Raw genomic sequence first — 72,089 nt, 5'->3', positions numbered from 1 at the left:
ACACAACCTCCTGGGTGAGAGGCAGGGAAAACACCCCTTACATAACCCTAGTTCGTGGTTTAACTTTTTGAAAGTCACAGCAGCCACTGATTCATAAGATTACTTTGATCTGAGGCTGTTCCACAGTTGGTCTTATCACTAGGCCTCCATCTCACTCGAGAGGGTCCCCTCTGCTGAGCAGTTGGGGGCCAGGCCTGGGCTGGACCTTCACATCCTCACCACAGCCTTGTGAGGTGGGAATCAGCGACCCGAGACAACGGAGGCTCCAAGGTTAAGCAACAACTTCTAAATTCTCCGTCTCCATCTTTGGTTTCTGCCAGTCATGTTTTGGACTCAAATGTAGGTTGGTATATTTCTCTGTTAGTGATAATTTTGAAGCCTGTCACAAAATACCACATATTACATGATTCTATTGCTATGAAATGTCCAGAATAGGCAAATCTATTGAGACGGAAAGGAAATACTGGTGCTTGCCTAAGGCTGGAGGAGGGTTGGGGGGTTGAGGGTCTAAGGGGTACAGGGTTGGGCACCTGGCTCAGTCAGTTAAAGATCTGAGTTGGGCTCAGGTCATGATCTCACGGTTCCCGAGTTCAAGCCAGCATCGGGTGTACATGAGCTCTGCTTCGGGTGAGCCCCGCTTCTCTCTCTCTCTCTCTCTCTCTCTCTCTCTCTCTCTCTCTGCCTTCACTCACTTGCGCACTCTTTCTATTTCAATAAAAAACTAACTAAATAAATAAAGGGTACAGAGTTTCTTTTTGGGGTGAAAATATTCTAAAATTGATTGAGAAGATGGATGTACAACTCTGAATATACTAAAAACCAGTGAATTGTGTACTTCTTTTTTTTAAAGTTTTTATTTACTTATTTTAGTAATCTTACACACAACATGGGGCCCAAACTCACAACCCCAAGATCAAGAGTCGCATGCTTTTCCCACTGAGCCAGCCAGGCACCCTGAACTGTATACTTTAGATAGATGTGAATTATATTTCAATAAAGCTTTTAGAAAGTAAATAATTTTTGGGGCGCCTGGGTGGCGCAGTCGGTTGGGCGTCCGACTTCAGCCAGGTCACGATCTCGCGGTCTGTGAGTTCGAGCCCCGCGTCAGGCTCTGGGCTGATGGCTCGGAGCCTGGAGCCTGTTTCCGATTCTGTGTCTCCCTCTCTCTCTGCCCCTCCCCCGTTCATGCTCTGTCTCTCTCTGTCCCAAAAATAAATAAAAAACGTTGAAAAAAAAAAATTTAAAAAAAAAAAAAAAAGAAAGTAAATAATTTTGGCAGATTTTGACTCACAAGATGATCTGTCATTTGCGGTATGGGCTCTGCATCTACTTTCAGGCTAGCTATTGCTCTGACCAGCATGTCCTCCTCGGATGCATTTTAAAAGCTCTCGGTGCAAAAGGTTGCTGTCGTCCACCCTCATCCTCTGCTCCTTGCCCTTACTCCCGGCAGTTACACTAGCCTCCGCGGCAGAAAGACACCACAAAATCCCACCTGATGATCCTATGTCCACTCAGGTAGGAAGGATCACAATGACCCCAATGGCATCTCACCTGCCCATTCCACCTGTGAGGGTGGAAGAGGAATGAGCTATCCAGGTTGTTAAGAATGTGACAGGAGGGGTGCCTGGGTGGCTCAGTCGCTTAAGCGTCTGACTCTTGGTTTTGGCTCAGGTCATGATCTCACAGTTCTGTGAGTTCAAGCCCCGCATTGGGCTCTGTGCTGGAGCCTACTTGGGATTCTCTCTCCCTCTCTCTCTGACCCTCCACCTCCACCCCAAAATAAATAAACTTTAAAAAAAGCATTAAAAAAAAAAAGAAGAATGTGACAGCAAATCAGCAGAGGTTCCAGGGGGAGGAAGGATGAAACCATGGAAGGCCACCTTGCACCCTACCCCAGACCTATGGGCTTGCACGGGGCTAGTGGTAAAAGGAGGCCTTAATTTCCTAGAAGAAGTCAATAGATCTCTTGAAGCTGCATGTCTTCCTATCTCAGGGTGGGTGCCAAGACCTTTGGATAGTCTCCCTAGAGGTTAATGTGACTTAAGACATTGATTCCCTTTGCTCTGTGGGGCCCGGAATGACCACAGCTCTTGGGCAGCTAACCTCAGGCTGTTCGCAACCTGGTTCAGGGTTCCAAATTTCCTCCAGTTTACCCAAGTGAGCCATGCTGTGCCAAGATGTAAAAATAGTCAGGTGAAATGATTGCCTAGACCAGTGGTTCTCAAAGGTCCCAGGACCAGCAGCATCAGCATCACATGGGAACTTGTTAGAAATGCAAATTCTTAAGCCACCCCAGATCCACTGAATCGGAAACTCCAGAGATGAGGCCCAGCAATCTGTGTTTTAACAAGCCATCTAGGGGAGTCTGAAGCACATTAAAGTTTGAGAACTATGGCATAGATCCTAAGGTCCCTGAGGCAGAGGGACATTTGCCTTGTTCCAATGTGCATCATCAGCTTTTAGCTGAGTCTGCATGGTTTATGGTAAGAATCATGAAAATTTTATTGAATGAATGAATGAATGAATGAATGAATGAACAAATGAATGGTTTAACTCCATTTGCCCTCTGATTGCTCCTCTCCAACCAGGTGCCAACCAGGACATTTGCAAGCTGATAAAAAGAGAAGAGTGTGGGTATATCTGATCGCTCACTTCAGCTTCTAGTTGGCTCAGTTTGGTCTCTGAATTATTAAGCAGGACTTACAGCACATTTATGTTTTCCTTTTAGAGATGAGGACTTGGCTCTGACAGTTCTCTCCTAGTCCCCAGAAACAAAAGCACTATCCATACGATTTCTGAACCAAGCTCTCTCCCTACATTATTCTGGCCCTGGAAGGAAAAGGAGGATGCAGCTGGAAGGATGTTTTTGCCTTTTCAAGTTAAAATGTACCCAAATTATTACACATCTGGCTCCCAGGAGAACCAAGAAATACAGGCCCAGCATTTCTTAGAAATCCTGGGGGTGGGCAGGTTACACACAACAAGGAATACACCTGCTTCCCTTTCCCACCCAGCTGGTGGCTGGAGGCTGGGTGGGAGTTTGGTGCCTTCCCTCATCTGATTCTTAATTATGGGCCAACTTTCTTATTCTCTGCAACTGCCACCTCCCTCTAATGCCCCAAAGCTGGGATTTCTTTGGGGTCAACCTCCCCAAACCATCCACTCTGTCACCCAACCCTGTTTCCTTTCTCCTATAGCCACACACATTTCAGCCAGCAAGATGCTGGCCTCAGACAGACCAGTCACAGTGCCAGGACACCGAGGTGGTATCTGCTCCCAGAGCTCAGGTTGCCTGCCACTGGCCTCACCCTCACAAATCTACCTCCCCACTGACATGCACTGACTGCTCTCTGGGGCCTCTCACCCCACCAGACATCCAGCACCTTCTCTCTCTTCTTTTTGTTTTATAACAGGGCCTTTGCAGCAGTATGATAGAAAACCCAGGCTGAAAAACTTATCTATCCCTTGTTTTCTGAGCTGTAGGCTCATAATGAGAAATAAAGTATCCCTGTTCCTCTTAATGGATAAGCAGGACTTACATCCTGTGGTTTTAGGTTTCCCATGCTCAGAGAGGCGAGCATTTATTATTTTTATCAAGTAGATAAAGGGCTGGTGGTAGGACCTGGAAGCAGCTGGAGTGGGGAGCTGCGCTAGGTGCAGGAAAGGAAGAGGGCCTCACAGGTCTCATGATAGGGATCTGTACCCCAGGAGTAGAAGTGCCTTGAGGGTGAGAGGCAGAGGCAATGGGATGGTGACCTTAAGAATCCCCACAAAGCTGTGTCCTGGCTTAGTTTGAAAGAGGAGTTCCCCCCTGGACAGATCACCAGGCTGGGGACAAAGGGCACTGGGAGAACGGCCCTTGCTGCATGGAAACGGCTCTTCCCAAGCCTGTGCAGCCTGAGGTCCTGTGCACCCACAGGCTGTGGGAGCGGGGTGGGGGATGATGGAGGAGAGGAAGGAGGGAACCCTAACAAACCACAGAGACTCTTTCCTTTCAACCCCAGTGGGCAGGACCAGGTGAGATTTGCTCTGTCATTCCTCACACTTTGGAAGATCTTGAAGAAAATTGCACTTCTCCAATGGACTGTCAGCTCCTATAGACTGAGGACAGGTCTTGTACTTTATATTCCCACCCCGGCACTTCACAGTGACAGTGACCAGTTCCGTGATCGCTCCACTGGGAATATTATCATTCCTGTGTGTTAAGCTTCTTCCTCCCACTACTCCTCCTCCCTGGGCCCCTCCTCCTCTTTCTCCTCGTTTTCCTTTTCTCCTTTTCCTTCTCCTTTTTCTTCTTCCTATTCCTCTTCTTCTATTTCTTCTAAAAAGTAACGTTTTCAGGTGTAATTTACACACAATGAAATGCACCTGTTTTAGTGTGCGGTTCTATTAGTTTTTACAGACTCACGTGCTCATGCAACCCCCATCATAATCAAGTTACAAACTACTCTCATCATCCCCCAAAGTTCCCTTGTGCCCCTCTGCAGTCAGTGCCTTTACCCGGTCCTCCACCCCTGGTGATTTCTTATCCCCGGAATTACACAGCATGCTACCTTTTCATACCTGGTTTCATTTGCTTAGCATGATGTTCGGGAGAAGTGTCCATGTTTTGCATGTATGGACAGTGGTTCATTCTTATTGCTGAATAGTAACCCTTTTATGACTACATCTTAATTTGTTTCTTCATTTATCTGTTGTTAGAGGTTTGGGTAGTTTTCTTGGGGTGCCTGGGTGGCTCAATCGGTTGAGTGTTCAACTTTTGATTTCGGCTCCGGTCATGATCTCACGATTCCCGAGATGGAGCCCCGCATGGGGCTGTGCTGGGCCTGGAGCCTCCTTGGGATTCTCTCTCCCTCTTCCCCTCCCTTGCTCTCTCTCTTTCTCAAAAATAAACAAACATTTAAAAATAATAATAGTAATAAAATAAAGTTCCTATACACATTCATGTATAAGTCTTTTTGTGGGCAAGAAACTTTTCATGTTTCTTGGGTAAATATCCGGAAGAAGCATTGCAAGGTCTTATGATAAATACACACTTAACTTTTTAAGAAACTGCCAAACTATTTTCCAAAGTGGTTTTCTCATCTTATATTTCTACCACCAATATGTGAGAGTTCTAATTGTTCCAGTCCTTGCCAACACTTGGTTTTGTCAATCTTTTTAATATTAGTCACTCTTGTGGGTACATAATAGTATGATCTTAATGTGCATTTTTCTGATGACTAATGATATTGAGCATCTTTTCATATACTTATTAGGCATCTTATATATACTTTCCATATACTTATTGGGTATATCTTCTTTTTTTTTAAGTTCATTTATTTCTTTAGTAATCGCTACACCCAACTTGGGGCTTGAACTCACAACCCCAAGATCAAAATCGCATGCTCCACTGACCAAGCCAGCCAGGTACCCCTCGTATATATCTTTTGTAAAGTACCTGGTCAAATCTCTTGCTCATATTTTTAAAAATAAACTTTAGGGGCACCTGGGTGGCTCAGTCGGTTGAGCATCCGACTTTAGCTCAGGTCATGATCTCACTCTTCGTGAGTTCGAGCCCCGCGTCGGGCTCTGTGCTGACAGCTCAGAGCCTGGAGCCTGCTTTGGATTCTGTGTCTCCCTCTCTCTCTGACCCTCCACCATTCATGCTCTGTCTCTCTCTGTCTCAAAAATAAATAAAAACGTTAAAAAAAAAAAAAACTAAAAAAAAAAAATAAACTTTATTTTGGAATAACTTCAGATTTGCAGAAAAGTTGTAAAGATAATATAAAAATTACAATATAACTTTCACTCTTTTGGTCATTTTAAAAATAAGTTGTTTTCCTTATTATCATTGAATTGTAAGAATCTGTTACCTGTTCTGAATACAAGTCCTTGGTCAGATATATGCATTGCAAATATTTTCTTCTGGTCTCCGGTATATTTTTCATTTTTTAAAATGTGTTTTCCAAAGAGCAGATGATTTTTTGGACGTTTTTTATTCTAGTGAATTTCAATTTGTCACTTTTCTTTCATAGCAGAGATTTTTTTGTGTTGTGTGTCCTGACAAGTGAAGCTTTGCCCTATCACAAGTTTATGAATTTATCCTGTTTCCTTCAACAAGTTTTAGTTACTGTCTTTTAACTTTAACAACCTCAGGGGTGATCCGTTAATATTTGAAACACCCTAATTGTGAATAACACTCCAGAGGTGATTATTTAGTGTTTCAAATTGCTATCAAAATCTACACCAGATGGGGCGCCTGGGTGGCTCAGTTGGTTAGGTCACGATCTCACGGCTCAGGTCATGATCTCATGGTTCATGGGTTCGAGCCCCATGTCAGGCTCTGTGCTGACAGCTCAGAGCCTGGAGCCTGCTTCGGATTCTATGGCTCCCTCTCTCTCTGGCCCTCCTGCTCCTGCTCTGTCTCTTTCTGCCTCTCAAAAGTAAATAAACGGTAAGTGTATATATATATATATATATATATATATATATATATATATATATATATGTGTGTGTGTGTGTGTGTATATATATATATATATATATATATATAAACATCTTTTTTTTTTAACTACACCAGAGGGTTTGTTAGTTGGACTAAGAGAGTTAGAAATGCAGTTTCAGGATATGCACCATATCATAGTCACATCAAGTCACACTGTAGTCAGTCAAGATGCTACGATTGGCTAAGAAGGGATACAGGCCGCTAGAAGAAGTCATAAGGGTCTCTCAGGCAGGCCTCTGTTGTCTTCCTTCACTGAGTATTTGAGGCCTCGGCCCTGGTGGTCTGGACTCCTCCCACTTCACTGAGGGGGCTGTTATCTGCCTTAGCCACAGGCTAGCTAACTCTGGAGCCCGGAGAGTGTGACATCATCTCAGAGAGGACCTTTCAGTAAAAGGGGTCAGGTGGGTTCTCAGGGCAGAAAGCAGGACTTCCCCAACGGGATGTATCAACTGTTTGGGTGGCTATTTGCTAGAAAGCAATATTTGGTGGACTTTGGTGTCAGGATTATTTTCAGTGGAGTAAACAGCCCAGTAGGAGGTTGGTGTGACCTTTGAAGGAATCCAGACAAACCAAAAGAACCAGAGGATTGCCAAATAGCCAAATCAGATCGCTAAACGGTCAGTTTGCATCATAAGGAAAAGGAGGGTAACTGTTTCAGACAAAATAAATAGAGTTATTGCAGGGGTGTCTTCAAAATGAGAATTCTAACTGAAGGAAGAATGCCTTCTCTGTTTTGGAGAGTGTGACCCACACCTGGCCCACGTTAGGCTGGGCTTGTACAGATGTCTCAGAGCAACCTCCTCTCCATGGCCATACCCAGGCCCACTGCTGAGACACTCCCAGACCTGACCCGCTCCACCTGCCACCGGGACCCTCAGTCAGACTCTGAATTTGCTGTCTATAATCAGGACTTCCTCTGACTATTGTCTTTTCCTCCTGATAACATGCCCCTTAGCCAGGGCCAGAGGGGGACTCTGCCCCTCCAGGAGAGTCACCCCTGACTATGTGGGATGAATCCTGCCAGTGAGCCGAGGCCCAAACTAGTGGCTCTACTTCGAGGGGCTCCAGAAGAGGCCTCTGTGCAGCCACCTCAGACTTTATCCTGATTCTTTCATTCATTATGACACAAGCAACTCATCATTACCTATAAACCAGAAATGTGGAAAAACAAAAAGAAAACAACCCAAATCCCACCAATTGTCAAGGGATTTGAATAGACATTTTTCTGAAGAAGACATATAAATGACCAATAAGCACACGAAAAAACACTCTATAGCACTAGCCATTAGGGAAATGCGATTCAAAGCCACAGTGAGATATGGCTTCGTACCCATTAGAATGGTAATTATCAAAAAGCCAGAAAAAAAAAAAAAAAGAAAACACAAAACAAAACAAATGTGGGCCAGGATGTGGAGAAATTGGAAACCTCACGTATTCCTGGTGGGAATGTGAATCAGTACAACTGTTGTAGAAAACAATTTGGTCATTACTTAAAAAGTTAAATATAGAATTACCATACAAACCAGCAATTCCACTCCTAACTATATACCCCAAAGAACTGGAAACACATGCTCACACAAAAACTGTACTCGAATCTTCACAGCAGCATTCACGATAGCCCAAAACTGGAATCAACCCAACGTCCACCACCTGATGGACGGATAAATAAAATGTGGCATATGTCATATTCAATGGAATATTGATTCAGCCATGAAAACGAATGAAGTGCTGATACACACCACGACATTGTGAATCTCGAAGACATTATACTAAACGAAGCCAGATGCAAAAGGCCACATACTGTATGATTCCATCCGTGTGAAATATCCAGAATACACAAATTGATAGAGACAGAAAAGATTAGTGGTTGCCAAGACTGGGGAGAAGAGTGACCACTAATGGATACGGGTTATAAAATGTTCAGGTAAGGAAAATGTTGTGGAATTAGATAGTGAAGATTTTGCACAACTCTGAATATACTAAAAACTACTGAACTGTATGCTTGAAAATGGTGAGGTTTATGGTATATGAATTATATGTCAGTCAAAAAAGCACATCCCATTAACCAACCAATCATAAGCACTGAATATTTAGATAGATATCTTTCCCGGTCTGTATAACATAAACACTAAAAAAAAGAGACTATAATATTTATATTACTTGTTAACATGCATTTGTTCACATAATGGTTTTTGAATATCTGTCCATGTCAATAAACATAAATCCACACTATTTTTATGGCGACATATATGCTATTACACGGTTACAACAATTATTTAGCCACCTCTTATTACTAGGTACTTAGGCTGTTGCCAGTTTTTTACTCCTTATCAACAGCATGCTTGGACACACATCTTGATTTCCTTTTCTTATTATTGCCTTAAGATAAATTTCAAGAGGGAGAGAGGCCTGCTGGATTTTTAAGATATGGAGAAATTGTTAAACTGCCCCCAAAAGTTCAGGTGACTTACCTGCTGCCCAGAAAGGTGAGGGAATCTAAGCTCCCAAATGGGCAATTTTACTCATTTTCCTCTTTGCTTATTTGCAGGTAGAAAAGTGGGACCACATCCCTGTTTGGTTTCTTCTTTTTTTTTTCTTAATATTTACTTATTGAAGCAATCTCTACACCCAGTGTGGGGCTTGAACTCATGACCCCGAGATCAAGAGTCACTTGCCCTTCAGACGGAGTCAGCCAGGCGCCCCTCCCTGTTTGATTTCTAACTGCTTTTGCTGCTTGCCCTTTCTTTCAGCACCAAGATGCTGCAAAGTTGTCACGTGCCATTTTCTAAAGCCCCCAACCTTCCTAAGCCGGCTTCTCTTTTGGGTGATATCTATAGTTACCAAATATCTATTAATTTATGGATATTTATTCATTGGGTACATATTTGATATGTTTTATCTGTTGAATATTTTGATGTTCTTTTGATTATTGGCTAAACATCTGTTTTCTTGTGCCCCAGTTTGCTCTTCACAACACCCTGGGAAGTAGGGATATATCACACCCCTTTCACAGATAAGATAACTGAGTCTCAGAGATCATTGAGCCTATAAGCCAGCAGAGCCAGGATTCAAACCCATGATGTCTCATTCTAAAGTCTCCCCTCTTTCCACTCAGGATATGGGATCATGCCCATCCTTCTCCTGAATTTTCTTGAAATCTCCTTCCTGAAGTCTAGGGCACATTGACTACACGCATGCCAAATTCTCTTCCCTAGATATCATGCACGGGTTCACTGCTCCTTTTTGGCCAGAATCTAGTTCCAAACAACCATTCCCCTGATGTGCCCTACATCTGAGAGAACACTGAGACCTGCCCTCAGACATACAGGCCCCAAGGCAAGTCTGTCAGGGCAAGTGGGGTCTTGCACCCCAGGTCCATTTGGATGATCATCATTGGAAGCCAGCATCAGCAAAGCATGCAACTCAGAGCTAATAGCCCCCACAGAAATGGAGCCCTACAAGACACCCAGAAAAACCAATGAGGTTTCTTTTAACGGTGAGGTTTCATCTAAACTGTGTTCCCAAATGTTGATTTTTCTGGTGTAGCTGGCAATTTTCCAGAGCAACTCAATTCAAGACCAATGTGTGCTTAATAAGAATTTGATTCCGAAGACCACAAAGCTCCTGTAAGTAAAACGTGAGCTGCTGTAGTAGGTTTGCAAAGCTGTTACAGAGCAGAGGCCTGAGCAGGTACATGAGGGATGGATTCCAGTGTGTGGAGCAAACAATGTGCCTTTGTTTAACAGGCTCCGTGGATCCTCCAACAACATGCTAAGCCAACCTTTGCAGGTAGATCATTTTCATGCCACTTTATAGGTTAAGAAATTGAGGCTCAGGGAGCCTGGATGGCTCAGTCTGTTAAGCGTCCAACTCTTGATTTTGGCTCAGGTCATGATCTCACAGTTTGGGGGATTGAGCCACATGGGGCTCTGTGCTGACAGTGAGGGAGCTGCTTGGGATCTTCTCTCTCTCCCTCTGTTTCCGCTCCTCCCCTGCTCCTGCCTGCACACTTTCTCTCTCTCAAAATAAATAAGTTAAAAAAACAAAACAAAACTGGGACTCAATGTTAAAAGTGGCTTAAGATGTCACCCCTGGTAAGTAGAGTCTGAGCAGTAGAAATCTTCACCCTTTAGGCCTGAGGCCTTTCTGGAACACCAGAAACTGGAGGACACTGTTTAACTAGATTGCTGATCCTTAGCCCTTCTCATGGATCTTGGCTACAATCACCTGGGGCTGTTCTCTTCATTTACTTCCTTCCTGGACCTGGGGCTTTGGGATGTGGAACCCTCCTCTAGATAGTCTTTCTTGGTACATTTCACTTTGTTCTGATTATCTACTGCTGCATAATAAGCCACCCCAAACTTGGCAACATAAAACAACCTTTTTATTAATGTTCCAGATTCTGCAGGTTGGGATTTGGACAGAGCACTGTTGAGATGTGTTTTCTCTGCACCTAAATACCTGAAGCTTCAGCTAGAAAGACTCAAACAAGTAGGGGTGACTCCAAGGGCTGGGTACTGAAATCATTTAGAACTACAGTGTCCAGGGACATCTGCGTGGCTCAGTAGGTCAAGCGTCCGACTTCAGTTCAGGTTATGATCTCACAGTTTTTGAGTTCAAGCCCCACGTCGTCGGGCTCTGTGCTGACAGCTCAGAGCCTGGAGCCTGCTTTGGATTCTGTGTCTCCCCCTCTCTCTGACCCTCCCCCACTCACACTCTGTCTTTTTCTCCCTCAAAAATAAACATTAAAAAAAAAAAAAGCTACAGTATCCAAACAATAGTCACATGTGGCTATTTAAATGTACACTTAAATTAATTAAAATGAAATAAAATTTAAAATTTAGTACTCAGTGGCACTGCCAACATTATAAGTTTCAATGGCCACATGTGGCTACTGACCATATTGAACGCACACGTGGCTAGTAGCTACTGTATTGGACAATACAGATATAGAACACTTCCATCATCATAGAAAGTTCTGTTGGTAAGCCTGATCTGGAGGTATCTTTACCCACGTGCTGGCACCTGGGCTGGGATCTTTGAGTGAAGAATCTACATGAGGTTTGGACTTCTTACAGCATGGTTTCCATGAGGGTGCATCCTGAGAGGCAGCATCAACAGAGCAAGTGCTCTAAGAGACCAAGACAGAAGCTTCAACACTTCCTCTAACCTAGCCTTAGAAGTCACATGCAACCCTTCTGTCACATTTGATTGGTTACGTGAGAAGAGGGGTGTTAGATAAAATACAAATATTGTGTTGGACACACCTGCATAAAAAGATAATTCCTTGTTTATCTGCAATCAAAATTTAACTGAGCATCTTGTATTTTTATTTGCTAAAGCTGGCTACCTTACATGGGAGCCACTAAAGCCAGCCAGATTCAAGGAGAGGTGATCCATTAGACCCATCTCTTGATGAGGAAGTAGCAAGGTCACGTTGCAGAAGAGCATGTGGGATGGAAGATATTATTGGGGCCATCTTTGGAAACATATAGTCTGCCACATGTGGCCAGGTGGGTCCTCACAAAGCTCAGTAGAGACTTTCATCACTCTCCAACATCTAAAAAATGGCATTCAAGTTCTATGGCCTGGGTGGATAGCATTGGGAAAAATTATCTCTTTTACCATCTTTTGCCTTTTTTATCTTTCACTCTGGGCTTTGAGGTCAACTGTCTTCAAACAGTAGCTCTAAGCATATTAACAATAGGCACTCATCTCCACTGACGCCATGACCAAAGTAAGCTACAAATAACGATAACAGATAGTCCATAGCACCATTGTAGACAACGTTTTTTCTAAAGTAAGACTACCTGAGGTGATAATGTGCTGTGGACACAGTGAGCAATCAGGCAACTTTTGTCAAGGACAAATGGCTCCTCTTTGGAGATCTCAAAGATACAGCTCAACAGGAGAGGTTCTCCCATGTTTGCCTCCCTAGAGTCAACATAATGACACACATGATGAAGGTATAAGCAACGTTCTGTGGAGACAGAGATCACCAACACTAGGTGTGTCTATTCCTTGCACAACAGTTGGTGCTATCACCCACTGATTGAATGAAGATGGAGGTGTCCTGCTAAGACATGCAAAGGTGAGGCCAGGATTCTCAAAGAGGGTGAGGTCACTCCCAGTGTCAAGCCTTAGTCAGATGGAGTAGAGTATATTTTCTCTCCCTCTTTCTCTCTCTCTCTGTCTCTCTCTTTCTTTCTCAACGTAGGTGTCCTGATGTCCTGGGAGTCTGAGAGGGAACTTGGGTGGAGAGTGATAAGACTAGCGTTTGGGCATTCCCAAATCAAAAGTGAATTTTAGGGGCACCTGGGTGGCACAGTGGATTAAGTGTCCGACTTTGGCTCAGGCAATGATCTCACAGTTTGTGAGTCCAAGCCCTGCATCAGGCTCTCTGCTGTCAATGCAGAGTGCACTTCAGATCCTCTGCCTCCCTCTCTCTCTGCCCCTCCCCCACTCGCATGCACGTGTGTGCGCTCATTGTCTCTCAAAAATAAATAAACATTTTTTAAAAAGTGAATTTTAGCTCATTAATCACTTCACAGAGACTCATGATGTGTTCTGTGCTTCTTTTCCTTTCCTTTGGAAATGTGTGGAGAAGGGCTGGGACCAAGAGGTAAACAGCAAGAAACAGCAAGTTCATCATAAAATGTTAAGTGAAAATAGGAAACTAAACTAAATTATAAATAATGCAGTCCCAATTTTGTGTAAACTATATATATCCATACATATACACACATGTTGATTTTTATTTTCTTCTATGTATTGTATATTCTCCCTGATGAGCAATCAGTATACATTACTTTTATAATGAGAAACACAGACATTACTTTTAAACAAGAACAAGGAGAAACAGACTATTGGCAGAATTCCAAATTAAAAACAATACCAACTAAAGAGCTATGAGTAGCAGTCCTAGCTGGCTGCTACTCAGCTGCCATTTCTTCTTCTTTCTTATTAATAGAAACCTGATTTGATTCAGGGTCAGTATGCCCAGCTGAAGAAGATTAAATCGGTCCAAAGCTCATCCTTTTTGTCAGTAATTGGTGTAAGAGTAGGCACATGATCCAGTTCTGGCCAATAAAACATAAGTGGAAGTCTGCTAGTGGCTGTTAAGGCAGATTTTACTCTGGTTAAAAATAAGAAAGAGAGAAAATCATAAAAGGAAAAGTTCCCCTAGGTCCACCTCCTTAACCTTCATGTTAGGAGACTGTGAAGACAATACTTGGTACTACAGCAGCCATCTTGTGACCATGACGGGAGAAATGGCCAAGATGCTGAAATGAAAGAAAGAAGACTTCAGATCTTCAATGACATCACTGAGCCACCAAATTCACCCTGAATCTCATTACCAGATTTGTTATATGAAATAATTAAGCCTGTATTATTGAAGCTATTTTAGTTGACATTCCAGTGTCTGCTATCAAATACATCCCAGATAATATTCATTATCAAGAGATAAGGTTAGAAACCAGGAGTTGAGGTCATATTCAGATGGTTGAAGCTACTGGAGATGCTAGGGAAAAGCCATGTTGAATAGGAAAAGTTAGAGATGATCTTTAGAATATTTGGGGCACCTGGGTGGCTCAGTCAAGCATCCAACTCCTGATTTCAGTTCAGGCCATGATCTCATGGTTCGTGAGTTCAAGCCCCATGTCAGGCTCTGTGCAGGTGGTGTGGAGCCTGCTTGGGGTTCTCTCTCTCTCCCTCTCTTTCCCCCTCCCCTGCTCATGCTCTGTCTCTCTCTCTCAAAATAAATAAATAAAACTTAAATTTTTTAAATTAAAAAATAAAATAAATAAAAGATAAAATATTTAATAACTGGTCCATCATGGACACAAAGAAATCCAAAAGGGCACTGGCCCAGTGAGAATGGACACCAGCCATAAATACCTGATATGCCCATACCAGTGTGTCCTAGCTGATTATCAGCCCCAGAAGAGTTAATAAAAGGAAAATTGGGAGACCTAATTAAACCTATGTTTGGGAATGAGTTTTCTTGGACCAGACTCCCCACAATATGCCTCTTTGAAAGTTCTGTCTCCACCTTCTGAAGCCAAGACTTCTATCAGCTCAAAGTGGATCAGTGGCTGGTTCAACCCAAAAAACAGTGCCTGGAAATTGCCAATTTATACACTGAACTACTATTAATGTTGTGGTGGTGGCATTTTTAAACTGTTAGGTTTTTTTTTTTAATTTATTTAAAAAGTAATGCATTGCCTTAATATAAAAATGCCAACTTTACAAAGATAAAAATAACAAGAGATCCAGAGCTAGGTGGTCTCAGGGAGATTAATTCAGAAGCACAACAACGTCATTAAGAGACCAGATGCTTTCTCTTTTCTCTTGCCATCCTCAGAGTGCTGGGGTTTTTTGCTGTGAGTTTGGAAATAAGATGATTGCCACAGTTCCAGACATCCTATCATCATCCAACTCTGTTCAAAGAGAAGAATTAAAGATCTCCTTACACATCTCCTTTTCTCCAGAAGAAAAAAATTTCCCAGAAGCCATGCTGCAGACTTCCCCTCACATATCATTGTCTAGAATATGCCATCCATAAACCAATCACTGACAAAGGAGAATAGGATTATCATTATTGTCTTATTCCAATCAAGACTGATCCCCCAGGGCAGGGGAAAGACAAGCTTTTCCTGAGCCTGGTTCTTCCTGATATATGAACCAACTCAAGGTCCTACTGGCAAGAAGAGTGAAATGTCTATTGGGTAGCAACCAAGAGGGTTCTCCACTAACACTCTTATATCCATTTGTGTGTATAAATGCAAGTATATTCATAGGACAAAGTTTTTGCAATAGACTTGCTGGATCAAAAGAGTTTGTTCATTCAAAATGTTGACGGACATGAATGGATGAATGGATGAAAAATAGGGTAAGCACATAAAATGGAATATTACTCAGCCTAAAAAAAGATGAAATTCTGACACATGCTACAACATGGACAGACCTTGAAGACATTATACTAAGAGAAATAAGCCAGACACAAAAGGACAAATATTGTATAATTCCACTTAAATGAGGTACCTTGAGTAGTCAAATTTGCAGAGATAGAAAGTAGAATGGGGGTGCCAGGGGCTGCAGGGAGGAGGAATGGAGAGTTTCTGTGGAAGTTGTAGCTGGGGAAAATTAGGAGTTCTGGAGATGGATGGTGGTGATGGTTGTGCAACAATGTAGGTGAACTGAATACCATAGAACTATGCACCTAAAAATGGTTAAAATGGTAAATTTTATGTTATATATATATATCTTATCACAATAAAAAAAAAATGTTGGTAGATATTGCCAAATTGTCCTCAAAGAGGCTTTAGCATTTCACTCTTCAACTCCTACTGGATAGGGCAGTGCTTGTGTTCTCCACATTGTGGGCCCAGTGCCAGATCAAGGGTCCCCAAGTGGTGGCAGTGAGGGTCTTGGTAGATTTAAGAGACCAGCATTATCTTCATAAAGATCGGCAACAGAAAGGTGCAGTCGTAGAAGTGAAAGAATCCCCAAGAGGGGAGGGCTGAGCAGGCATTCTCTTGTTTTCCTGGAGTTATACCCACCTCTGGGCTTCTTTCCCCCTATTATGTCAACTCCATTGTGGTTGCTCCAGGACTCTGATGCTTTAATTCTGTGACATAAGTGAGGACAATAGTCCCTTACTTCCCTCTGGTAAGAAAAATTATCCCAAAATTGGAAATTCAGCAAAAAGGTTACTGAGTACTCTTTCAAAGCCACAAGACTGTGAGTCTATGTAACAATCTGCCTACGTGTCATCTGATCTTCCAAGGGAGGTAACTTTGACCTACTATTTACAGTTGATTAGGGTGAGTTCTGTAAAGTTGCATCTAATGTGTAAATGAGTGCCATGTTTTGCAAATGACCTTTTTTTCTAGTAAAGATGCAAATGATTTCTGTCTAATAGAAAAAATACACAGTTTGATTGCCCTGTGAGGCCATTAGCCTTTTCTGTGTCTAACTCAGCCATCTTATTCCAGCACTCTCCACTGAACAGATATACTTTGGTGTATCCTTCGTGGAAATAGCTTTGTCATCATGTTGGTCCCTTATTAGTGAGCTAAATAATTTTTTTAATGTTTTTAATGGTTATTTATTTATTTTGAGAGAGAGACAGTGAGAGAGAGAGAGAGAGAGAGGTAGTGGGAGAGGGGCAGAAGGAGAGATAGAGAATCCCAAGCAGGCTCCACCCTGTGAGCACAGAGCCCAACGTGGGGCTCAACCCCATAACCCATGAGATCATGACCTGAGCTGAAACCAAGAATCAGACGCTTAACTGACTGAGCCGTCTGGGTGCCCCTAATGAGCTACATAAATTTCAACAAGGGTTCACTGTATGTTTGTATGAGAGCTCTGTGTTTACCTTTTGGAAAATTATACTTTGACACTGTTAGCCCAGCGGTAATAGGCTTTCAAAATGACTGCTAAATATGAAAGAAAGGGAATAACAGGAGGAATTTAAGAAGCATAAAAAGAGTCTGGCTTCTGATTCTATCACAGTTAAGGTGTTACCTACTTCATGCCTTGCCCCCAGAAATTACAAGGCCTGGTGACCCTCCTGCATCTCCTCCCTAGCCCTACAACATCCATGAAGACAGTGCCATCTGACAGGCTGCCAAACTCTAGACCCTCTGACATCTCCAAATCTAGGCCATGAGAACACCAAAATCTACCACTCACATCTGGACCCTGTTTTGAGATTGGGGACTTGACTTTCCCCCAGAAGGTGAGCAGCACTGGATGTGGCTGTGTCCTCCCTCCTCTGGAGCCCTTCTCCCACCCTGGTTGGATGGGCCTCTGACTCTTCCAGCACCCAATTGTACACTGCACGCTTGCTATGCATGTCTCAGGTGTGGGCTGGGAAGTCCTCAACCTCAGGGAGTCATGCAGTCCTTTAACCTTTATATCCAAATAGCTCAAGCTGTGCCTTCCCGGGGTTTTCCTTCTGGTGGCCACTTCCTTTCAATTTCCTGCTCCCACTGAATGCCTGTGTCATGCGCTGTGCCTGTTTCCTTCTCTTGGTCCCAGCCTTGGAACCCAGCTCCCTCTTGATTTCCCATAGCCATTACCTGCCTAAAGCAGCTACTCCCAAAGGCTTGGAGGCGGTTGGCTACTTCACAGCACTACGCAGCCATTTTCACATTTACTAGTGTTTTGCTGGCTCTCCCTTCTGGGGTCTTACACTGTGCTATCTGGATGGTAAGTTAAGTCCTTCTAAGTTCCCTTCCCTAAACCTCTACCTACCTCTCCCTTCTCTTCCTGACCTCTCAGGGCTATTTCTGGGGAAAGCATAGCCCCGAGCTTTGGGCCTGGATCTGAGTGAGCGTTCACTTTTTTTTTTTTTTAATTTTTATTGAGAGAGAGAGCTCATGTGCCCGTACATGTGCAAGCAGGGGAGGGGCAGAGAGAGAGAGAAGGAGAGAATCCCAAGCAGGCTCCACACTGTCTGCACAGAGCCCCAACTGGGGCTTGATCTCACAAACCGTGAGATTATGACCTGAGCTGAGATCAAGGATTGGATGCTAAACTGACTAAGCCAGCCAGGCGCCCCGTGAGTGTTCACCTTTAACACTAAGACCAGCTACGTATTCCCCTCAGATAAAATAAGATATTTTTCTAGAATGGGAAGGTGGCAGCACTTGGTTCTTGTTTTAAAATGTAAAATTTTCTTCTCCCACCACATGGGAGAGAATAATATAAATATACAGCACAATGGAGAGAGGGAAGAGCGAATTTTTTCTGTCACATGGCTCTCAAGGAAATTGCTCCTAAATTTACAATATTTATATTCTCTTTCTCTCACAGAGCAAAAAAAGAGCTGGATTCAGAATTGCCCTTTAAGGAAGAACACAGTTTTCCTAAAGGCAGAGCAAATCTTTTGGGCCTAGATCATTGGCATCCTCCCCCAGGCACACAGTCAAAGGACTCTTTTCTGTATCACAGAATGATGGGGGCCTTGGGGTAGGCTCTCAGCAGCTATCAGATTGTTCACTATCGAAACAGCAGCGTGAAACCTGTTGAGACAGCAAAATACTCTTGCATTTGGTATCAACTCATTATCTCCATATGTTAGCCAGAAAAAAAAAAAAAAAAAATCAAGGAACAGTTAAGTTCCATGTTGCAATTTCTAAAAATAAAAGTTCTTAATTTTGAGTTTCATCAAGCTTAGGTTTCGTTTTTGCAGTATTACACATATGTTCTCTACTTCTTACAATGTCTCAACTTTCACATTGCTTTTAGGAAACTTCCTGTTGCATGGAGAAACTGGCCTAAGAAAGCTTGCTGTTAACCTTCCTGTTGACCTCCAATACGGGAAGATACCAGACTATTAGACTACTTGGGCTGCCAAAAGAGAATACCATTGACTGGGTGTTCTAAACAACAGAAATTTATTTCCCAATTATGGAGGCTGGGAAGTCCAAGATCAAGGTGCAGCAGGGTAGGTTTCATCCAGAGGCTCCTACTCTTGCCTTGTAGGAAGCTGCCTTCCCACTGCAGCTCTCTTCCTTCCGTGCACATAGGAAGAGAGATCTCTCCAGTGTTTTTTATGAGGGCACTTATCCCACTATGAGGGCCCCATCCTAATGACTTCATCTAACCCTAAACACCTCCTGAAGACCCCAACTCCAAATACTATCACATTGCGGGTTAGGGCTTCAACCTATGAATTTGGGTGGTTGTGCAGAGGGAGGGGGCGGTGACACCGTTTAGTCTATAGCAGGCTGTCAGCCTTCGGGGCAGTCTCTCCAATTCCCAATCATGTGATGTGAAATGACAACCAAGACCACAGTTTGCATTTTATTTTTTTTTTAGGTTTATTTATTTATTTATTTTTTAATTTGAGAGAGAGAGGGGGAGAGAGTGCACGGGAGCTGGGAGGGGCGGAGAAAGAGGGAGAGAGAATCCCAAGCAGGCTTCACGCTGTCAGCGCACAGACCAATGTGGGGCTCAATTTTATAAATTGTGAGATCATGACCTAAGCCGAGATCAAGAGTCAGACGTTTAACTGACTGAACCACCTGCATGCCCCCACAAGTTGTATTTTAAACTCTGCAAAGTTTACCTCCTATCTTCCATGACTATAAATAGGAAAGCATATTTTAAATTATTATCTTAGTTTTTAAAGTTTTTTTACAACCCTCTTCAAATACTTCATTAGAATAGAAGGCAGTAGCATTCCTTTGAATTTCAAAAAGTTTCTGTCAAATGGTCTTCTACTAGAGAAAAAGAAATTCATGCTAGATACAGGAAGAAGATAACAGTAAGTTCCTCTCTGTGGTGATCTAAAAATATCACAGAAGGCTGCATGTTAAAATGCATTAAAAATGCACAATTACTTTCTTTTCATTCTTATATCTCCCTTTATGGACTGTGATTCATACATAAGAATGCTCTGTCACCAGAAAAGCATAAAAATCAAATCTCACACACCATATTGCTACTAGGAAAATATGCAGTGTTGAGACAGTGGGTGATTCTTTCTCCTTTGGTCTTTTTTTTCCCCTTTCTTTCTTTTCCTGTGTTATTACAATGTTAATTGTACATTTATTTCTATAACAATAGTAAGTAATGGTAGCTAACATTGATTGAATTCTTAGCATGTGCCCGCAGCATGCCAAATGTTTACACTCCCTATCTCTTTTAACCCTCACAAAAGCCCCAGGAGGTAGATATTGTTATAATCTATGAAACCACACACAAAAAGTTAAATGTTAAGTATTTATAATTTCCTACCTGCTCTTCACCTTTTAGAAAGGTAGAGTCCTTGGAGGATATTTTATTTTCCTTGGTGGGTACTACTGAGGAAATGGAGAAGCCAAAAGAGACAGGGCTAAATTCAAATAAAGAGATGGAGATTCTGAGGGCCTGGAGGGAGCTGGGCTGAAGAGCTGGAAGGGGAGAGTAAAGAAAAAGAGAGGGTAGAGAGGAGGGATAGGAGGAGACTGGCAAGGGCTGGCAGGCTGCAAGAAGAGGCTAGAGAGAAAAAGAGGAACATGCCATGCTTACTACAGAGGAGAATTGGGGGAAAGAGTGGGCTATTTGGAGAGGATATTTCAGTTCAGGTACATGAGGTATAACTTACTCTTTCATAGCTTCAAGAAAGCCTCAATACAGACTCTGCCATATTTCATCTAATCTAAGACACCACTGCCTGTAAGATACAATCAATGGCAAGGTACATCACTATTTTATGTGCCAGGAAAAAAGGAAGGAAGGAAGGAAGGAAGGAAGGAAGGAAGGAAGGAAGGAAGGAAGGAAGGAAGGAAGGAACGGAGGGAGGCAGGGAGGGAGGGAGGAAGATAGGGAGGAAGGGAGGGAGGAAGGGAGGAAGAAATTACAAGTCCCCATCATTTGAAAACATGTCCTGATTTCAAAGAAACATAATAGATTATTCTGTAATCCTCTCTCAATCAGTTTTATGGTTTTTTTTTTTTTTTCCCTTCTTTTTGTAATACAACACTATTTGGTGAGGCCAGATCTGAGCTGCCCAGGAAGGCTTGGCTATATTTTAGTTACACACATTTTACAGATAAAATTGAATCTCGGAGAAGCTAAGTCACTCATCCCTGGGCTCACAGCTAATAAATGGAGAGCCAAGATTCCAACCCAAGTTAGCTTAATTCCCAAACCTGTGCTCTCTACTTTTTAATTAAGACACACCATCAATAGTTGGCCAGTATTTTATTAAATCTGTAGTTAGTAACAAAAATAACTTTGGAATTAAAAAATAACAGCTTTACATAACATCATTTACACATTGTTGTGCTTCAGAACTTCTTGCTTCATCTGGAGCAAATTGTGAAAAACCATGATTTGGGCTTTGTGGCTCAAGAATTCCTTTCTCTTCTTTTCAAATTATCTTGAATCAAATAAGGATAGGATGGCCAAACACCTGAATACTCATCAGGAGTGTCTAAAATCAAAGCAAATTCTGCACCTCTGCTAGGCAAACATTTTCTTTTGGAGACAGCAAAAGAGAAGACCTTTTTGTGAGTCACAGAACTAGAGAAACATCAAGCTCTAGGACCAAGCTCTAAGGACAAGTTCTAGAACCAAGATCAAATATACAAAATGTAAATGGAGGAGCAGAACATGAACCTGGGACAAAGTGTTCAACCTCGCTAATAATTACAAAACTCCCAGACTCTCCAGTTCCAAAACGGGTACCTGACAACATGGTTTTGCTACATTAACCAGCACTTTTAACAATCTGGACCTTTGCTCATCTGGCCCTCCATCCAAGAATGCCTCCTCCCCCTACTCCCACTTACCAAAATCCTTCAAGGGGGAGTCAAAAGCTTCCTTTTCCATAAATCCCTCTCAAATCCTCCAAGAGGATTAATGGCTCTTTCTGGATTCGCCTGTCATGATACTGATTTTCTTCCTCCTTGGTTTACAGGTTGTTGATGAAAGACCTCCTTAGTAGATTATCAGCTTCCTGAAGACAGGCATAATTTGCTTGTTGGCTTGTTTTTAATGAAATCATGCTTATAAAGCTTGAGCACAGTGAATGACATGTAAAGGGGGGCTGACTGAAGTCCAGAGCAAGGACCAATGTAAGAGACCAGAATATGGGGGTGCCTGGGTGGCTCAGTCAGTTGAGCATTGACTCTTGATCTCAGCTCAAGTCAGGATCTCACAGTTTGTGGGACTGAGCCCTGCATTGGGCTCCATGCTGACAGCATGGAGGCTGCTTGTGGTTCTCTCTCTCCCCCTCTCTCTGCCTCTCCCCTGCTCACGTGCACACTCGCTTATGTCCTCTCTCTCTCTCTCTCTCTCTCTCTCTTTCAAAATAAATAAATAAGCATGAAAAAAATACCAGAATATGCCACCCCAAATATGTCTCTTTGGTTTAAGGTTTATTTTGAGCTCATGTTTTTTGAGAAACAGCAGACACAGAAGAAACTCTGAAAGCAAGGTAGAAGTTACCATTTTATAAGGGAAATTTACATTTATAAAGGAAATCTCCATTTGTAAGGGTGTACCAGAAAGAGAAGGAAGACTTTAGATCACAAGAGACTTACCAATAGAGAAGGCACTGACTTAAATGTATATTAATAAACCTTATCCTTATTGACTGTACTCTTCCTGGTCATTTTCCCATAACTTGCCTCCCCACACTTCCTTTGTTTTAGCTAACGATGGTATTTAAGCTCAAGTTCTAGCCACCTCTTTGAGTTACTTTTCCCTGAGTTTCTCCCATATATATGAGATACACATGTTAATCAACTTTTTTGGTTTTTGGTTTTCTCTTATTCATTAGTCTTTTGTAATAGAGACTCCAGCCAAGAACTTAGAAGAGTAGAAGGAAAGGGTTTTCTTCTCTGCCCTACACCACCTAGTTAATGGTTGAACCAGCTGGAGCTGAGAATGTAACTGCACTTTTCCATGGAACCCTGGCTCCTGCTGCTGCCCCTGTGGGCACTCCAGTAGCTATTCTTGATAGCAGTAACAACAACAAAAACAACAAACAGATACATTAAAAACCAAAACACTTAGTTCATAAGGAATGAAAGAAAACTTGGTGAGGTTAATGTTCTATTTCTTCTTTTCTTCAACTTGATTAAGAAAATTGTCAAACTATTGAATCAAAAAGTTGAAATGGATGATAGAATGAATTTCATTTATATTCATTAGTTGTTCACATTTTTGCCTTTTTTTCTGAACAATCTGAAAATAAGTTATACATCCAGACACTTCACTACTAATTATTTCAGCATGCATCTCCTAAAAATAAGGACATTCACCTACATAACCATAATAAGATTACCAATAATAAAAATAATTTCCTAACATTATAATTCTTTTTTTTTTAGTATGGAACACTTCATGAATTTGTATGTCATCCTTGCACAGAGGCCATGATAATCTTCCCTGTATCATTCCAATTTTAGTACATGTGCTACCAAAGCAAGCACTAACATTACCTAATTCTAATTCTAATTTTAATTTCCCCAAACTATCCCCAAAATGTCTTTTACAACTAGACTTTGTTTTGTTTTATTCAACTAGGATCTAATCAAGGTTTATACATTGTATTAGGTTATTTCTCTTTAGCTTCTTTTAATGTAAAACAATCCCTCAATTATTTTTATTATTTATTATACTGACTTTTTGAAAAATGCAGGCCATATGTCTTACAGAATGTTCCACTGTCTGATTGTGTTTGTGTGTGTGTGTGTGTGTGTGTGTGTGTGTGTGTGATGCAGTTTAATGTTTTCTTCTACCACCTGTGTTTCCTATTAAATACCGAAGTTGGATGGTTTAGGTTAAAACTTTTTGGTAAAGTTATTTCACAGGTGATGCTTTCTATGTCATAGAGCATCTCATCAGAATGCACACATCAGGCATCCCACTCTTAGTAACTAGGTTGGACTGCATGGTTAAAGTGCTGATCAGCAGATATTTCCCTTTGCAGTGAGCAAATAACTTGTGGAATGACACCCTGTTCTACCTTGTTCATTTCTGTAGCTCTCAGATCCTAGCACAGGCCACACCCAGCAGATGGATGCGTTCTACCTAGGCGCTACAAACTAAAGTTGAGCACAAGCACGCAGATCTCACCAAGGCACTTCCTTTCATGGATTATTCTGGAATAATAGAGACCTTGCAGCCCTAGGAGATGGCAGTAGGAATACCTAGAGCAGGTGCTGAGGAGTAACAAGGTTTCTGCTGATGGTTCAGGCTGAGTTCCCAGACCCATATGAAGTGCTTGGGAGGAGATGCCTTCTTTGAGAGACTGCTGGAGGAGGCTACCCAGAGCTGGGTAGAAGGCAGAAAAACAAAAACTTGTAAACTATCATTTCAAAGCTGGGAACAGTTTTCTGTTTTGCAGTAAGTGAAGACTCAGAATCTTCCTAGTTTTCAGGAAACCACTTGCCTAGTTCATTAATGTTATGTAAATTTTAATCAGGAAATGTTTGAGCTAAATTGCTTATTATAATGTAAGAGGATGTCTATGCTTTTGCATAGTCATATCTCTTCAGAGCTTGTTCTCTTATGAGAAATCCTATTTTGTTTTGTTTTGTTTTGGAATGTGTGTGTGTGTGTGTGTGTGTGTGTGTGTGTGTGTGTGTGTTGCCTGACCATGATTTAAAAATTCTCTGCACATGGAACTGTTGCTCATTCTGGTGGAGATGAGTGGAAGGGGCACCCCAAGATAGTCTGTATGTAGTCCTCACTGTTGTCATGAGGGCACCATCCACAGAAACTCCTTCACTGAATAGGAGAATGTGAATAGACTGGTTCCAAAGCAACCCTGGGCATTCCCAAAAACACCTGGGGAACATTTGAGGGGTAGCTTAAACTCATCTGTGTATGAAAGTTAAAATATGACCTCATGGTGATGTAGTTTGATGTAGCACACAAAATGCTCTTACACCAGTGTGTACACATAAAACTTCTTTGAGAGAGCAGTGTGGGCATAGAAGTAGTGGACACAGAGGTAAGAGCCACCCACATCCCTGGCAGCTTCGAGAGAGAACAAAAGGGAACATGTTGGCACCAGATCCTTTCACATTTTAACAGGCAAAGACTGTCTTCTTTGGCCAGGAGTGGAGGGTAGCTGTCTATGGAATATCACCAAAAATGAGTCAGTGCTAGGTATATAGCAATTCTGTCACCTGCTGGCCTTGATATGTTACCAATGGGTCAGAATTTGGCCACATTAGAGTGGACCTCTTCAGTGGAATGAACACACTATCCAAAAGATTTCTTGATTCCTAGAATTCCACTTTTTTGATTCCTAGAATTTCTAGATACCTTAAACCTCTTAGCAATAAAGTTTGAGGAACAATCCACCAATCTCCACTTATCTCAAACTAACCATAAGTCTCCTCCCAAGTCCCCAGGGACAAACAATGTACTTTTCAGGATCCACCCTGTGCAGGGTCTTGGGTAGCACTGGGACTAATTTTGCTCAGGCAAGTGTGGTTTATAGCACAGGGCCTAAGATCTCAAAGTCTTGTCTCCCTTAACATCTCTCTTTGTTAATTAATTTTTTTTTCTAACTATTTATTTTTGAGAGTGAGAGAGACAGAGCATGAGCAGGGGAGGGGCAGAGAGAGAGGGAGACACAGAATCTGAAGCAGGTCCAGGCTCCAAGCTGTCAGCGCAGAGCCCGACGCAGGACTTGAACTCAAAAACTGTGAGATCATGACCTGAGCCGAAGTCGGATACTTAACCAACTGAGCCACCACCCAGGCACCCTGGGTTTATTGCATATATCTTATCACAATCTACCATGAAGTGATATTATACCATTTCACATATCATGTAAGAATCATACAGTAGCATACTTCCATTTCTCCCCTCCAAGTCTTTATGCTGTTGTTTTCATGCATTTTACTTTTACTTATATTATAAACCTCCTAATACATCATTATTGTTTTTGTTTAAACAGTTAATTATCTTTTGAGACGCCAAGGAATACAGCCCTGCTATAAGAGAGGCTTTCTCAGACTGTGATCTGCCATCCACATTGGGACTGAGAGTCAGAAATGGTTGGGGCCCCAAGCCTTGCTCAAGAGCTTCCTATTAGTATTTCTCAGCTAGCGTAAGGAGTGAGAAGCATGACAGCCAGCATACTGACAAAGATCAGATGAAGGACATTGCCTTCCTCTTAAGCCTATTGTTTCTGATGGCCTCAAGAAGCTGCCCTTATGTTAAGGAAGAGAGAACTGCCATGCAGAGCAACCAGTAAATAACTGAAATTTCAGAATGCCGAGCTATGTTTAATGAGATATTATTAAATATTTGGCTGCGGTCACTCGGTCATACCCCTGACGGGAGGCAAATAACCAGAAAGCCTAAGTGCCAGCGGGACTTGTATTGTCAACAAGACCACAAGTCAGGCCCGGAAGCTGCTCTTGAACCACAGGATTCCATCTGGTTCCCCCAGAGTCTGGCATTGCACTTTGCTCCTTTCAGCACTATCCCCTTCTTCAGGCCAGCCTTCCGTTTTGCCTGAGCCTCACAGCAGTCATAGTGACCTGCCCAGCAGGGAAGTGTGGAGAAGCCACTCCTTACAAGATCTCCCTGACACTATTTAAGGGCCAGGGATCTGCCTGCTGGGCTAGATTTACCCTAGAGTCTGTCCCCCAGTCTCTACCCTGCCCCAATGCCAAGTCCAGTCTCTAGGTATAGCTCCTCTAGTTGGGCCTGAACTGCTACTGTCACCACCCAGGTGTTGAAAGAGGACACTTCAGATGTCATGAAATCTACCTGCCTGCCCAGGCAGGGTCCTTGATATATGGTCAACTATTAGCGTTTTCTCTCAAATAACTGAAGTGTCTCTGAATAGAACTTCCACCTGAGGTTCTAATTCTGGGAACCTTCTCAATTTACACAGGATTTTCTACTTTCCCCTCCATCTACCTACCCTTCAGACAGAAGATATTTTTGATCATGTTTTCTTCTGCCTTTTCTCCTCAAAACCAAAACATTTTTAGTTGAATTTAATTCAGATAAAAATTTTTGAGCCCTATTAAGGCTATGTAAGATACAGCTGGACTCAGAGGTGGAAAAGTAGGAAGGGGGCACTGGGTGGCTCAGTCAGTTAAGCATCGACTCTTGATTTCAGCTCAGGTCATGATCTCATGGTTCGTGAGTTCGAGCCCCATGTTGGGCTCTGTGAAGGCAGTGCAGAGCCTACTTGGGATTCTCTCTTCCCCTCTCTCTGCCTCTTCCCCACTTGCATTGTTCTTTTCTTTCTAAATAAATAAATAAACTTTAAAAAAAAGTTAAAAAAAAAAAGAATAGTATGAAGAAGGAATTTTCTGATCTCTATATCAAGGAATTTTTTTCCCTACTTGATAAGAAGTGGAATAGATCCAGGCTTGGTGAACCCTGAAGCTTATGCAATTTTGTGTCCCTCTTACACCAAAGAACATAAAACTCCAACTTCACACAAGATTAGTTTCCTTAAAATAAGGAAGAAAATCACAACAAATTGAAAACTATATAGGGGCGCCTGGGTGGCTCAGTCGGTTAAGCATCCAGTTTCAGCTCAGGTCATGATCTCATGGTTCGTGAGTTCGAGCCCTGCGTCAGGCTCTGTGCTGACATCTCAGAGCCTGGAGCCTGCTTCAGATTCTGTCTCTCTCTCTTTCTCTGACCTTCCTCTGCTCATGCTTTGTGTGTCTCTCTCTCAAAAATAAATAAATGTTAAAAAATTTTAAAAAAACATGTAAACTTTAGAAATACAAGAATCATAAAACCCAGAAAAATTACATATTTTCATAAACTGTCTGACATATCTCTATAACATTTTTCCCCACATTTTTTGGTCCACGCACTGTCTGGTTGCTACTTTGTATAACAATAAATTTGTGAAATACTTTTTTATAGAAAAAAAAAGGATAATTTAGTCTTTCCTCTACCATGTTTGATCAAAGCTTGCTTTTCACGGTGCCTGAGTGGCTCAGTCAGTTAAGTGTTGGGACTATGGGTTTTGGTTCAGGTTATGATCTCACGGTTTCGTGAGTTTGGGACCTGCACTGGGCTTGTGGTGACAGTGCAGAGCCTGCTTGGGATTTTCTCTCTCTCTCTTTCTCTCTTTCTCTGCCCCTCCCCTACTCATGCTGTCTCTCTCTCAAAAATAAATAAATGAACTTAAAAAAAACAAAAAAACAAAAACAAACTTGCTTTCCATCGACAGTTTAGAAAAGTCACTTTCGGGGATCTCGCGGTCCGTGAGTTCGAGCCCCGCGTCGGGCTCTGGGCTGATGGCTCAGAGCCTGGAGCCTGTTTCAGATTCTGTGTCTCCCTCTCTCTGACCCTCCCCCGTTCATGCTCTGTCTCTCTCTGTCTCAAAAATAAATAAACGTTAAAAAAAAAAATTTTAGAAAAGTCACTTTCAACTTCTCCAGCTCAGCTTCACAATTCATTATTTGTAATGTCATGTATTGTTGAATTTTTCCCAAATTTGGAGAAAACTATCAAGTTCATTTTGTACAGGAGCTATATATAATTTCAGGGACTTTCAAGTTTTCTTGTTCAGTGTGTCATCTTATTCTTTGAATTGACAACACTCATTATCCAGTTTGCCACCAATATTCTTATAGTGGCATATGTCAATGTTTTATATCAAGACATCAAAAACTTAGTAAGAATCTACATAGATGTACTTGGGAGATGCCATTTCGGGCTGGAGAGAAGTATGAGCACAAGCACGCCTAGCAAAGACAAGAGTTCAATGGATGAAGCAAAGGGTACATGGATGGTGGCAATAGGTGATAAGACTAGGGTAACAGACCAGGCAGAAAGGTGGGAAAGAGTGTCAAACAAAGCAAATATCTGAGGACAGACTCTCATGCCTTTAAGTGTAAGAATCCAGTATAATCTTAAGTATAAGATTAGTATAAGTATATAGATTAAGTATAACCCAGACTTGTGTTAAGTCCATAAGATGAACCCTAGGTTGAATCCTAACTCTGCCAAGTACCAGCCTGGCAACAACATGACTTTCCACAAAAACGACTAGCTAGCAACATGAATATATCCCCGAAATCCCACTAACTGTATCTCCAAGTCAACTTCCCCTTAGTCATATCCTCAAAATACCCCAATCATTCCCATACCAGCAGACTCAAGAGGAAGTATGATGGGGGCGCCTCGGTGTCTCAGTCGGTTAAATGGCCGACTTTAGCTTAGGTCATGATCTTACGGTTTGTAGGTTCGAGCCCCGTGTTGGGGTCTGTGCTGACAGCTCAGAGCCTGGAGCCTGCTTCGGATTCTGTGTCTCCCTCCCTCTCTCTGCCCCTCCCCTGCTCGTATTCTGTCTCCCTCTCTCAAAAATAAATAAACATTTAAAAAAAAAGAGGAAGTATGAGGGAGGGAGAGCTGAAACAGTAAGAAGACCCTGCCCTGATTACAGTTAAAATGTTTTCTGTAAATTTTACAAAAACATATGACTACATGAACACATTGCTAGGGACTCTCCCAGGGCCATGCAAGGGGCTTATGCAAGTGAGGGGCCCAGAAATGTAAGTTTCTCTAGTTTCATTGTACATTCATCTCTTGGTGGAGAGCATAAAACAAAAACCACATACACACTATATTAGTTATTTCGTGTTGAGTAACAAATTATATCAAAATTTAGTGCCTTCAAACCACATACATTTATTATCTCAGTTTCTGAGGGTCAGGAATCCAGGCGCAGCTCAGTTGAATCCTCTGCTTCATGGTCTCTCACAAGGCTGCAGTCAAGGTGTTGGCCTAGGGTCTACAGTCTCATCTGAAGACTCAACTGGGGAAAGAATGGCTTCTAAGCTCATTCATGTGGTTGTTAGTAGGATTCACTGCCTTGAGGACTGTTAGACTAAAGGCCTCATTTCCTAGTTGGCAGATGGCTAGAGGCCACCCTCAGTTCCTTGCCACATAGGCCTGTCCAACATGGCAGCTTGCTTCATTAAAACTAGGAAGAGAGAGTTTACTAACAAGACAGGAGTCACAATCATTTAGAATTAAATCATGGAAGTGACATCTTATTATCTCTGCTGTAGTCTATTGATTTCAAGCAAGTCACTAAGTTTAGACACTTGGAGGCGTCAAGAAGCAAGCCAGTCTCTAGAATAATTTTTAGTCTCCTTCCACCGGCAGAGACAACAGGCAGGACACAACCTGGCTGGTTGGCCTACAGCGTACAGCAGGAAGTAGAAATGCCTCTCACACACTGTGGCCATAGGAAGTGGTGGAGATGGAATGCCAGACTCCAGTCTAAATGGCTCATGCTAAGATTCAGGTTTCAAAATGAATCATTAAATGCAGAACTGGGACAGATACCAAAGTCAAGAACAGAGGCAACTGGAGTTGGACAAGAAGTGATTCGGGGAGTCCTTTAGGTAAATGGCCAGCACCTGTGGCAGGGTGTTTAGCTATCTTCAGGTTATCTTTGCATAGGCAGGTGGTCCAGTAAAAGGTTGGGATATGATACACAGAAAGGACATAATAAAGAGTTAGCAACCATGTGAAACAAACACTTCCCTGCTTTTTCTTTCTCCCCTCTCTGGAGACCTTTTGATGGCCACTCTAACTTTTCCTCTTTCTTTCTCTCCTTTTTTTTTTTTTAATATTCATTTATTTTGAGGGGGGAGAGGCAGAAAGAGAGAGAGTGAGTGCATCTCAAGCAGGTTCTGTGCTACCAGCCCAGAGCCTGACACAGGGCTCAATCTCACAAACCGTGAGACCATGACCTGAGCCAAAATCAAGACTCAGATGCTTAACTAAGTCACCCAGATGCCCCAGTGAAAGTTTATTTTTTTAACAACTTTCTTGAGATATAACTCACACACCATACAATTTGCCTATTTAAAGTGTAGAAGTCAATGGTTTTTATTGTATCCACAGAGTTGTGCAATGATTATCACAATGAATTTTAGATCATTTTCATCATCCCCCAAAGAAATCCCACATTCCTTAGTAGTCATGTCCCATTTCCCTCCACCAGCACCTCCAACCCCTAGGCAATCACTATTCTGCTTTACCTTTCACTGCCTATTTGAAATTAAAAGGTCACATGCTCTATAGGTCTCACCTAATAACACTTCTCAGTGACCACAAACCTTCGACAAACAAGGTAAGTCTGTGAGTAGAACACCAGGCTTTGCATAGTGAGTCACCGGGATGGGACATGGTGATGACTCTGTGATGATAAAACCTGAGCGAAGCAGCGATGGAGGCAAAAATCCCTGGACAGCAGAGTCAAAGGCCAAAGTTCATGGCTAAGGACTAGCAGAAATGCCACAGCACCAGTGCCACTTTATTGGATCACAATAGTCTCCCAAGTTCTTTTCTGGAAGGCCTAGGAAGAGAGTCCCACAGCAGGATAAAGCTCTTGGGCTTTGGAGTCGGAGGGCCAAGCATAAATACTGGTTTCACACTTGCTAGTTGTGTGAACTTGGGCTGACATACTTCTTAAGCCTCACTTTCCTGATGGGTAAAGAAACCAGGATTAGGATGGGTAGAGCACAGTGTGCAGGCTCACAGAACTTCCCTCTCTGCAGCTGAGAGCTTGACACACAGCCGGACCCCCAAGAGGCATGGAGGTCTCACTTTCCCACGTCCACCAACTCCAGGTGTATTTAAAAAAATTTTTTTAATGTTTATTTATTTTTGAGAGAGAGAGAGAGAGAGAGAGAGAGAGAGAGAGAGAGACAGCATGAGCAGGGGAGGGGCAGAGAGAGAGGGAGACACAAAATCTGAAGCAGGCTCCAGGCTCTGAGCTGTCAGCAGAGTCCAATGCGAGCCTCGAACCCACGAAACACAAGGTCATGTTCTGAGCTGAAGTCGGATGCTTAACCAACTGAATCACCCAGGCACCCCGCCAAGTGCATTTTTGAAAGAATGATCACGTGGCCATAAAAGCAGGGAATTGTCCTTTGGCTGTTCCAGCCTCTGCAGCTGTGCTGCTGGGACTCAGCTTGCTCAGGCCCAGGAAAGTCTGGGGCAGCTTGCCACACAGAACTTTCTAATGAGCATCCATCCACTGTCCCCCTCGAAGCTGGGCCAGGTTATTTACTACCCCACTGTGGCGGAGTCAGGGTCTGGACTCAGGTTCTTCCTCCCTTGACCATATGACCCCACAGAGTGGACCCACCCCCTACACTCAGGTTGTATGGGCACCTAAACACCTCCCCCTGCCCCATCTTTTTCCACCCCACCAGCATCTTCTCCCAAGGAACTGGATTTTTTTGCACATGCAAATACACACACACACACACACACACACACACACACACACACACACACCTCTACCTTTTGGTTTTGTTGGCTCTTCAAGGCAAACACAGGAACAGAGCCTATTGACCCAACCCTGAAAGAGAAGCTGTAAACTGTCTTGCCCAGGGATCTCCAGACCTGAATAGACCCTGGGAGAAAGGAAGGCCTACCCAGCTTCCTAAGTTTCTTCACCCAAATTCTTTGTCCTAAGACAACTGTATAACTCCCATCCCAGCTGCCAACCAGTGCCTCAGGGTAGGAATCTGGAGGCACTCGCAGTGGTCTCAACCTAAAACTCAGGAAAGGAGTGAGGCTTTCATGATATCAGCCAGGCCCAAGACACCCAACTCCAGCAAGCCTGAGCAAAAATGGGAATGCACTGGCTCAAAGGGTGGTGAGGATGGGATGGCAGTGGATCCAGGGCTCTACACTGTCCTGAGTCACCTTTGCTCTCTTCACTCCCATTTTTCTGTTTCCATGGGTGTTGTCTTTTGCCAATGGGAAACTTTCTGCAGATAGTCAGGGAGCTGGTGGGGTAACCCCATTTAGCAACCCTGAGAAAAACAGCTCCCCTCTCCCAGCCCCAGAGGATTCCAACAGGCCCTGCTTGATCACATGCCCAGCTCACCAGTCCTGGGGCTCCACCCATCTCCAGGAGAAGGATGGAGGAAGGCATTTTGGGCAGGCAAAAATAGTAGTTTCAACAGTCCTCTACATGGCAGCTGTTTTCAAACATGGGAAATTTCTCCTCGCTGAGTAAAAATAGAGCCCAAATGCTCTAAAATAGAGGAAGAGTCTGGAAGGCCAAGAAAGCTGCCAAGAACAGCCGTTCTGTAAATAAAGCACTATGTGCTAGAGTAGGACAAGGAACCTCCTGGAAAGCAATTCATAGCAGGCTATCCTTGAGCACACTGGCATCTCCTGACCCTGGCTGAGGAGCTCCTGCTCTCATCTAGAGGGAACGGGGTTACTTTAACTTGGGCCTCCTTGCCCGGTGTGGGAAGAAAATGCAGGCCTCTCCCACATGAGACTTTGCTGCTCCCTCTACCCATGACCAGATCCTCCTCCTCCGATGTGACCCCTAAAAGTCGCCCAGCGCTGCAAACCACCCCCCCCCTTGTTGGAGAAAACTCCACCAGCTTTTATGGGAGGAGGTCCACCTCTGGACCATTCCAGGACCACGAGGAAAGGGACTGTGGGTCCTCAGGTTCTGGTCCAGACTCCTACCACAAGGGATATGGGGGAATTTCCGCCCCAGCCATGGACACCTGGAAGTAAACACATTCTGCAAAGACAGTTGAACCCTTCCTCCTGTTCCACAGGGGCTCTGCCCCTGACCTGCAGTAACAGTAGGCTGTTGCCCTGCACTGATCCCCACGTGCTAAGGAGCATTCAACCTTCTGTGCCCTTCTGGAAGCTTCAGATATTTTGAATGAGAGTGCCAACCACACTTCAAGGAAGTGACCAGCAAGAGGTGGATCAGCATGGGATGCAGAGGATAATGAAGGAACAGACGGAGCCAAACCATAGGAAGAAAACGAGAGAAAGAACAGGAACAGAGGGAGCAACCATGATGATGAAAAAACCAACAGCCACCATTCACTGAGCACTTACTACACGCCAGGCTCCAAGCACTTCCCACACATTAGCTTATTTAATTATCTGTACATTTAAAAAAATATTTTTTAAATGTTTATTTATTTTTGAGAGAGAGAGAGAACACAAATGGGGAAGGGGCAGAGGGAGAGAGGGAGACAAAGGATCCAAAGCAGGCTCTGCAATGACAGCAGACAGTAGTAGAGAGTCTGACTCGGGCCTTGAACTCACTAACTGTGAGGTCATGACCGAGCTGAGGTCAGACATTCAACCGGCTAAGCCACCCAGGTGCCCCTATCTGTACATTTTAAATGTACAAGCTTTTATTTATTTTTTTTTTAAGTTTATTTATTTATTTATTTAGAGAGCACACACGAGCCAGGGAGGGGCAGAGACAGAGGGAGGGAGAGAAGATCTCAAGCGGGCGCAGAGCCTGACAGGGGGCTCGAACCCATGAACCGTGATATCATGACCTGAGCTGAAACCAAGTGTTGGATGCTGAACCGACTGAGCCACCCAGGTGCCCCGGTACAAACTTTTAAATGTACAAATGTCCCCCAAGATATTTCTTAACTGCAAAGAGAAAGACAGCACCTTACAAAGGAGAAACCCAGTCAACATATTAAAATGACCAGGAATCAGACATTATTAACCCTCACTATGATGCACTGAGAAGGACAAAAAATCACTTCTGTGGCATTCCTGCCCAAAATACACAACCTCATTCTAATTGCGAGAACACAGCAGACAAACCTAAATTGAAGGACATTCGACTCCTCAAAAATAGTCTTCAAAAGTATTAAAGTCATAGAAGGCAAAGAAACATGAAGAAACTGCAATAGACTAGAGGAGTTCAAGAACAAGTGGGATCTTGAACAGGATCCTGGAACAGAAAATGGGCATTAGTGAGGGCAAAAATGGTAAAATTAAAGATCTGTAGTGTAGGTAAGAGAATATTTATTTCCTGTTGTTGGTTCATCTAGTGCCAATTGTGATCATTGCAACGTGGCTGTGTTAACATCAGGGAAAGTTGGGTGCGGGTAGATGGGTACTCTCGAACTACAACTTTTCTGTGAGTCAAAAATTAATTCAAAATTAAAAAATTTTTAATTATTTTTTAATTTTATGTTTTTGGGGCAGTTTTTTGTTTGTTTTTATTTTAAAGATTTTTTTTTTTAATTTTTGAGAGACAGAGAGAGATGGAGCACAAGCAGGGGAGGGGTAGAGAGAGAGGGAAACACAGAATCTGAAGCAGGCTCTAGGCTCCAAGCTGTCAGCACAGTGCCTGATGTGGGCACGAACCCACAAACTGTCAGTGCATAGCCCAACGTGGGGCTTGAACTCGTGAACTCTGAGATCATGACCTGAGCCGAAGTTGGACACTTAACCAACTGAGCCACCCAGGTGCCCCTAGTTTGTTTATTTATTTTTGAGAGAGAGGGAGAGAGCACGAGCAGGGGAGGGGCAGAGAGAGAGAGAGAGAGAGAGAGAGAGAGAGAGAGAGACAGAGAAGTGGGACTTGAACCCACAAACCATGAAATCAAGAGTTGGATATTTAACCGACTGAGCTGCTACCCAGGTGCCCTTGAATTTAAAGTTTTCTAAGTGCAAGATTTCTCCAAACAAAGCAATCCATCTCAGAAGAGTAACTTACTGGATTGGTCTACCAGCAGGGAAAAACATCCAGACTTTGGATAAGGCAGAGAATATTTTTGTGTACAACGATGTGGTATCCTAGGATACTAGAATACTATATCCTAGGATATAGGATATGCCTTTTTGTTAAGCAGGTCCTCACTTGCAGGGACTGGGCTGGCACCCATTTCAATAAGCACCTCTGTAGTTTCTGGAGGTGGAAGAGCAAGTCAGGCTGCCTCCTGCCATGAAATGCTGCCCCACAGCCTCATGGGCCAGCGGGCTCTCCATGATGTTGTTCTGCGTCTTCTGTCTTGTTCTTCAACCCAGCAGGGCTCAGCAAGTGGGAAAGTTCTTAGCTTTCTTGACAGTGCATCACAGCCCCTCCTCTTTCATTCCTTCCTCAGTGACTCACTTTTGGAGGCTTTCACAATCAAATAAATAAAGGTATTTCCCACCAATCTTAAGCTTGACAACTTCAACCCTCAGTGTCCACCAATCCTTTCTTATATCCCACAGAAGAAAAGTCAGTGTGACATTACTGCTATCTAAGCAGTTGAGGTTTGCCTACATTTGCTTATCTTCTTTATCTTTGTGCTTCTCTGGGTTTCTCCCATCTCATCAACCTGGAGGGTAACAGCAGATCAGAGGCTGTTGCTGAGAATCTGTAGCCCTGGCCTCCTGGCTGACTGCAGGTTGGTCCTTAAGTTTCAAACGAGCAAAACAGACGGGACTTCCACCTTGTCACTGTGCTGGACCTTGGCACCTGTCATCTGGCTCCTGGGTCTCCCTCCACCCAGTTATGTTTTCTTCTAGGCCCCTGCAAGCCTGCCCGTTGGCTGTCTTTGTGCTGAGCCAGCAAAGCTCTGTTTTCATTCTCTTCTCTCCACCCCACAGACTGGAAACAATTTATCCAATGATTAGTTAACACTTCATCACTGTGCCACATTTTGCAATGAGGTGGGACAAGTGGAAAAAGGAATTCTGACCTCAGTGCCTTGAACCCTTGAACAACAGCAGGAAGAGCCCAGAAAGCTACTGATTCAAAGGAGGCGAGGGTTGAACATTTCTCTACTGCCCAAGGAGACTTGGGGTGGGGCCAGAGTGAGGCTGGGACGGCTTGATCACTTCCCACCCACGTAGCAATTTTTGGCAGCTGAGGGAGTGCTGCCTGGGCAGGCTTGGCTGTCTGTGAACCAAACCCAGAGCCCTCTTCCCAAGGCCACCTCCCTGGCTATAAGAAACGGAGCTGGGGACCCCAATTCAGGAGAGTGGGCAGTGTTTGTCTCCTCCTCCTACTAAAATCACCTTGAAATGACAATAACGGGATACAAAAATGAAGAAACCCAAAGTGGCATTGGCAACGAAGATGGTGCCATCAACAGAAAGATCACTTCTGAAAGATAGGAAATATATGCAATTGTATTACTGGACAAGATGAAAGAAGGGAAGCACAGCCCAGAATACGGTCGAGAGAAAGCTGCAGGGATATGGGGCTAACATTCACAGGGGAGCTCCACAAAGTCTCCCAGCTTGCAGGAGGCAGTGGGGATGATTTACTGCGGCACTGGCTGCATAGCTGGCCCAACCCGTCCAAACACACACACACACACACACACACACACACACACACACACACAGTTGGGTGAGCATGAGCTCAGATGCTTATATGCTAAGAAATGTTTCCTAGACAGAGAGATACAATGTTCTGGTTGGCAGGAGAAGCTGAGTAGTACACGATGAAATAGACCCAAAGCAAAAAGGAGGAAAGGCAGCTCCAGCATCTGGTCTCCAGCCTACCTGTCTCCCACCTGCTCAGTCCCTGAAAGGGTATCAGCCTCTACCAGGACACTACTCATACACACCCTCACTCAGCCTCCCCATGCAAGGAAGTGGTCTTGGGGATGAATGGCCCTGAAAAGAAACAGTTCCCAGGAAGTGACACAAGTCAGTTCAGCGCATTCATTCACAGAAATGGCCAAGGATCACTTCGTATTCTCTTCCATGAAAATTAAAGTGAAAACCAGCTAACTAAGGCCTGAGATACTTCACTAAGAATTATCAAAATAAAACAGGACTAACTCTTTTAAGTCACTGCATCCACAAAGAACAGGCTGCAATGGAAAGCAGAGTAATAAACAAGATATTGCTTTTTGAAAATTAAAAAAGAAAAAGGATGGTCAAAATAAAAAAGTTCTATAGAGGGCTAAGTAAAAGAATGATTAAGACTAGAAACCTGTGTGTATGTGCACGCATGGCACACTGCAAACAGCTTTGTTTCCACTTGGTCCATGGCTTGGGACAGGGCTCCAGGGTGGTTAAAAAGCTGCCTGGTGGCTGCAGGGAGAGGCTCGGGCACAAGCCCTGGTCCGGGGGGTTGCATGCCAGAGAGGCCCCTCAAAGGCTGCTGGGCTTCAGAGGCTTCTAGTCATGCTTGAGGACGAGACTTTATTTATTTTTATTTTTTATTTTTTTAATATTTATTTATTTTTGAGAGAGAGAGAGAGAGAGAGAGAGAGAGACAGATGAATAGAGACAGAGGGTGAGCAGGGGAGGGGCAGAGAGAGAGGAAGACATAGAATCTGAAGCAAACTCCAGGCTCTGAGCCATCAGCACAGAGCCTGACACCGGGCTGGAACTCAGGAACCATGAGATCATGACCTGAGATCATGACCTGAACCGAAGTCGGACACTTAACTGACTGAACCACCCAGGTGCCCCTTGAGGGCGAGCCTTTAGAAGAAATACTCGCCCAGCCCAGCCTGGGGGCCATCCCGCCTGCAGGGGTGAGTCAGGTGGTCACCCATCTTCTTGATCCCCTTCTCATCCTGGTCCTCCAGGAAGTCACAGAGACGGGGGCCCGCACAGGCAGAACCCAGGGCACGTAGAGCCAAACGGGCCCGGTTCAGGTTCTTCACCAGAACCGGGGCGGTGTCTGTCTGGGGCGGTGTCTGTGGCTCATCCTGGAACAGCTTCTGCCTGGTCCTGGTCCCGGAAGAGGGTGTGGCTGCCTGGTTGACTTTGCAACTTCCGGGGACACTCCACACCCTTGCACCCTTGCCAACACGTGGAAGTAAGTGACCCATGCCCTCCAGATTCCCATTGTCACGGTCAAAATAGAAGCCCAGAGAGAGGTAGGTGTAGGAGGCCTGCAGATGCGTGTTGACCAGGAGGTTGACAGCCCCCTCCACCTCGGTGAAATAATTCTGAGGAATCCGGGGAGCTCACGGTTGATGAGTAAGAAGGAGCTAAGCTCAAAACAGGGTGTTGGCCAGTCCCAGAGGCAAAGGATGGCCGAGAAGATGGCTCCAAAGGTTGTGACTGGAAAAAAGGTTGGAGGGTGGTCGGGAGGCTAGTAGAAGGGGCGTCCCTGCATCCGTTCCGTCCAGACACTGTTGAAGCAAGAGACAGATCCGTGGGGCATACTGCAGGAAACCAAACTATTTTTGTAGTGGATTGCAGTGCAAGTTACAGCACACTCTACTCGGCCAAAAATCACCACACACTTAGAATGGGTCACTATCCTGGTGGGAAAATTATACGTCAATAAAGCTGTTGTAAACAAGAGCCCAGCCCCCTCAGGCCTTAAGAGGGATCATTCTGGGGCGTACTTTCCACACTGTTCTTCTCCACAGATGTCCCATGGGATTGAGCTCCAGATCCATGCTGGCAGTTGGCTTAACACACACTCCTTATTGGCTGCCTTTCTTCCCAACATCACCTTCTCACAGAACATGTACCCAAGAAACTAATTGTGCTAGAATCCTTCTCTAGAGGTCTATTTCTGGAAGAACCCAAACCAAGGGCAGGATATGTTTTCATTTTGTACTCTTCTGATAGTTAAAGAAGAAGTGGTAAAGTTGGTGCCAGGATCAGGGTTACTGATGACATTTCAAAGAAAGGTTAAGAAAGCCAATCTGGGGAAGGACTTGATGATGAGCCAGGAGAGAGTTTAGTTGAAGACAGGCCAGGAAAAGGCGTGTCCCAGGACAGTAGGTCTCCAGGGCACTGAGAAGCCCTTGCTGGGATATAAGTTCTTCCCAAGGCTTACTGCTAAAGTAGGATGAGAACATTCCCCTGATGCGGGACAGCTGTCAGGAAACTGCAAGCACCTTTGTTCCACTGCCAGGCCTCTTAGAAATAAGCCCTTGGATTACAATCAAATTAAAAACTCTACTTTTGTTGCCTCGGCACAATCAATATACCTCCCCTTTCACAATGCACACTAGGCAGGAAGAAAGCAACTACCAGAGCTCAAAAGCCACCACGGTTGCTTGGGTGGAAATTGCTAACCACAGAGAGTGATGGAAAAGAAGGAAATACACCTAAGTAGGATTCCACTTTTCAATGTAAGTGTTTTAAAACTTTCTATATATGCATGGAATACACACGCTAATGTTGCATTTCAATTATTCTAAGGAGTAATAGTTTACACTTTAATATCTCTGCCATTGAGGCATATCATACAACTGACATAAATCATATTGAATGGATTTTAGTGGTAAATAAAATATTACAGGTTAAAATTAACAAATACACTTTATATACAATGTGACAAGATTTTTTGGCTCCTTAAGTATTAAAATGCCTCTTTCTTGGCCTCTACCTTTTCAAAGTATTACTTTGAGACCTAAGTGAATCAGGACAAACACTTTAATTTTTCAGATTTACTGTTAACTCTAACAAGGTGAAGTTCAGCTTCAAGATTATGTGGCAGATGTTCCTAGCATTTAAAGCATATAACCAATTTAAGCATCTGACTCTGGATTTCAGCTGAGGTCATGATCTCATGGTTTGTGAGATTGAGCCCCACGTCGGGCTCTGCACTGACAGCATGGAACCTGCCTGGTATTCTCCCTCTCTCTCCCTCTCCCTCTGCCCATCCCCCAGCTCATGCAGTCTCTCTCAAAATAAATAAATATTTAAAAAAAAAAAAAACGGGTGCCTGGGTGGCTCAGTCGGTTAAGCATCCGACTTCAGCTCAGGTCACGATCTCGTGGTTTGTGAGTTCGAGCCTCACATCAGGCTCTGTGCTGACAGCTCAGAGCCTGGGGCCTGCCTCAGATTCTGTCTCCCTCTCCTTCTGCCCCTTCCCTACTTGCACTGTCTCTCCCTCTCAGAAATAAACATTTAAAAAAATAAAAATAAAATAAAACGTATATCCAATATACAATTAACATCAAGGAAAATTTATCCAATAATTCCCACAGCCCAGCTCATGAAGTATTTGTTTCCAACTGTTCTACACAAGAATTTTTACTTCATCTGACATCTTTCATTAAGAAGGCAAATCACACTGAATTTGGCCCAAGTAAAGGCTTTATTCACTTCAGCTTTCTTGGAAGTGAAAATAAGTCATCCTTTGCCTTAATAAATGCATCTTTTCTCTTTCTGCATCTGAGGGGACCAAGACAACCCAGAACACCAAATATTCCAGACCACTGTCAATCAGGAGTAGCAAAGCAAATGGCCATACCTGGGGGGAAGGGGAAGGCGCTTTAATTCTGGATTCAATTTCCAAGTAACTCAGAGTATTCCCTTCCTGCCCTTCTGTTCCATTCTCCCTTGACCAACTAAAGAAAGGAAACCAGGGCCAGGGATGTCTCCTTCATCCTTTCCCTTTTAACACCTGCTGGGGTTCATTGAAATTTAAACCCTGGCAGTGTTCATTCAGCCTTGACCTTCAAACTTAGAATCGACATGACTTGGGAGTAGCCGTGAAAAAAGGTCCAAACACATTTCTGCTAGAGCTCAGGTGAGTAGTTCTCAAAGAGTGAATTAGACGGTGATGCTTACATCCATGAGGTGGAGGTTCAGGGGAGAATCCATCTCATAGGCACCCAGAGAGGGTTTCGTGAACTCAAAGATCAGTTGGTGCCATGATAGAGCCAAAGGCAACATGTAAAGGTTTAAAACCCAGTATATCCTGTTGCTAAAAAAAGGACACAAACCCCCAAATAGACATGGGGTAGGATAATACAGTCTTTAAGATGCTGCTTTAGAAACAGGAATATACAATGGAGAAAGGATAAGTCTCTTCAATAAATGGTGTTGGGAAAACTGGACAGCTACATGTAAAAGACTGAAACTGGACCACTTTCTTACACCACACACACAAAAATTAAACTCAAAATGGATTACAGACCTAAATGTGAGATCTGAAACCATAAAACTCCCAGAAGAAAACATAATTTCTTTGACATCTGCCGTAGCAACATTTTTCTAATTTGTCTCTTCAGGCAAGTGAAACAAATCAAAAACTAACTATAGAGGCTACACCAAAATAAGAAGCAAAAGAAACCATCAACAAAACAAAAAAGGCAACCTACTGAATAAGAGAAAACATTTGCACATGATATAACCAGAAAACGGTTAGAATCCAAAATAGAGAGAGAGGGGTACCTGGGTGGCTCAGTCAGTTAAGCTTCCAAATTCAGCTCAGGTCATGATCTCACAGCTCGTGAGTTCAAGCCCCACATCAGGCTCCGTGCTGACAGCTCAGAGCCTGGAGCCTGCTTCGGATTCTGTGTCTCCCTCTCTCTTTCTCTACCCTTCTCCGTTCATGCTCTGTCTCTCTCGGTCTCAAAAATAAACATTAAAAAATTTTTTTAAAGTATATATATAGAGAGAGGGAGAGAACTTCTATAACACCAAAAAAATAATCCAATTAAAAATGGGCAGAGAACACGAATGGACATTTTTCCAAGGAAGACCCACAGATGGCCAAAAGACACATGAAAAGATGCTCAGTATCTCAGTGTCATCATTAGGGAAATGCAAACCAAAACCAGAATGAGGTATCACTTCATTGGCTAGAATCAAAATGACAATAACAAGTGTTGACAAGGATGCAGAGAAAAAGGAACCTTCATGCATCATTGATGGGAATGCAAATTGGTACATGCATACATGCATATGAGATTCCTCCAAAAATTACAAATACAAATACCGTATGATCCATATAATTCCACTACTGGTATTTACCTACAGAAAATAAAAACACGAATTCAAAAATATCTACACACTCCTATGCTTACTGCAGCATTATTTACAACAGTTAAGATACGGAAGCAACTCAAGGGGCCATGCATAGATTAATGGATAAAGAAGATGTGGTATATACACATAGTGGAATATTACTCAGCCATAAAACACAATGAGATCTTGCCATTTGTGACAACATAGATGGACCTAGAGAGTATAATGGTAAGTGAAATGAGTCAAAGAAAAACAAATACCATATGATTTTTACTTATACGTAGCATCTAAAAAACAAATGAATAAACGAAAAGCAGAAATAGACCATGAACACAGAGAACAAACTGATGGCTGCCAGAGGAAAGGGGGTGGGAAGATAAACAAGATGAGGGAAGGGGAGTGGGAGATACAGGCTTCCAATTATGGAATGAATAAAATTCCTGGAGATAAAAGGACAGCACCGGGAATATAGTGGATGATATTGTAATAGTGTTGCATGGTGGTAGATGGAAGCTACACTCAGGGCGAGCAGAACATAATGTAAGGAGAAATTTAATCACTAAGTTACGAACCTAACATTGTGTAACAACTATACTCAAAAAAATTAAAAAGTTGCTGCTTTTGTCTTAAATTCTCTCTACTCACCACAAATGGAAGCATAAATAAATACTGATACTCTTCTTTCAAGACTCTAAATGGGAAAGCACTTTTAAGAATTTTTTAAATTTTCTTCAAGTTTATTTACCTAAAGAGAGACAGAGACAGCAAGGGAGGGACAGAGAATGAGAGGGAGAAGAGAGAGAGAATGCCAAGCAGGCCCTGCACTGTCAGCACAGAACCCAACATGGTGCTCGATCCCACGAACCACGAGACTATGACCTGAGCCAAAATCAAGAGTCAGATGCTTAACTGACTGAGCCACCAAGGCGCCCCAGTAATTTTAAGAATTAAAAAAAAAAAATTTTAATGTTTATTTTATTTTTGAGACAGAGACAGAGCATGAGCGGGGAGGGGCAGAGAGAGAGACACACAGAATCTGAAGCAGGCTCCGGACTCTGAACTGTCAGCACAGAGCCCAACATGGGGCTCAAACTCGTCAACCACGAGATCATGACCTGAGCCAAAGTCAGATGCTCAACCGACTGAGCCACCCAGACGCCCCAACACTTTTAAGAATTTTAAACGCAAAGACAGAGGACCCCTGGAGACAGAGAAAAACTTATAGGTCAATATTGCTATTAATAGTTTCTGGGTGGAAAAAAAAATGGTCTCTTTTGGGAAAATGTAATCAAATACAGGAAACAGAAGAGATCATAGATTATTACACATGACACAAGACAAGTAAAAATACAGTGACTTTATTTCCATCATCTTACAATCCCCAGTATCACATCTGGTAAGAAGCATCATTTCTATAAACACAAAAATATTTCAAGAAATCATGTTACAAGATAGTATATGTAAGCAACAGTTTGGCAGAATTTTATTAACTCTAGTAGTTCACAGACCCCTCCCCCCAAAAAAGCCAAATTTTAAAATTCAAAAGTAACAGCTTTATTTAACATATGTTACACCTTAACACTTAAAATATCATGCTCTAGTTAAATATTTCATCAACAACACTGTATACAAATAAAATATTACACAAAATATATTTAAGAAAATGTTTTGGTCTTTGATCTGAACAATAAATAAAAACACAGGCACTTCTACACTGAGACAGGGAAGCAGTCACTACTCAGAATAATTTTGTATACGTGACATGTGAAAATATGGCAAGAATAGAATCCCGGAGTTTTAAACTGACAATCCGTTCACGAGAAGGTCTGCAATTTCAATCTTTTCACTTGAAGTTCAGAAATTACAAACGCCTTCCTGGTCCACATCGAAAATTCCTAAGCACAATATGGCTGCCAGGGTCAATTCAATCTTTTGATGGCCATTATGGAATCATACTCATGATGTTCAAATACTAAAATTAGAGAATTATCACGGTACCACCCAGCAAACCAAATATCAGGACAGTTAAGCTTTCTCCTTAGTACGGTCATAAGACCATGTAACAAGGTAAACCGGATAAATGTCACACAGTGATTCTCATTTTGCAAAATTAACTGACCTACTAAAACAAGAAAATACTGTGGGGGTGGCAGGAAATTTTGACAGAAGTTAATTTTTGTAGACGATTTTAAAAATTCATCCAAATTTCATGAAAATAAATGGAATTGCATTTAACAAAAACCACTGAATCATGTATAACGAGGTCTTTGTAGCCAGCATGTCCATAAACACCTAAATTGCAGATAATTCAGTCATTATAATGGAAAGTAAGCATACTCTCATACGAGGGCAAAACATAAATAACCTAAACCCGGAAATTCCAGAAACATAAATGATTTCAGCTAAGAAGGAAGGCAAATTAGAAAACAATGGCCACTAGCCATAGGAAGGACTGGAACCAATTTTCCCAGCATATCCTCTGTGAAAAGTTAACAATCTTCTGCTTTCCCTCTTCAGAAAGTACCACACCAGAGGGTATAGAGGCCCTCAAATGGATACTACTAATGAAGGCAGTTTTGATGGTTTAACATAGGTATTACCCCTAATGTGAAAGAACACAACATGGGAACTATTCAAGATATGTCTTTCTATGCAAAACTTAGTTTGTATATATTTCAGCAATTTAAATGAGCATCTTGCAACCGAGACCAGATATCAATCATCTCTTGAGGTTTTCTACTATGTACTAACATCAAATCTACATAGGAACAAATGTTATTCTTGTTTTTCTCTTCTATATCAAATGTCTTGAAACCTTTGTGTTTCTCTGGAACGAGGCCGAGTTTCTGAAGGCACATTCCAGTATAAACATCATCAATGGGGTAGAGAAGGACCCGGTCGGTTATACTGTACAGCCTCAGGGCCAGGTGGCCAGAGTAGAGGAATCCACCTCCCCCTGCATAAGGCGGATAGACACCAGTGTAAACAACTTCTGGGATGTAGTACTTCAGTTTCTTATCCCGATGAGGTCCAGCATTGTGGATCACGTCACCTATAAACAAATCTTTGGCTTTGTTCTTGGATAAGCTATTCAAGTAATTCAGGATGTGATGCGTGTTCACAAAAACATCGTCATCGCCCTTGAAAACGAACTCAGCATTTGGGCAGGAAGTGCTCACCCACCTGAGAAAGAGCACTTCTTTCAGGGACAAGTTGAAGAAAGTGTCTCTGTAGTTCCACATAAGAATGTCTTGGTGCTTCTCACTCTCGAATTTCAACATATCTGACAGGTCCGGGTGGTTGTCCTCTGGCGGGGTCTGACCCAGTAAGAAGACTCGCACTACAGTTTGGTTCCCCATGTTGGTTTCTCTGCCCCAAGATTCCCGAATTGCTTGCCTTCTAGCAAAATGTGGAATGAGGGACTTTATAGCCAGTAACAGGAAGGGTTTCTTTGCACATTTATCCGGTTGATCTATAAGTAGTGAATAATTTCGACATCTCAGATACAGTAGAAAGTCTTTAAATCTGTCTGGCAAATTGCTGAAACCTGAAACGACTGACATGACCCTCAGGTCAGGTTCACAAAAATTTAGATGGCTTATGTTGGAAAACCCGTATACTTCCCCCGTCTGGTTGGCCAACATATTCAAAATGGGATTGTACCGCCTGTTCAGCTTTTCTTGTTCTCTGTTCCAATATGCCACAGGGGGGTCAGATATCTTCCAGAACTTTTCTTTGGGTATTATTACTTCCCCCTTTCCATTTTTTTCTTGGCTGCTGCTTTTGGAGACTTCCACAATCAAATAAATGAAGACATTAACCATCATCAGGATACCCAACAATTTTATTCTTCGACGTCCAACACTCATTTCTCATATCTGGAATAAAAAGGAGGAGCATTGTATTAATTAGGTACTTATTAATTTGCATTTGCTGACATATGTCACTTGCCTCTTTGTCTTTATCTTCTTTGGAATAGTGGTTTGGAACACAGATTCGAGGCTCATACTGCCTAGGTTCAAATCATGGCCCTACTATTCTAGCTCTGTGACTGTGGGCACGTTGTATAACTGATGTCTCAGTTTCTCCATCTATAAAATGGGGGAAATAACTCACTTCATAGAATGGTTGCTTATGAAAAGCTTTCGAAACAGTAGCTGGCCCACAGCAAGCAGTACATAAGTGACTGTTAATAGAGTGGCTGTTTTAGACACCTGAAGGCAAAGATATACATTTACTAAGTAACCCCACAGGTGTTCAACTGCCTTGCTTACAAGGACACACATACAAACCAGTGTGTTGCAAACTGATTCACTCACAATTCATAACGAATACATTTTATATTGTGACCCAGTTCACACACAGAACTGTATTCATGTGTGTTACAATGTGTGAGTTTCCGTGTAATTCACAGATTTTTTTCTATTTTGTTTTATTTCATTTTTTAGAAAATGGTAATACCAACCCTGAATTGTTTCTCAATCCACACTTTTATAGATGAGGAAACCAAGGCAGAGAGATTAAGATGCTTGGCCAGGGTTGCAGGGCTAGGAGTTGGATGAGACTTATTTTTTTTTTTTTAAACATTTATTTATTTTTGAGACAGAGAGAGACAGAGCATGAACAGGGGAGGGTCAGAGAGAGGGAGACACAGAATCTGAAACAAGCTCCAGGCTCTGAGCTGTCAGCACAGAGCCCGACGTGGGGCTCGAACTCACAGCCCTCACGGACCGCGAGATCATGACCTGAGCTGAAGTCGGCCGCTTAACCGACGGAGCCACCTAGGCGCCCCGAGACTGAGTATTAAGAGAAACAAAATGACAAGACTCATATTGGCTTTATCTTACTGGCCAAAAACTGCGGACAACCCAAATACCCCAACAGAAGAACGGACTGTCAAATTGTAGTATTTCATACAATGGAATAACCCCCAGCAATAAAACTACTACTAGCTAAAATAGTACACTGTGCATGAAAGACAGACCACAGGGGCACTTGGCTGGCTCAGTCAGTAGAGCATGCTACTCTTGATCTTGGGGTCGTGAGTTTGAGCCCCATGTTTGGTGCAGAGATTACTTAAAATAAACAAAGAAATGTTAGGGGTTTTTTTTGTTTTGTTTTTGTTTTTTTAAAGAAGACCTCAAATTCCATATATGTTAGGTTCAAGAAGGCAAGATTAACCTAGGATCTAAAAACCTGAAAATGATAGAGATAGAGGTTTTGACTGGAATGAGGCAGGAAGGAACTTTCCAGAGAACAGAAATGTAGTATGTATATCTTGGCCTGGATGAGGGTTTCATGGATGTACACATTTGTCAAAACTCAAATTGCATACTTAAGATCTCTGCTGTTCATAGCAAAACGAAAAAGGGAAATGAAAATGACATTTTCGTGAAATATCAAAGGCCAAGAATAGATTTCAGGCTGTGGGCAACAGAAGAAAGAGCAATAAAATAGTTTATTTGCCAGGGATGTAACTCCAGAGTTCGAGCACTACTGTGATGGATGACTTATACAAGAAGCATAAACTTGACAACCCAAAAAAATAGGAATGGTAATACACTGCAAGGAATGTTCTTACCAGGTTAATTCTATCACTGAGAATCTATCCTTAGAAAAGAATTCCTAAGAAGTACTGTGTCCCAGGCACTGTGTAATACCTTACTTGATATAGTGAATCTATGAAGTAGGTGTGGTTACCTTTATTCCCATTTTATATCTGAGGAAACAGATTTAAAGAAGTAACTGTTACAGGCAGAGCTGGAATCCCAGCCAAGGCAACCAGGTTCCAAGGCCACCAAATCAAAGGGTAGTTAGTCAGTCTCCTCTGACCTCTACAAACAAAGCTGGGTGCCTATTTCAAAGAATAGTGTTTATTATTTTTTTTTAATTTTTAATGTTTATTTTTGAGAGAGAAAGCGAGTGAGAGCATGAGCAGGGGAGGGGCAGAGAGAGAGGGAGACATAAAATTTGAAGCAGGCTCCAGGCTCTGAGCTGTCAGCACAGAGCTCAACGCGGGGCTGGAACTCACAGACCACGCGAGATCATGACTTAAGCCAAAGGCAGACAGTTAACTGAGCCACCCAGGCACCCCTATTTTTTTTTTTAATATAAGAAGATATTTAAGTTTACTGGGTTCTAACAGATAGTCCCAAGGTAAAAGTATTTGTCATGCTGAGAATGCTGTGAAGCTATCACATGCTGGACAGCCCAGATGAGATGGGTTGGAATTCACAAGTTCTTTTGTGTCTTTTAAAATCTGTTTAGTAGGTCCTCATCTAATTGCTTTTGTTTATGTGCTCGCTTCAGCAGCACATATACCAATTGCTTCTGTTTACCACTGCTCAACAGCTTTGATTATAGACAAAGAAGTAAAAGGTGTTTAAGAAAAACAACAGGGGGCGCCTGTTGAGTGAGTGTGGCTCAGTAGGTCGAGTGTCCAACTCTTAATTTGGGCTCAGGTCATGATCCCAGGTTTGTGAGATCAAGCCCCGCATTGGGGTCTCCAATGAGCATTGAGCCTACTTAAGATTCTCTCTCTCTCTCTCTCTCTCTCTCTCCTCTTCTATACCCCCCCTCTCAAAAAAAATAAAGTATATTAAAACACACACACACACAATGGCCCCTACCCCATACTTCTAAAGCTTTTGCACATCTAGAACACATGGCAGATGACCAAGTTATGTGGGTGCCCCCAACTCACCCAATAAGCAGCCCCACCCCACTTCAAATCTCCCCTCCCTTCTGAACCACTACCTACCCCTCCAGAACCCCACCACTGAGCTACCAAGAAAGGGCCTTGTTAAATAAACTTCCTCCAGATAAGGTAGTAAAAAACCACAAGACATTCCTTACTCCTTAATTCCAGTTTTAAAGGGCCCCAAGGCACACACAACCTGAATAATTCAAACACCCATACCCAGGTCTAGAGTCCACACCCTCCTCAGGTTAGCTCCTTTAAAATGAGCTTTTGGGCAAACCTAATGATCAAACTGAAGGTCTCAGTCCAATACATCTTTGGCAACCTAAACCCCTTTACTCTGGGCCTTACTTGCAAGGACAAGAGAACTCAAATGGACACTTAGAATATACTTGCATGGGTACCTCATACAGTTAAAGAAATTGCCATCTTTTTAGAAAATAAATCATAATTTTAAGGGTTGTTTTTGTTTTGCCTTTTTTTTTTTTTTGGCTTCTAAATTGAAACAAAATAGTTTTCAAAAACAAGCAATTTTCTCTAAATTGGGATAACTCTCCTACAGCTACAGTAGCATTTGACCCAGTATCTCTGATCTCTACATCCTGGGCACTTCATGTAAACAGCTTGAAGGAAGGGCAATAAGGAAAAGTATGAGGGTGAATGGAGAAAGACTACAATGAGGACAAAGATTTCGAAGGTACTCAAGAAAAAACAGCACACACTATGGGGCAGCTAACTACATTTTCAACTCAGAACTCAGAACTACATTTTCAACTCAGGCATTTTCAACTCAGAAAAGGAATATGGATATCAGTAGACTACTTCTGAAATTTCTAGAGTAAAAGAAGTCAGTTTAAAGAGGAAAAAAGGAAAGCACAGTACTTTACATAGCAGGTTGTGAACCTCTAAGTTAATTTTCCTAGGGAAAGATTCAGAGTGAATAAGATGGGAGACGATCCCAGATAAATGAGCTGCATGAGCTGGTTGTACATCCAGGTTATGGGGCAGGGTTATGGCTATCTGGAGTCCAGCCATAACTGTCTGAAGTGATGCTCTGAAGTTTCTATCACGAAAAGCACCCATCCTTCTTTCGGGAATATTTGGAGGAATACATCAGGCTTGCCACCCAACTTCATCCACTGCAATTCAGGCTTTTATTTCCATGACCAAGACCCAGACAGGACTTCCCACCACCTCGGGCAAGACAGAGCTTTACGGCTCTCAAAGGGACACCATCCTCACTTTATTTACATCTGCTCAAGGATTCCAGGCTGAAGGGCATTTTCCTGCCCATTTCCCATTTGCACCCCTAAGGGAAGCTGAAAGGACAGCACCTTAACAGTGAGAAAAATGGAGGCTCAGAGAGGGTTAACTGAGCTGCCCAAATATTATATAAGAGTTAAGTGACAAGGGTGAGAGGATACAGTTTTTCGGTTTCCAATCCAGGGCTCTTTGGATCTCCTCCTTTCTCTACAAGGCACAGCCACATTCTTGTAATCTGACCCTGGTCAACAGCAAGGTTACGAGGGCTGGCTCAAGACTGAAAAAAACCCAAAGCACAGGAAAACTCTTTTTGTTAGCTCAAATGTACCAAGGTACATTTGATCATTACTAAGACTCTCCAAAGAAAAGGAAATGCGAGTGCCTAGAAGCTCCCAGCCCCCCCTCTGAGAATGGGCCAGCCTTACTTGTCCAAATTCCCAAACATGCAGCTCAGGCTAACGCTTACCCACTACTTGCTAAAGGACGTTTTCTTCCAACCTGAGAAAAAAAGATGGGAAAACCAAGATTCTCAACTATAGTTTTCCATGAAGTTTAAAAGTCATCTTTCATTTGTGACCTGGGCACAGTCCCTCTCATGAGAACTCTGCTTTTGGTAGACTCTTACTACAAACCAAAGTTCATGGAAAGGAGGACAAAACAGTGACCCCCATAAAAATATCTGTGGGAAAAAGCTCTCTGAATATCTGACTAAATATTCCCATTACAGACATAAAACCAATACGTGTCGTTTTCTGAGCAGGAAGTTACATTGCTTAAAAAGAATTTGAGTAAGAAAACTTACCCCAAAGCTGGGCAAGATGTTATACAACTCTGACTGTGAAACACAGAATTTTTCTTATGAGTAACAGAAATAGGAAGAAATCCCAAATGCTAACAACCTTAGCCTTTCACCTGGTGCTCCCCAATAAGGACTGAACAGTTTTGAAATTTCTAAAACGCTTCAGTTGGTTCTGTGTAACGGAAAACAACTTTCTTCTTTATTTTGCAATTAAAATATTTAGAAAGCAAGTTAGAAACAGGAAAAATGTATTTGTTAGCTGAAAACGGATTACAAAATAGCACAGAGGCCCTGCTTCAACTATGTGAAAATCCAGATAAAATACGACACGAAAACAAAACTGGTTTCATCGGGGCGGTAGGATTATAGGTTATTTTAACATTCTTTAACACTGCCACACCATGTCCCTCCTTGAATAGCCTCTTACCACAACATCCAGACTGCCTGGGATGGGGGTGGGAAGCATATCACACAAATTCCTGAGACTGGGTTCCCATTCATGAAGCCCACGTCGCTATCCTGTGTCACGGCTTCAGTCCCACAGTCTCTATATCGTTGCACTGGACCCCCCACAGTGTTCCGCAGAGGCTCTGCCACAACATCCACCCCTAGCCTACCTGCACATCTCCTGTGCTCTTTATCTGAAGTCACCTATTAGAAAGGATGCTTTCTATGAGCACATATGCTTTCTTTGAATACTTAGTTAGGTACCCGCCAGGCGCCAGCAATCCTATGAGGCAGATACTCTCTGAGAGGTGACTGAACTTGCCCAAGGTCACACTGGTTCAAACCCAAGCAGCTCAGCTCCAGATTCTGAAGGTTAAACCATGATGCAAATGAATGCTGCCACACAGGGTTATGACTAATGGACACTAGTCTTACTTTGAGTGGTTAATCTCCTTAAGAGTTATTAAATATTTTAAAGCTTTTCATTTATACACTTTAACCTACAAAACTACCATCCGTCAAAGTCAGATACTGGAGGCAGGGTGGTAAATAAGTAACCTTGATTCCTCTATAAACTAAGTCCTGGACAAAATACCTCACATACCTCATTTTGTTTCCCGGTATGCAGTCCAAGCAATCCCAGTATTTCATTCATGGACACTCGAGTGGGAACCACTGAAGTGGATCATCCTAAAAGGTTTCCTCCAGTTCTGAAAGCCCTAGAAACACTGAAACAAAGTGCTGGCCAGAAAACATTTTATTGTGGCCAAGAGGACTCATTCTCACAGAACTCCAACTCAAGGAGAGTCAGTGTCTCTCTCTCTTTCCTTCTCTTTTCTCTCTCTCTCTCTCTCTCTCTCTCTCTCTCTCTCTCTCTCTCTCTCTCTCACACACACACACACACACACACACACACACACACACACACACACACGGAACCAAGGAACTCAAGCAAGTTAGGGAGATGGCTACCAATAGCTAATCAGGGCTAGAGCAAGCAATCATATCCAGGCCTGACCCAAAACCTGTGCTTGAGACTGCCCTACATTCTCACCCCAGTATTCCCAAGGTTAAAGATAAAGGAAAGGCAGGACCTTCTTGTGTAACCATTAAATAAAATGAGCAGCCATCCCCATCCAGTCAGGCTGAGGCAAGGAGGCTGGAATTTCAAGCTCTTGATTCAACCACAGTATGAACTAGCAGCCTTCGTGTCCAGGGGGCCCTGCTTCCTGCTCACTCTCCTGCACAAACCAGACACACACCCCTTCACGGGGGAAAGAGCCCAAGCCCACTGCCATATCGTGAGGGCAGGGGAAACACGTACACTCTCTGGAGAACGTGCACATGGTTCTGGCTGGCTGCTGCTCTCCCCCACCCTCCAAAACCCTGGCGAGAATGGCTTTCCTAAATCCTTACCTCCCAGGCTGCTCCCATCTGTTGCCTAGTCCTTGCCAGCCCCTTCCAGGCTCTGCTCCGATAAACAGAGACAGGGACAGTTTGCAGCTAAGTGGTTCTGGGGGAGAGAACAGCTTCTAGCACTCATGCAGACAGTGGGGTGATAAGGGTTTGAGTGAAGCTGCTCAGAAGAGCTGGGCCAGACCTAGAACCCATTCCTTAACAGGAACAAGAAGCCTGACCTGGGTTCTTGCCAGGGCTGGGGCAGGGAAGCCCAGGACCTAGAGGCTGGCACAGAGAGAGAACATGTGTCTTTGACTTTGCTTTCTAATCTCTAAGTCATAGAACAAACTACTGGCTAAATTCAAGGAAATTTGGTTCACAGTCATTAATATTAGTACTTCATGTTTGAAATGAAAAGGGAAAAGAACATATGATGAATGTGCTCACCTACACATCCCCACAGTCAACATTATACATGAAAGTGTCTGGCAGGACATGTTCTGGTCCCCAAGTGATTACAGTTCCCCAAAGCCTGGTATGGCTGACTTCCTCAAGTGGCATTTGTCATTTAAGATAAAATTAATCACTAAGTTCATTCTTCAAATAAACATGTACAGAACTTTCAGAAAAGGAGGAAGAAGAAAATGTGCAAATGATGGCAGGGAATTAACCCTCCCAGAGGCCATCTTGACCCTGCTTTTTATAAAACTGACAACAGTTTTAGATGTTCAATGTAAAAGATTAAGTAGTTATAAAACAAGGCTGGTAGATGTTTGAGGGCAGAAATGTCCCAGATCCATTTTCACTTTTGAAGGTCAGCCTGGCATCTGCAGTCAAACAGCCCAGAGTTAAATTCTGATTATGCTACCTACTAGCTGTGTGACCTTGGGCAGTTACTTGACCTCTCTGTTTCCTCATTTGTAAAATGGGGATGAAATTACCTACCACATCAGTTGTCTATCACTCAATGGGCATTCCATAGTTCTCCTTCAAGGATTCTGATTCCTCCAACACTAAGCACATTTCATTGCCCCTTTCATAAATTTGCTCTCTCTAGGAACTTGTCTATGCACTGCCTTAAACATCACCTCCAAAAGGAGGATCACAGGTTGACTGAGGATCACAAGTTGACTCAGTTAACTGCAGATATTAGCTTCTAACAAGCTTTGTGGGGTCCCTCTTCTCAGGCCCCCTATTTAAAATGGATCAACTTCACAGGCACCTGGGTGTATTACCTCAAACTGCTGCCCCTTCCTGCTCTGCACATCCAACCAAGGAGCAGAGTCCTGTGGACCCACCTCCATAATGTGACTTGTACCTCCGCCATCACCTCTCCTCTATTCTGCTCAGGCTCTGCCACCAGCCACTGTGATAGCTTGCCACCTTATTTCTCACCATGCTCCCAAATATGTCCTCTTCCTCAAGTACCCAGTCTTCAGCCCCCTGTACAAACACACATTCCCTGCTTATGTTCTTCCCCTGGTGTGGTCAGACCACCACCAACAGGCTGCTGCTCCCTCAAAGGGTAACCTTAACTGTGTGGTCTTCTAAAATTCCTTGGGGCACTTGTGTGGCTCAGTCGGTTACGCATCCGCCTCTTGATTTCGGCTCCGGTTCATGGGCTCAAGCCCTGTATTAGGCGCCACGCTGACAGTGCGGAGCCTCCTTGGGATTCTCTCTCTCTCTCCCTGTCTCTCTCAAAATAAATAAACTTCAATAAAATAAAATAAAAAACTCCTCTCTTCTCCATTCCCAGAGCTGGAGCTCAGGGCTTCAGGGCCTCTCCCCCTTTTCTACAAGATGACCTACCCAGTGATATGTCCCAACCTAAACACCAGCCTCAGTCCTCCAGTTTTCCAACTCACACACCCTTCTGGTCCCAGCCAGGGCACTTCATAACTATTTGTGCTTCCCTTCAAACCATCTCCAGCCAACAGCCCCCACCCCAACACCATCCACGCTTTAACATCCAAACACAGCAAACACACTTCTCTTCCAGAAAATCTCAGCTTCTCTCTGCCATCTGCAGAGTGCCTTCCTTTTGCTAGGCCTTGCTGGAGAGCTTCTACTCCTTCCAAATTAGCTCAAGTGTCACCTCCTGGCTGAAGCACCCACCTCCCAAGAGTTAGGGCATCCTCTCCTGATCATGTTGGCCTACACCTGGGCATATTGCATGATCACACTCTGCCACCATTACCCCCAGCACGTGGCACCTGAAAGTCATTCCGCATTTGCTGAATGGACAGATATTTTGGTCATCTGGCCAAGTTCACTGAGTAGAAACTGCATTAAACACATATACCTCTCCTCCAAAGAGAGGACACTGGGAAATCATGTATGAGCATGCTGGTAAATGACACACACGTATTTATATAAATCTCTCTTTTTAAAACACTGAAGTACAACAGAAAAAAATTTAAAGGATCTTTCTAGAATTGAGAGAGATGAATTTCACAAGTAGTGAGCCCATATTAAACCTGAGAGCTCAGGATAAGATCTGAAGAAGTAAACAGGGGTGGACACTATAGCCCAGCCCCCCATCTCCCACAGTCAGCCCCAAACCCACCAAAGGCAACATACTTGTGGGTGTGCTTCGGGCACATCCTGTGCATGGGAATGCACATGCACGGGACTCAGTAGTGCTTCCAGGTGAGGGCTCCATCCCTCCTCCTGCAGCAGACCCTTCCTCTGTCCTATCCCAAAACAGAGGAGCCTCCACACCCCCTTCCTGGTGGGAAGCAGGCAAGTGGGGGAAGAACTGTTACCACCATCAAGGCTGTAATGGTGAGGCACAGGGCGAACCCTAAAGGAAGGCAGGCCCTTAGTACAGACTTACAATTTGAGGGCACCCACTTCCCTAAGGCAGGAAATCATTTTAGAAAAGAAACACTGAAGTGCAGGTAGTCACTTCCTGTGGAGCTTCACGTGTCTTGAAAGCCCTTGTTAAGAGCTGGACGTGGCTATGGCTTGGTAAGTACTTCCACTGGCAGCTGCAGGATCCTTGCACAAACAGTGTTATCTGGCATGCTCTCAATGGGCCGCCGAGACTTCTCTGACTCATCCTTCTGCTTCGTTGGGTTACACGGGATATGTTTCAGTCTGGGTCCAACCAGGAGGCAGAGACCACACAATAATTTAAGCACAAGTTTAGGAATATAGTAAGTGAGTAACTACAGGACGGAACAGAACTCCACAGAGTAGTCTCTGGCAAATGAAAAGTACCAGGAAAAGGACAAACGTGGAAGACAGCTTCAGAGCTTATTTGAGAAGGTATGGATGGCGGAAAAGTTCCCAGGTTCCCGGGCCAGAGATGGTTTAGTCACCAGGAGAGCAGGAACAACCCTCTGGGGTGCAGGCACAAAGCCTGGAACACATGGTGTCCCCATCAGGAGGATGAGAGAAAACAAACCTTTGAGACTGCTGGTGGGCATTCAGAGAGAACGAGGGTGGAGAGGGGGTCACCACACACAGGGAGTCCAGGATGTTGCTGGAACAAGGAAGGAGGGAGACCCCCTTCCGTGGCAGGTTAGCATGTCAATGAGCGGTTTAGGCAGGAGCAGCTCCTGGCTGCAGCCTGGGACAAAGACTGGGTGGCCAGTTCACTAGATGACCATGACCATGGGGCTCCAGTATGAATACACATGGGGCTAATGAGAGGGGCCAGGGAAGCAGTGGCCTGGGGTGGGCCCAGGCTCCCCTTCCTACCACTGTTGCCAGAGCTGGAAAAAGCCATGCCCTGTAGGTACCTAGGAGTACAAGAAAAACAGCAGGTTCTGTAGGGGAGTCTGGTTCTAGACACTGGGATCCAGGAAGGAGAATCCTACTCTTCTGCAACACCCTCTTCAGAGCCTCAATTTATACAAGGCAAAGGAAAAATATTTAAAGGCCCTGATCCATTTTCACATATCAGGCAACAAACAAAAACTGGCACAAGTTCTAGATCCCTAGATAACCAACCCAAATTCATCTCCAACTACAGTACTTTTATTGGAGTCTGAAGTTGGGAGAAAAGGTTTGTTATAAAACATGGGCCCTGTACAGTGAATTGGTAGATAGGCAACAAATACATGACAGTCCATTAGCTGATAGCAGAGGCCAAGGCAGGAACTGAGTGGGGCCAGTTTGTGGGCTCTGAGGCCACACTGGGAAGAGGAAGTAGGTGCTGGTGGGCCCAGGGCCTCTCTGCTGGAAGAGGATGACTCATGCCTACACCTAACTTAACAAGTGCTGCTGCTGGAGAGACTGTAGGAATGTGTTTTCTTTCACAGCCCCGCTATTTACAAAAAAAGGAGAAAAGAAAACTGGCGAAATCACAGGAATATGAAAAAAGGAAAAATGAAGAACTCGAATTGGATGTGCACATTGATGACAAATACAGTTGACTTTTGCATTCACGGCAAATTAATTTCTGTAAAGCAGGTTGAGTTCACAGGGGAAAGAGCACAATCTGAGTAGTCTGTCTTCTATCGGTGGATCTCTCATACAGCTTTGTGGGAACATGGGTATTTGTTCTGGCTTATCAATCACTACCAAGGAGTTGTTCATGATTTTCCACATAATCGAAAAAAACCCTGATGAACAACCTCATAAATGCAAGTTTTTTGTCTTAGGATTTCCTTTGGAAAAACTACAGAGAGAACGCAATTTTTTTTTAAGTTTGCTTATTTATTTATTTAGAGCAGAGGAGGGACAGAGAGAGAGAGGGAGACAGACGATCAATCCCAAGCAGGCTCTGCACTGTTAGCACAGAACCCAGGATGTGGGGCTCAAACTCACAAACCATGAGATCATGACCTGAGCTGAAACCAAGAGCTGGACCCTTAACTGACTGAGCCACCCAGGTGCCCCAAGAGAACACAAATGTTTAAAATAATATAGAAACCAATCAAATTGTTCTCCTCTCCTCCCCATCCATCTCCCCCACCAAAAAGAAAGGTCAGAACTGGTTTATCTTCATTGGACACTTAAGAGCATGGAGCCATCCACACTGATGTGGTCCACTGATTGTTAGTCTTTACAAAAAATGGACATCTCCTTGTTTTAATTTACACTTTAATATGCTTCCGTCCTGGTTTTCCTACTCCTCATGCCCTTTCTCCTTTTCCTATGTCAGTGATTCTCCTCTCATTTAATCTTCTACAAGCTCAAAAATGTGAAGCAATTAGTCTGAGGTCATGGAGCTAATCCCAGTGGAGCCAACATTTGGACCCTGGAGCCTGACCCTAAGACTAAGCTCTTATTCTTTCTACCACACAACACTGATGCTCAAGATGTCAAGAATCCCTAGATAAGCTTGGACTTAAAAAAAATAACTTAGGAATGAAAATCTTAATCAGCATGAGAAAGCAGCATTGTAGACAAAATCGCCTGTTGGGAACCGTTCACTGGTTTGAGGTGCCAAAGGTCCTGGTCTGGTAGTGTAAGCACCTTCCTTGATAGGGGTGAGGTCCCTGCAGATGTGTGTGAGGAATTTACCCACGCTATAGAATGAGAGACTGGCAGGGGCTGAAACTGGTCTAATCACATACTCTCCAGGCAAACTCTTTTGTCAGAGCTGTTTACACAGAGAAAATGTGACCTTTTTCTTCCCTTCCCCTCTAGCACCACCGCCTGAAGGGAGGGATCCCAGCACGGCCCTCCATCCTGCTACAGGTTAGTGCACAGAACTAATCTGGCCCAGAACTCCACTCCCCCAGCTCTGAGAGGAAAGGACACCAGCCCTCACCAAAAGAGATGATCAAAGAGCAAACGTTGACCACAAAACTGTACCACTCAGCCTTTCACTGGTTTTCTCCTTCACAAGCACACACATTCCACACAGAGATCATATACCAATTTCGTTATCAGAAAGAAGCCGTTAAGACTTTCCTTTCCAGGGCCTTATAGCTCATCTACTCCAATCAAGTCATTCACAGAAGAGGAAATGAAGGCATCAGAAGGACGTCTTGTCCGACATCCCCACAGGAACAATTAGGGCAGTGAGTCCAGCAGTGAGAATTACTGTCAGGGACAAAGTCTTTTTCTCATAGTCTACAGCTTCAGTGCTAGGACTTCAACATAAAAAACAAAAAGGCCAAAAGGCCAATTGCCCCAGCACTGCCCGGAGTGGTACCATCCCTGATCTCCTCCCGTTGGGTATGTTTGTGGTACTTCCCCTTTGCTGCTGGAACCCCTAACACACATATTTATCTGACTTCCCCACACCTCCTTGCTAACAAGTCTGACACACCCACAGGATGTGGGAGCCTCAAGGACAAGGGCTGGGCCATATTAATTTCTGTATCTCTCGTGTCTGCCACTCAGACAATATATTGCTATTTTGTCAATGAATCTGAGGAAAAGGACATAAAAGGGGAGGTGCAGTAAAGAAACAAGGACTAACTATAATTTTTTATTTTTTTGGTCCTTATGATCAAGAATCAACATCACTCTAAACAAGTCATGGTTGAATAATTTTCACACACGGGCCCTACATCTCCAACACCCCCACCCTCACCCCCAGAGCACCCTACCTGGCCCCCCGGCTATCCAGGTCAGTCCTCTTCCTAAGGGTCCTAAGCCTTTTCCAAGTCCAGTGCTTTCCTCCTCAATGCCTTACCCCTCACTCATCTGAAGCAGTACATCACCTAAAAACATCTCAGGAAACCGTCTAATATGATTAAATAAATCTATAAACAAACATAGGCCCAAGGGTTGAAAGGCAATTACAAATTAATAAAAATGCACAGGCATAAATTACAGTATTGGACTAGAAACAGAATCCCATTATATAAACGAAGTTATCAAACTGACCTTATATAAATGCTTCTGGAAGTAAGTAGGCCATCGGCCATGGCTTGGCAATTTTGATGAACAGAGATGGGGAGGGGAGGAGGTAATTTGGTGCCTGCTATGTGGACTCCTCGTGTCTACAGACACTTAAAACGAAAAGCTGATGAAATCAATGAGAAAGGATATTTTCATGTAAGTATTGGAGAAGAGATTACTGGCATTTTACATAGTAAAATACATGAAATTTTCACTTAAAGACTAACTTAACAAAATTAAAAGTTGACTCTCCTCAAAGTTTTAAAATTAACTTTCAAAATTACATCATTGCCCACCACTTAATTCCATGGGTTGTGATAACTGACCACAAACAGAAGTAGGAATTTTTTATTTTAAAACAATCACTTTAATGTTAAGCACCGGGACAGCCAAATCCAATGTGGCATAGAGACTGACCTACGTCACTCCCAACAAGCTCGACAAACTTTCAGATCAACCACTGCCCTTCCCGATTTTATTAAATTATATTTGGCAATTCTTGTCCCCACAAAATGCAGAATTTCAGAGCATGTCCATCAGTTTCCTGCAACATAAAAGTTTACATCTGTCTTCCTTCCAAAATAAATAGATAACCCCAAGACAAGAAAACGTTATTTGAACGTGCTGCAAACTGAGACTGTGTATATCATATTAGACTTCTTTTGTAACTTTAATATTTAAATTGACACCAATGACATGCATTGTGTTTGTTTTAAGTAATTGAAAAGTTGCCTTGGGAAGTCTCGATTTCTTGGCTGCTAGGATGAGGGTTTCCAGTGCCACGTTTTCGTAAAGAAAATCTGCCCTTCATTACAATGAAGGTGACACCAAGGGGCATGAGTTACTGTGCCTCCAGGACTCTAAAAACATGCATAAAAACCACAGAAAGTTGTACAGAATTGTCATGGGCAGAGATTTAAATGATGGTGTATTAAAATAGAAAAAAATCAACAGATCTAATATCTTGGAGGGGAGAGGGGAGACAAGAAAGGAAGGAATGGGCTGGAAGTACCAGACGCTCCTTTTAATGACAAACTGACAACTGCATACCAGCCCTTACCCATTCACTGTCCATGTACCAGGAAGCATGCCAAGGGCCCAACTGGATACTCAGTCCTGTGAAACGGTCACAGAAGTATACTCACTTTACAGATAAGTCAATCGCTTCCAAAAACTGGCCTGAGATTCCCAAGATGGTGAGTGAACGGAGGGAGAGTGGCAGAAACTGGGAACCCAGATGGGTTCCCAGCCCATAAGTTCATCCCAGTTGCCGCTAAACTTGAAGACAAGCATGGCACTGTGTGGTTGGCATGGGCAGGGTAGAGGGAGGTAGGCATCTCCATCGACATTAAGCACTCTCACAAAGACCATCCTAGATCGAAGCATGTCACCCTCAAAGTCCCCTCCCAGAGAACTCCTGGGCACCTGCACCCTTGTGCAACAACTGAACAACTCCTGTCCTTCCTACCCACACCTTTGCTCATGCTAGCTTCCCCCAGCCTGAAATGTTCATTCTTCTGTTTCTCAATCCTACCCTCATCCTTGAAGGCCGTGGTTCAAATTCCACCACCTCCTCCATGAGGACATCCTCTATTCCCTCAGTGCACATTGTATTTAATCTTACCTCCTGGCACTCGGGATCCCCCCCAAAACTGGAGGCTCTCAAAAAGAGTACCAGGTGGGAATGCAAGCTGACGCAGCTACTCTGGAAAACAGTATGGAGGTTCCTCAAAAAACTAAAAAGAGAACTACCCTACAACCCAGCAATTGCACTACTAGGTATTTATCCAAGGGATACAGGTGTGCTGTCTCGAAGGGACACATGCACCCCAATGTTTATAGCAGCACGATCAACAATGGCCAAAGTATGGAAAGAGCCCAAATGCCCATCGATGGATGAATGGATAAAGAAGATGTGGTGTGTATATACACACACACACACACACACACACACACACACACACACATACACACACACAAAGGAGTATTACTCGGCAATCAAAAGAATGAAATCTTGCCATTTGCAACCACGTGGATGGAACTGGAGGGTATTATGCTAAGCGAAATCAGTCAGTCAGAGAAAGACAAATATCATATGACTTCACTCATATGAGGACTTTAAGAGAAAAACAGATGAACATAAGGGAAGGGAAACAAAAATAATATAAAAACAGGGAGGGGGACAAAACATAAGAGACTCTTAAATATAGAAAACAGAGGGTTACTGGGGGGTTGTGGGAGGGGGGATGGGCTAAAGGGTAAGGGGCATTAAGGAATCTATTCCTGAAATCGTTGTTACACTATATGCTAACTAACTTGGATGTAAATTTTTTAAAAATTAAAAAAAAGAAAAAGAGTACCAGGAACTAGTTACCTAGAGCCCACTCCTCAACCCCAGTAGTGTTTCCAGCCCAAATGGTCAGGGGAGCCAAGACCCCACCCACTCTCCTCAACCCTGAGGGAGGCAGGACCAAGGCGCCCACCACACATGTGCTATAGCTGTGAGGTGAAAGCAAACCGACCACACAGAGTGAATGCCAGGTGCTGCTCCTCACACACACACGGAATATCCAATTAAACCAGGCTCCCCTGGGATGCCACCTCTTCTCCAGAGTCAGGGACCATCCTCATCCCAGTAGACAACCTTTCTAGTGACAAGTGACCCTAGGGTGGCAACTTCAGAACAGGGTACCAAACAAGCAAAATACACCCCCCCCCCCCCCCCGCTCAGTTCCCTTCCCCTAGCTTCCTTTCCCTTTCCTGCCTCTTCTCCTTTCCTCTAATGTTAAATCTCAAGAAAGTTACTAAAAGGAGCCTGAGGATTGTTTTTAAGTTGCTTTTTCAGATATCAAAATAAGTCATACGGATTTAAAATACCTATCATCAAAACTGATACTTTGGCCTTTTATCCAAATGTTCTATTAAAAGGGGGGCTGTTCAACCAAAACTCAGGTCCACATATTTAAAGAGACAAAATGGTAACGCTTCCTTCTTTGGCCACCTGCCAGGAAAAATTTATGTTGCCAAAATAAAAGAGAACATGTTTGCTCAATATAAGAGCACAGGACAGAACAGCTTAGAAACCGGGCCTCTTTGACCAAGCGGTTTAAATCATCTAATTTTAAGTATATCTGTAAATGTCACCTTCACGTGTCACAGGCTGTCATCTACTTGGAAATATCAGGACCATAGCAATCCACGTCCACCCTCTGCCCACTTCTCACTCCGCATGGGGCAAAACATGGGGGTCGAAACACTCTCATGGTTTCTACTTGTCCAACTGAGGAGCTGGAGGTGTCACAGGCCTTGCCCTCCCGCTCTGGGTGCTGCCCACACAGCCTCCCACTCATGCGTGGGGCAGGGACGAAAAAAGAAATGTCATGCTGAAACCAGTGACAGCCACCTGAGGCTTCATTATATCACTCTCTGTATCTGTACCAGTTTGAAAATCTCCATTATAAAGAGCTTTTTTTTTTTTAAAGGCTCCATCAGAACCTTAAGGAAAAAAATTCAAAAGAGAAACAGTTAAAAATAGGAGTATTCATGAGAGATATTTTAAGTTCATTTGAAGAAAATAATTCCTTATGTGGTGATGGGAAGAAAAATAAAATAGCTACATCTCATTTACTATAAAGAATAAATGCTACATAAGTTCCTTATAAATAAGCGTCAAATTCAGCCATAAAATAATAAATGCAAAATACATTTCTTTAGTTCCAAATGTTAAATATTTAGAAAAGATGGTATTTGTAACAAACCCAATTTGACCCTTTCAGTGCTAAAACAAATATATTTGATTCTAAAAATGTCACTAGGCCTCCCAACAAACAATCTAGAGCCAGACTTGAAGGTTGTTTTGTTTGTTTGTTTTAAAACCACTATTGTGTTACTCTCTGATCAGGACTCAAAAGCAGTAGTTCAGAGAAGCTCTTGGATGTTAAGTGCTTTTCAAAGAAAATAAACACCAACAGAATTCTGAAGCACAAATTAAAAGCCTTATCAAGTTTATGGTGCATAGAAATAACCTTACTGGAGTGTTAACACTTTCATATTCATGATGGCATTGGATTTTAACAATCAACAAGTAAGATTGGCTGTGCAGGTTTTTTCCTATTTTGCACGGGTGGGGGAGGAAACAGAAGCTAAGTTGGGTTGCCATGGTTACAAAGGTGGGGGGGGGTGTGGGGGTGGGGGGGGTTGGTTTTTGTTTTCCCCTGAAGTCAGCCCTGGGACCAAAATCTACTTCAAGTTCTCCACAAGGACCACTCTCCCCCTGACAGTAAGTCACTCCCCAGCCCTCCTAAGATTACCATCCCCTGTGACAGCCCTTGCTGCTCCCCTGGGGTCCCGTGTATCAATGGTGGATCTCCACTTTCTCCTTCACCTTCAAACTCTCCCTCCCAGTGGCTCCAGGTGCAAGCTTCTCCTTCCCTTCTCTGCCAATATTCTGAAAAGGTTCTGCTCCTGGTCATGCCCTTTTATATGCCCGGACCTTTCCAATTCCCTTCATCCTCTAGAATCTTCAGTCCTCAGCCTCTCCTGGCTTCCCAGAGCACCTAACACTGCTGACCACCACCCTTGCTTCCCCCTCCCCCCAACCTCAAATTCAAGACCACCCAACCTGGATTCTCTTCCTGGTTCTCTTGCATCTTGGCAGCTGTGCTCCTGGCCCCATGCCCCAAAACTGGTGCTCTCCACAGTTCTGGGCTTAAGCCTATATTGCTGGGTCTTCCCTTGCTCCTGTCCCCTGGACCCTCTGAGACACCGCTAGAGCCTCCAATGTCCTAAATGTTAAAAAGCTCCCCCATGTACCTATATCTGTAGCTCACCCCCTTCACATTCCCTATACTGGTTTTATCTCTCACTCTCTTTCAAATATATCACATATTCACACTTTAATCCTGTACTATCCCTGGCCTGGTTTGGGCCCTCAGATTTCCCCCAGAAATACTGATGAAGTGACCGAATTCAACAAGTAGCAAGCACGTATTTTAACTGAGTAGTATTTAAAACAGACAAATAATGGGGTGCCCAAATGGCTCAGCTGGTTGAGCGTCCGACTTTGGCTCAGGTCATGATCTTGCAGGTCACGAGTTCAAGCCCCACATCGGGCTCACTGCCATCAGTACAGAGCCCACTTCGGATTCTCTGTCCCTCTATCTCCGCCCCTCCTCTGCTTATGCTCTCTCTCTCAAAAATAAATAAAAACATTTTTAAAAAATTAATTAATTAACAGAGAGCCAAGAATAAAGTTATGTGGTCAATTACCATAAGGTTGATAGGAACTTACACATATATAAAGGACAGTACAGATAAGAATAAGGACAGTCAGAGAAAACCTCTCTTCTCAGTGAGAAGGTAGCAGGAGTGGGGCATGATAATTCCAGAAAGAGAGAACAGCCAGTGTAAATGCCAGAGGCAGGATAGCACAGAGGCCAGTGTCACTGCAGTAAACTGAACCAACAGCCTGGTAGGTAACAGAAGAACTTTGGCTTTATTCTGAGGGGCAGTAGGAGCTACTGTGTCCAGAAGCATATAAAGTAATTTCAATTGTAAAGATTCCTCCACCTTCTTTCAGAGAATACACTGTTGTAGGGCAACTGGAAAAAAGGTTCCCCATCAGGAGGCTGTAAAATGACCCAGGCCCATAATCACACCTGCCTTGCATCCATCTCATCTTCCTACATGCAAGCTTGACCCTGAGATGTCACCACATCCTCTCCACAAGAACTTTCCATGGCTCCCATGACCTCCATTAGCTATCAAGTGCCACTTCTTTGCATGGTCACTGAGCTTGCACCGTGTCCTATTACCCTTTCCTAAACACCCGGACCTCTAAACCCATGAAATCACCTGCTGTTTCCCTGACACACTACCACAGGCCTGAAATACCTTTGCTCTCCTTTCTCTGCCCTCTGAAAAGTTATTAACTCATCGCTGAAGGCTAAGTTCAAATACCACTTCCTCAGGAAGCCTTTCTTGGCTACCTCCAAAACTGCACATTGCTTGCACCTCTACAAGAGCATTCTTTCATGGGTTCCAGGTTAGAGGTGTCACAGACGGCTAACTCGAGGGCAAGAACTGTGCCTGGACCATCTAGGAATACACATGGGGCCAAGCACAGTGCTAGGCATACACTAAGTGCTCAGTTAATGCATGCTGATCAAGTGAATAAAATGCTCATCTGATTACACATCATCTTGAGGTCTTAGGGGGAGGGGGTCCCAAGGACAGATTTTGGCTCTCAGCTGCTGTAATATGGAGGACAGGGGACCTGATGGGAGTGTTGGGGGACTGCATGCCTAGCACTCCTGACAATGGTACGGCCACAAGTAGGGACCAGGCTGGGTATGGATTTGAACTCAAGCCTTCAAAGCCTCCTGCCCTCTCAGTCAGGTCTAGGCAGGCCACACAATCTGTTTTAAATTTGCCTAAAGTATCAGCAATGTGTTTTTCATAAGCCCCGTCCAGAAGTGTACAGATACAAGAAAAGAACCTAGAAGGATCCAAACCAAGTTAACAGTCGTTACAGTGTTAAGAGATGGTGGCATTAATTTTATTTGCCTTTACCTGACCTTGATTTTTCTCCCTAAATAAACATCATAAGGAAAAAGTCTTTTAGAAAGAATGCCAGAGTACCACCCAAGTTACATTTAAAGTATGTCTCCAAAAATAGAAAGTATCCAAAAAGCCCACCAAAACACTGAGAACAGGAGACCACTGAATATATAATGCCACTTACCAGGAGGATTATAGAAGCTGAAAATGTTTTGAATGGTTTGTCTGAGCACGCGATCATCTGAGCATAACAACTGGTCCTGTGCTTTCACTTCTGAAACAATTATTTCACAAAATATAAAGCAGTAAACATTGTTCTGGATATCCCGGCCACTTACTATTGCCTCTTATCTAAACTCTTCCATAGACTTCATAATCAAGTGTAAACTCTTCCTTGCACCACAGCTCATTCCACGCAGGTGATCGCAAGTGACTGATCAGCTCTACATTTCAATGACTGTCATTTCATGACTTACAGAGGAAATGTCAATTAAAAATAATAGGAGATCAATTACTAAGACATAATACGTCTTATTTAAGCTGAAAGCTACATCAACAAAATATTAAATCAACAAAGACTTGGCTTCTAACTTCCAGTAAAAGATCAACATAACTTTTATAATGAAACGGCATATTAAAACAAGAAAGATATAGTTGCTTTAGTTATCATCCCTTGAAAGAAATAAAAGGGTGACAAGGAAAGTGTATGTCAAACACAGTGCTAGATACTGTAAGTGTATGATCACATGAGTCTTCTTAGTAAATCTGAGAGCTTTATCTTCCGCCTTTCACAAATGAAACACACAGAGAGGTTAAGTAACTTAGTTACAGGAATCACAGTCACACAGTGGCAGAAATGCAACTCAAAACCAGGTCTGTTTCACAAAAGACTCGACTGTATGACTCTGTAATTCCACTTATATTAAGTTCAAGAACAGGCAAAATCAATCTCTATGAAAGGAGTCACATCTAAGATGATATGAAAGTTAGAATAACGGTTCCCTCTAGCGGGTGGATACAGACTAGAAAGGGGCACAGGCACCTTCTGGGGCACTGAAAATGTTTACTTCTTGAGCGAGGTGGTGGACACACATTCAGGAACAGCACATAGTATTAGGGCACTTTACACTTTACTGTATGCTATCTCTGAAGTTAAAAACAATTTTTAAAAATCCTCATCTGACTCTAAGTTCATACTCTTAACCACTAAACCACCACAGAGCCACTGACAGACCCGGCCACACTCTAGAATTGATTTCCTCAGATAATCTTTTTTTTTTTTTTTTAAATATTCTGGTGAGCAATGTACATCCTAATCACATCAGAGTAAAGCCACTGGAACAATAAACCTGCTTTTAAATGCCACAGAATGAAAAGTAGAAAGTATCAATTTCCTGGCTACTAGGAATTTCCCCTCTGTAGCCACATCAGAATACAATGTTCACAGATGCACAGAAAATTCGTAACCAAGTTATCTATGGAAATACCTAAAGCTAAAATTACACAAAATATTTCAAGACATGTTATAACTTTATCAATAATGCTAACTCTCAAAAGAAATTTGAATTTTGTTACAAAAATTAAGGCAGGCAGGCCAAAGCTGATGGGCAAAGAACATAAAGCTCACAGTAGGGGCCACACATAAGAAGTGCAAAATCTCAGCTTAGTGTTCTAACACACAGAAAACTGGTCCATACAATTAACTTTTTCCAGCAGTAAAGTTACTGTACCACATATGCCCTAATAACAAATTCTCCATTAAGTAAGTACAAGTTCTTCCCACTGAAGTTCTGTTCAGACTAGCAAAGCCTCATCACCGCTAGGTGATGATGAAATCATTACATCAATTCTCTCAAAGTCTTATACCACACACAGATACATCTTATTCAAACAGTAATTGCCTCTCCAGAGAGAGGAATTTATTCATCCTACAATTTGGACATATCTTTGGCAAGCACCTAGTAACAGTTATCCCACCTTAGCGGGAAGTGGGGTGGGGGCAGGAAACAGCTGTATCTTACACACCTGTTGGGTATATGTGCTGTGGTCTTACTGGGTACTTTCAATTGTGTCAGCCAGGAAACCTAACTTTCAAATTGCCACAGCCCAATTTAATTCATATTTTACCATTCTGTATACACTAAAATTGCCAGGCAATTGATTGAAATGATTTTACTTCTCCCTGATCATTTGCATGTAAGACCAAAAGGCCTTTAGGAGAATTTTTCACGACTGGTAACTTATACACCACGAGTGGACATGTTGCAATAGATTATATAACCGAATATTATCCCAGATGCAAGAATCTTAATGTTTATAAATGTATACATTGGCATTTATTAATTTTTAAACTCTTTAACAAACTGTTCAACAAACGGTCAAAAAAACTAAGTAAAGTTAATATTGTAGCTATTAAGTAAGTTAGAAAGAATTAAAAGCCCTGACCCAGTATGTTAAGAACAGAGTATGCTTCAGCACATTCACAGCACTGGTCAGGATCCTTAAATTATTGTTTAAAAAGAAACAAAACAAAACAAACAAACACAAAAACATTACCAGAAAACATTAAAACTTTTCAAAGTTTCTCTAAGAAACAATGGATTCATCTTTTCTCTTATTCCAGCATCAGCTGAAAAAGCCCCACACGTTTACTATCCACAACATCTTGGCTTTATACCAACAATGCATCATGTAAAGCAGAATGATCCATTTTTTTTACATTCTTATTCATTTCCTAATATAAGTCCTTTTTTCCCAATGTACCTCTAAAAAAAGGCACACATTTGGACAAATTGTATAGTGAAAAATCAACCATGAATTATCAGTTCCATTTTCCTACTTTAGCAAAACTGTAGTATCTTAGAATCAGAAAAATATAAATTGTGTTTTTTTAAATAAGGAACTCTTCAAAACTACAAACCATTACTCAGCTATCCATCAGCAACCCCTCAAAAATCATAACTTTTACAAGCATATGTTTATTTTCATCAAAAGATTACTTCATTCCCTGGACTTTAAAAGCTTTATCTCCATCTGCCAAATTTGGCTGATTTCAGTCAGACAAATCTGAATGGTTCCCAGTTACTGTGTCTGGTAAGGGGAAGTTGATGCCTAACGGAACTTCTATATTGATTACACAATGACCACCACTTATTAAGTGCTCAACTCCCATAATGCAGAGCCAGGACTTCGGTAAACATTATCTTATCTGTCCTAAAAAACAATCTGGTGGAGCAGGTGTTACCATCCCCAAAACCAGTTATGGAAAATAAGGCTGGGATGATCAAACCTGCCCTAGGTCACTAAACAGTATGTCGCAGAATCAAGACCAGTGAACAGAGAGGGTGAGAACTTGAACTGTTCTGGAGAATTAGGTCTTGCATCATACACATGTCCTCTGCACAAAAACTAAATGAAGAGCAGTGAGCCCCTGCTGTTGGGATATGGCCATAAGGGAAAAGAGTATTTCAAATTGAAAAAGTTTCAACATTCTAATTTCAAACATTAGATCCAAAGATAAAGGCATTGGTAAAGGCTGCGCAGAGCAGAAAGCTTTACTTGTAGAGAGTTCTATAGGGTTCTGCACTTCCCTCGTCTTAAAATCTAATCTGATTTTAAGAGCACAGGGACTCTAACACTCTCCCAAGTTCCACCAGGCTTAATAACCTCTATTCAAACGAAAGAGAAGTGAGAACTAGAGCAGTGGGAAGAAGTGACCGCCCAACCCTGTCTGTCCTCCCACCGGGGTCAGCTGTCAGAGCCGCATGGGTGCGACCAGCAGACAGCTGGGCTCCAGAGCCCTTCGACTGGGCTAGGCTCGGGTCTCCCCTACTTCCCAGTCCCAATCCTGACTCCGTTGGCCACCTCCCGAGCCAAAATACACCGGAAGAATTTGTTATAACAAGTAGACACCCATATTCACCAACTGGTTTAGCAATCTGAAATCTACATCAAGGCTCCAACAGGGAGGGGCAGGAGAATATGGTATAATTGTCCTAAACTATCTTTCTACGAAGTTGGGAAGGTTCACGAGGCCATGAGGGTAGAGAAGCAAAGACAAACATACCATCTCTCCGTTTTAAGGAGGAGAGGGAGCCTCCTCGCCCTGATTTAAAATGTATTATTTTCAGAAGTAGGCTTCCACGCGGTGACACGTGTGGGGAGATAATGGGTTCTGGGGCTCCCCTGCCCTAAGTGCAAAATACCGTACTCTGGAAATTAAGGTGACTTGGTTTTATTGCCTCCAGAAGAGTCCGCCTGCCGTCCCGGGACAGCCTCCAGGACCCCCGCCCGCGGCCTCATTGGGGTCCCACCCCGCGCCCCGACTCCCACCCTTCCAACGAGGGGTTTCGCAAGGGCCTGCCTTACACGCTCCCGGCAGCACCCACCCATCCCCCTCCCCAGGTCTCAGGCAAGCAGCCTGGTTAATCATTCAACGCGGGCGGCGTGAAACATTTTTTTAGAGGTCAAAGCGAAAGGTTCTCCCTAAGTTTCACAGAAACCAGCCTTTGGGGACCCGGAGGTGGCAGCGGCAGGCAGATGGGGGCGGGGAGCGGCTGCTGGCGGCTATTTGGCTCACAAAACACCTGATCTCCCCATGCGGCACCCGAGACCAGCGCAATGAGAGGGTGGGGTGAGGGTTGCGAGAGCGAAATCACGCACAGCCCCCTATCCAAAACGCCTGTGGAAGCCAGGTGAGGACGCGGGCCCCAGATGCCGCTTCGCAATGCCTGCATCACCCAGCTCGGGCTCCCCCGGAAGTTGGGGTGCAGCGAGGAGGGGGGAATGTCCCCCGGCCCGTGGGGGTGGGGGTGGAATAGGGCAAGAGACTCAAAAGACACGCTGCTGCTGGTTTTGTTATCCTCCTCCTCTAGGGTAAGAAAGGTGGAGGAAACGGGGGACGCCTAAATGCGGCGGGAGCCACCCAGGAATGGTTTCCTCCTCTGGGGCGCCGGCACGAAGCCGGAACCGGCGAGGATCCGGATTGGGAGGGAGAGGGGTCAGTGCGGAGCAGTGGGGAGCCGGGAGCAGAGATGGAAAGGAAGCGGAGAGGGCTTGGGGAAGTGGTGGGGGAAGGGAAGGGCGGGGGGTGGGGGGGCACACCCGCCCGGCCGTACCTTGTCCGGGAGCAGCTCCTGCTCAGCGGGGCGGGGGCGGGAGATCCCGGCCACATCCACGTCCCGGCCGCTCGGCGCGGCTCAGCCCGGCGACCGCCGCCGCTCACGCTCCATGCGTTGCACCGCGACGGGCGGCCCAGTGGTGTCGGCGGCGGGGAAGTCACCGGCACGGCTCGTCTCCAGCACTTGTTGCAGCCACTGCCACCGCGCCTCTCACTCCCGGCTCCGGCTCCAGGCGCCGCCACCGCCTCTGGGCGCCCCGTCCGGCCCCGCCTTCGCCCCGCCCCACGCGCCAATCAGGCCCGGCACCGCCCCTCACGTCACCGCCCAGCCCGGCCCGCCGCCCAGCGCCCCAAGTTTGGGGAAGGCGGTGCGCCAATCTGTCTGCGAGTTGGCGCCGGAGAATCGCCCAGTCTCGTGCTTCTCCTCACTTCCGGGGACCATCTGGGACCTCCAGGTCTACACGTGGGCAGTAAAGGGTTAAGCCGGGGGAAGGGAACCCCAGGAAGTAGACTCCCTCGGAAAAACACGGCAGTTTGACCGTATCCCCAAACCCGGTCTAGCCTA

General features: G+C 43.5%; 2 protein-coding genes, 1 long non-coding RNA gene and 1 other non-coding gene across 7 annotated transcripts; all 4 read right to left on the bottom strand.

The window, feature by feature from the left end:
* Nucleotides 1–23,317: 23,317 nt before the first annotated feature.
* Nucleotides 23,318–23,424, bottom strand: LOC122237580. Its single transcript, XR_006216166.1, has one exon. It is a non-coding gene; the product is annotated as a U6 spliceosomal RNA (small nuclear RNA).
* A 6,177-nt stretch (nt 23,425–29,601) lies between these two features.
* Nucleotides 29,602–31,567, bottom strand: LOC122237333. Its single transcript, XR_006215754.1, has 2 exons — nt 31,041–31,567; nt 29,602–29,753 (listed from the first exon to the last, which is right to left on the bottom strand). It is a non-coding gene; the product is annotated as an uncharacterized LOC122237333 (long non-coding RNA).
* A 6,623-nt stretch (nt 31,568–38,190) lies between these two features.
* Nucleotides 38,191–39,120, bottom strand: LOC102971553 (ferritin light chain-like). Its single transcript, XM_042979838.1, has 2 exons — nt 39,067–39,120; nt 38,191–38,661 (listed from the first exon to the last, which is right to left on the bottom strand). The coding sequence occupies exons 1-2, from the start codon at nt 39,118–39,120 to the stop codon at nt 38,191–38,193; spliced, it is 525 nt and encodes a 174-aa protein (XP_042835772.1).
* A 4,655-nt stretch (nt 39,121–43,775) lies between these two features.
* B3GNT2 (UDP-GlcNAc:betaGal beta-1,3-N-acetylglucosaminyltransferase 2) lies at nt 43,776–71,770 on the bottom strand. Of its 4 annotated transcripts, none has more exons than XM_042981490.1 (3): nt 71,523–71,770; nt 66,590–66,679; nt 43,776–46,311 (listed from the first exon to the last, which is right to left on the bottom strand). In XM_042981490.1, exon 3 carries the CDS (start codon nt 46,300–46,302, stop codon nt 45,109–45,111), a length of 1,194 nt encoding a protein of 397 aa, XP_042837424.1. In that variant the 5' UTR covers nt 46,303–46,311; nt 66,590–66,679; nt 71,523–71,770; the 3' UTR covers nt 43,776–45,108. The 4 variants fall into 4 exon arrangements, with proteins under 4 accessions (XP_042837424.1, XP_007075424.1, XP_042837422.1 ...); XM_007075362.3 differs by lacking the exon at nt 71,523–71,770 and adding an exon at nt 59,833–59,957 and having other exon boundaries at nt 66,590–70,712; XM_042981488.1 differs by lacking the exon at nt 66,590–66,679.
* Between the last annotated feature and the right edge of the window lie 319 nt (nt 71,771–72,089).

This window comes from Panthera tigris, chromosome A3 (assembly GCF_018350195.1).
Source record: "Panthera tigris isolate Pti1 chromosome A3, P.tigris_Pti1_mat1.1, whole genome shotgun sequence".
NCBI classification, from domain to species: Eukaryota; Metazoa; Chordata; class Mammalia; order Carnivora; family Felidae; genus Panthera; species Panthera tigris.
The sequence above is the reverse complement of the archived record's forward strand: the minus strand, read 5'-3'. Positions and strand labels throughout refer to the sequence as shown.

Excerpts from the sequence above, each read along its gene's own strand:
- LOC102971553 (XM_042979838.1), bottom strand. The coding sequence starts at position 39,120 with ATGGATCTGGAGCTCAATCCCATGGGACATCTGTGGAGAAGAACAGTG. Across the intron at positions 38,662-39,066 it reads GGAGAAGAACAGTGTGGAAA|AATTATTTCACCGAGGTGGA; the intron begins GTACGCCCCAGA and ends CGGATTCCTCAG.
- B3GNT2 (XM_042981490.1), bottom strand. The coding sequence starts at position 46,302 with ATGAGTGTTGGACGTCGAAGAATAAAATTGTTGGGTATCCTGATGATG.